The sequence below is a fragment of the Lissotriton vulgaris genome, chromosome 3_1 (assembly GCF_964263255.1).
Source record: "Lissotriton vulgaris chromosome 3_1, aLisVul1.2, whole genome shotgun sequence".
In the NCBI taxonomy this organism is placed as follows: Eukaryota; Metazoa; Chordata; class Amphibia; order Caudata; family Salamandridae; genus Lissotriton; species Lissotriton vulgaris.
Window position 1 is genome coordinate 298,260,251 of NC_141689.1, and position 72,089 is coordinate 298,332,339.

The window sequence follows — 72,089 nt, forward strand, 5'->3', positions numbered from 1 at the left end:
ATTTGAAGCCAGCATTCACCAATGACAATGGCACAAGCCAATGAAAAATATGGACGGAGAGTGGGTGGAGCTTTAAGTCCATACCTTAATACAACATGCCTCGCAGAGCAGCGCATGCTGGCCAGGCTTGACCTAGAAATGTGCCTGTCCCCAAATGAATCAGGCACGGGCTGGTGAACGGACTAGAGGATAAACAGTGGTGACTGGAATGCATGGGTACAGACCGCCACAGGTAAGAATTCGGCCATGGACAGAGATTGGTAAACTCCAGACCCAACTCACAAATGTGTTTTTTGCAGGGGCTGGAAAACTCTAGCATACTCATAACCGAGGCCTAACAAACACCAAGGTCTAAACAAAAGTGCAAGGAAGAAAAACAAGTAAATGTACATTCTATTGCTTAAAAAAGGAGTCGTCAGATCAAGAGCCTTCTGAGCAGGATATTCTGCTCTATGCAATTTCTGTTCTCATAACTATTACAGTAAATGTACACTCCGATTTAATTGAAAATCCGCATTTTTATTGAAACTACACTGTTACTGTTTACAAGAGCACCCATTATAGGTCAGAGCTTCCTCCATGTGAAGCTGATGGTGTCCACCAGCGAAGACTTTAGAAGATCTATCCTCAAGACAGACATAATTACAGGAAACCAGATCAAATTACAGAGCTACTAGTGACCGATAGTCGGGGTCCTTACTTATAAAATGTTTATTCCACTTCCTCTTGGCTATATAACACACCTCTTTCCCTCACGCATCATATGGACTGATATTACCTGTCAAGATGCACATTCTGAGCTACTGATAAAAATGACTCCGAGAAATGCAACTATAAAAGGATGAACAGACTAAAAATGATTACTAAATAAACGGATATTTTTTAAACATTTTTCCTCTTGTTCAATCTGTTTTCTTTTTGTTATTTCTTTGTATTTCTTTACTCCCAAACTGATCATGAGTAGGTGAATGCTCGAACACAGGGGTGAACAACGTTGGTGTAAGAGGGTAGAATGCACGCCAGGTTTACAGGCAATCCAAATAGGAAAATGTGCATACAATGAGTCTGAAAGGGAATTATCGACATAGTCGGTATTTATCCTGAAAATCCGTTAAGGATGCAGCCTTCCTGTACACATATTGGGCCCCCTGGAGTTATCCACGGTGCAAGCCAAAAAAAGCGAAAGTGCAGGTTGGTAGCAACTGCTCACTACTGTCTAGTCACATCTGCATTGTTAAGAAGTTTGACTTCTGCTAAACTCGTATAATCCACCTGATTTACTCGATGCATAATACCAGCCCTTTGTGGGGATGGACCAGTACTCAAGAGGAGTCGCTGAATTAGATCTTCGTGTAGAGCATCCATCATTTGAGCACTTGGGACAGCCTTCGACAAATCAGACTGACCTCAAACATTGCTTCTCTCTTTGAACTATGGATGTCTGGGTTCACATGTGGCGCAGACAATTCCCACCAGACTCCCATCCCTGTAATAGACATCAGTTGCTTCATGAAAGTATTTCAAGAAATATGTGGACTTTTCTGCTGCATGAACGAAAATGGACCTTTTAAGACATTAATTTGATAATGATGACTTTGTGCTAAATGTTTTCAATAACCTCTCCTTGTGGGGAGCCCGTGGAGAATATTAGTCTCGGATTCGGAGATGTAATCTATTGATCTAATAACATATGTCTTAAGTACTCCTGACAGCTCTTTGATCTGTTACCCCTCTGCTGACTTAAAAAGAAAAACACATGTGCTCGGTGGAGTTATGAAATATGTTCTGTACTGCCATCAGTCCATTTCTTTAAACTGAAAGGGTATTTTCATTGGTTCATAATTCAGAGAGCATCAGTCCCAGGTGAGGGTTTACTTCTTGCAAGGTGTCAGCAGGGCCTCTCCTTGTGCGCCTGGTAATATTCTCACCTGACTGTCTGAACACCAAAGTTTAAGATGCCGTTATAGTTATAAATTGTTATTATATTTGAATTTAAATTAAAAAAAATCTTGGTCATTCACTGAAAAAAACAAAGGTTTCAGATATTATATTTCACTTTACATTGAAAAAACCTTGAAATTCACTGAAACATCAAAGTAAAGTTATAGTTAGGTGAATATATCATTGCCAACATAACGCTTTGAACTAAAAACAAGCATTTACAATGCAATAGGTCTCGCATTAATTAAGTTTGAGCAAAGTTTGAGTTTGAGCAAAATATTGCAACACCAATTGCAACAAAAGTCTATAAATTGTAGGCCAAAAAAATGTGTATTTATTGTTGTAGCAATGGTGGCATGCTGCGCTTTAAATTAATATGTTTAAAAGTAAAGTGCGCCATACTGCGATTGCTACAATAGTTAATTGTGGCTGCGTTAACAATTGATGTGTGCACGGATGGCTGGTGGTGTGTGTGCCTGTAGAAATTGTGCACTGATGCTGTGTGGTTGTGGTTGTGTGTGTGTGTATGTGTGTGTGGTTGTGTGGTTGTGCATGTGGTTGTGGATGTGTGTGGTTGTAATAAATTGCATTCCATTAAGACTCAAAATAAACTTTAAGTAGCCATCATGATTGGTGTCTTGTTCAAAGAAATCAAAAAATCTTTAGTGTTTGCTTTTAATACTTATTGTACTTACAAAATGTACATCTGTCCCTTTTCTGTAAAAATCACTTACTACTACTGTAAACACGCAGTTGTGGCAAAACATTAATGGGGCCATGAGAAGTCCATAGCTAATGTGTTGCGTGTTTATCTAGGTTCCTGATCGATACTGTGACCTTATGCCCCTATTCGGCTATAAATCCATGTATTCCCTATATTGGCATAACCGTTCAAGTGCGATATTCAGAAAGTCATCTCTGGCCTCACACGAACAGAGCCACATTCCAGAATAGTTCTCTGCCACTTCCTTTGCAACCAATTAGTGCAATGACAGAGCAGAAGTCACTATCTGATATTCCTAGATTAACACTCCGAGTTCTTCAACAAGATAAAAACTCAGCAAACCTGGAAATCCCCGCTTGCTGTGTTTTGATTAGTAATGGAACTCTAATAAGCAACTGATAGCTATCACTTCCTAGTGACATCTTTAATTGACGTCTTATGTCCAGCAAACTTACGTCAAACCAGGCACCTGTCAGGTATAAATATTACCAACGTTGCCGTAAGCAATTGCTGGTGTCCCATTGCTGTTGTATGCTGTATGCAGTACAATGATGCTGCTGCTGCCCCGTTGCTGTTGGTGAAGCTACTGATACCATTATCGCTGCTAAAGCGCGACCGATGGTGTGGTGAGCTTAGGAGCTGAACAGCCGTCCCTCTGCGAAGAAGCCCAGCCGATGCCAGCTACCCGCGGACGCTGTTCCCCCCTCCTCCTCGACACGCTGAAGAGAGACGCTGCCTTTCTCCTGCAGAGAAATCCAGCTCCAGCGTTTCTAGTCTGCCCTCGCGGGTGACTGGGATACCGAGTTCCCCCTGAAGGAGATACCAGACCTCCATCATTCTATTCAGAGGTATGGTGTTGACTAAACCCTTAAAAGAGAATTCTTGAAGCAAACCTTGGCAAAACCAACTTAACTTAGAGCTACTTACTTACTCCCCACCCACGTATTAGGCTTAGGTCAGGTACACTGGGGTAGGCGTAGTTAGAAGCACCAGTTGAGTATTTTAGCCTAATGTATATATGAATGTATATATGTTTTATTACTTTTAAACCATTGTATGGCTAAGAAACCATATCAATGCTTTTACAGTATTATCTTGCAATACTTATCTTACTGTACGTACTTTTTATAATAACAAGTCTTGCAATTGTGGCAATACATTTCTCTTGTACGAGAAGAAAGACTGTTCAATAAATGTTATCCCTTTATTGACAAACGCCCGTCTCTCTATTCTCTACATATCGTGAAAGTAAACTGCACTAACCTGACTGAGTAAAATAACTGTCTATTGTTTCACACGACCCTAGAGATTGACTCTTAATCTGAGGAGCAAAGTTGTCATGTTGCACGGTTGTTGGAAAGCTGAATCCCTTCTTGTCTGTGCCAGGGAAGCTGATCACTTCCTATGCAGAGAAGAAAGTTTCCAGTGACCTCTGAACTAGTTGGTAACAAACCCAATTAAGTTTAGCATAGTCAGTAGAGGCCTGGAAGATCCGCACTTCTATTCGATACTACTGTTTATGTTATTCCAATGCGCAGGGCCTAGTGGGAAACTAGGAACTACACTACATGGCGCCCAAACGTTTGGTAAGGCGATAAACTAACGCAAGACGTTAGAGTAACTCAGTCGTGCATATTTCACACAGACCCCTTTCTCCCGTAAATACTCCAATAGACGTCTGGAGTGGGTGAAAGGTTAAAATCCGCCCGAACTCAGTAGGAAGAGATTCCTATGTAAAGCTCTGGTTTATTCAACGTTGAAGGATACAGTGTTCCAAAATATTGTGCACCTAATCTTTGTCTCCTTGGAGACCAACTCTGCAAAACCTGCATTTATACAATGCCAGGAGAAAACGGAACCACTGGGGCCGCAGCAGATGCGACTCAGCAGGGTCCCGAACACATAGACCCGGATGCTATTATCATCCCGGTCCACTTAAGAAAATCTATAACGTTAAAACTTATAGAGAACGGACTGACACCTCAAGGTGGTACAGTAATTTTCGTGATAGAGGCTCACGAGTATCGGCAGACAGAGGTATTCTATTCATGGATAAACTTTCCAGCGGCAAACGCTACAACAAAAGAGTTTCACTATTACAAAATAGAGGAACCTCCAGAAGAGTACGCTCCTTTCGAGGAGACTGAAATCCCACTAAAATTCCAAGAGCACCTGCTCTGGTTTAATGGCGCCCTAAAACACAATGATCATATTACCAGGCTCGGTCCACTAGGTAGACCAGGAGCAACGTGGCCGGTTCTAGCCGGCTACACACCACATCCTGACATTGCAAAAATGCCAAAAGAAGAGCTTCTAGTACAGCTAAAAACATTAATTAAAATACATAGGCAATTAGTCCAATATGTAATACGGACTGCAACAGTCCAGCCAGCTGTTAATGGACCACAGCTGAACCCTCATCAGGGGAACACTAATAAAATCACACCACAGAACATACAGTCATGTCTTGGAAAAACACCCGTAAAACGGGAACAAATTCCTTTCTGGTTAGCACAGAAAATCACTCAAATAGAGGCAGTATTTCCTGATACTACCCCTATTGAGAAACACAGAATCTTGACCATCTGCCTTCCTATGGGAATCGCACCACACGTGGAGGACTGCGACACTTGGGGTATAGTCTTTGCTTCCATTTACACAAAAACTCACGGTGTTCCGTCAATGGCGGTAATACCAGAAGTGCTAAAACAGATTCAAAATGAATACGGTCCAGAGCCCGCTTTAAATCTAGGTATGAAATTACTGAAAGACTTCAAGCAGGTCTCGGCTATATTATTAGCCAACATAAAGGGAGAAGCAGCATCTGTGGCGATCCGCCAGAAGTTGAAGGAAACAGTTATAAAAGATCCTGTTGAGCTTGCCAAAATCATAGAGAAATGCTATGAAGAATTGGGTAGAGACAGCTTGGGTGGAAAACCGGTAAAGCCCCAACTGCTCAAAAATCCTGAAAAATTATTTATTAAAAATAATTTAAATACTCCTAAAAAGAGCTGGGATCGAAATAAACAATCCACTCCCAAGGAAAAAGTTTTCCAGTCCAGAGGAAGGTCTCCTCGACGGAGGGAAAGAACTCCGACTCGAGAACGGCAGTCTCCCCAGAGGGAGCCCTCTGAGAAAAGATATAACCTTAGAAATAGGGATAATCTGAAAAAAGCTGATAGATATCAAAGTAATGATGCACGTCCCTCTCGATCTTTTCCACAGAATTCGGAAAGAAGAGGACGTCAGACCCAGGAGAGCACACCAAGTCCAAAGACAAGGAACCTGCTCAGAGTAAAAAATCTCAATTTCAGAAAAAGAAGGTAGCCAGTATTAGAGTAATCAACCATGCCGAGAATACTGAGGACACAGTTGAAAAACGGGGAGTGGGCATTGACAATGTTGGACAGTGCAGCAGAAATCAGTATAGCGTGCAAGATCTTGATGAGTCATCTGGAGACAGTGGACACGAATGAATACATTCAGGTTGAAACTGCCGACACCAGACTTAGCGAGCCCCATAAAATATACAAAATAACATTGCGTATAGAGGGTGATAAGACTAGGAAAATAAGAGGTCTATTTTGGGATAAACTCTCAAAAGGCTATGATATTCTGTTAGCTGAAAAAGATTGGCCCCCAGAGTTTGTCAGGGAGTGCCCTCGTGGCGAAGAAATGATTATGCCTGCCTTCTCGAATCACATTCCGATTCACAAAAAATATACTTATGCAAGGAAATGGGCAGTGGCCCAGGCACCTGCATTATATAAAAATCATGTAGGATGGGATGAGGACTCACCTCCTCACAAAATCCAGTTAAAAAGTGAACCAACTGCCCAACGGCAGTATCCCATTAAGCAAGAAGCTAAAAAACAAGTCAGGGAGATCTTAGATCATCTTGAATACCAGGGGGTGATTGAAACATGCACCTCTCAAATGAACAATCCTTTGTTTCCTGTCTCCAAGCCAGACAATTCATATCGTCTAGTTTTGGACTACAGACATCTTAATGCATGTTGCAAAACTTTTGCAGTACAAATCTCGCATAGTGCAGCCCTAATGAATAACATAGTTAGGAAAAAATATAAAACGACATTAGACATATCTAATGGTTTCTTTTGTCAAAACATTGCACCGGAAAGCAGATATTTGACCGCTTTCTCTGCATTTGGGTCGCAGGAAAATTCTGTCGACTCCCACAGGGGTTCAAGAACAGCCCAGGACTATTCTCAGCTAGAGTAACAGAGTTACTACAAATATATGATGATGAGGCATTATCTTACGTAGATGATATCTATCTCACAGACGACGACTTGGATACTCACTTGAAAAGAGTGAACACCATTATACTTGGGTTCGCAGCAGAGGGTTACAAATTCAACTTTAAAAAGTCTCGAATTGCCCATCTGACAGTACTATTTTTAGGGTACGAATTATCAAGTGAAGGGAAAAGCCTAGCGGACAACTTCTTAGAGAAGTGCGCTGTACTCCAAGCTCCAAAAACGCTGAAGAATTTACAATCCATTCTAGGTTTTCTGAATTTCGGGAGAACTTACATTCTAATTTACGCAGAGAGGGTTAAACCTCTCTACGAACTAATTAAACCTGATTTTAAACAAATCAATTGGACTCAAAAACACACAGAAATTTTGAGATCACTGCAAACAGACATGTTAGCAAAAACAAAATTAGATACATGTGACAACACACGCGATCTTGTAATCCGAGTCATCCCAGGAAGATGCGGATTCACGTACCTAACCTCTAATGAGGGAGAAAAGGTACCTATTTCAATTAAATCTCACTTGTACACACAAGCAGAAAAAGCATTCAGTCTCACAGAAAGAACTGTGAAAGTAGTGCAAATTGCATTAGCAAATGAAAGAGAACTAGCACACGGCAAACGGATTAATATCCTCACAGCGGAATCCGCCTTCGAGCGCTATTCAGCCCAGTAAACCTGCCTACAGTGTCACTGGATCCGAAATGGATACAGTGTGTAGATTCTCTAGGAGCGGAAGATGTGAAATACTATTTCGCCCCGCAATTCGAAGAACTGAATGATTTAGAATATGAAGAAGAATATCCTCTGCCAATCGCACTTCTGCCTCTCCCACAATACGCCTGTATAATCTATACAGATAGATTTGTACAGCATTTCAACGTAGAGAGCAAATCCTACGATGCAGCATGTGCGATCATTAAAGGTCGTTGGCTGTGCGGTAAATTCAGACCGAAAGTAACAAAAACTGAATCTGTAAGAAACTGTTCGGTTTAGAGAACTGAAATCAGATGTTTAAAGATGGCGCTCGAAAATGCAGAACGTGAATTCCCGACACTTATCGTGTGCGATTCTCATTTTTGCGTCAACTCTTACAATAATAAAATGCAGAGGTGGATTGAAAACGATTACAAAGATGACACAGGTGCCACAATAAAGCATCAATTGCTCTGGAAACAGGTAGCTCTTTTACACAAAGAACTACAAAAGACTCACGTGATTCACGCACAGAGTCTTCGACGTGATGGCGTTCACGCTGCAGGGAATTCATTGGCTAATACAGCCATAGCGGAAGCAACTAAACCGGCTTCCGTAGCCACAAAAAAGCGTACAGAAAAATACATAGACGGGGAAACCATGCTGGCAGTAAAAACGACCGTAAAAGGCGACTGTGCGGCACTACCCATAAACTATCCACTCAATTATGCATACATAATCGATGCAAACTCCGTTCCTTTTGCTCGAATCCCTGGAGTGGGGGACAGAGTAATTCCAAACAGGAGCAGGAGGGGCTTCCTCTTACTGGAAGCACACATGGGGTTGGGTCTGAGACACCAAACAATTAAAAATTCTCTGAAAGAATTACAATCAGAGTACTGGTGGCCAGGAATGAGCATAGATATTCAATGTTTTGCTCAAAATTGTGAAGACTGCAACAGAGATCGCAGTAATGAACAGGCCAGTGTAGTTTCAGGATCCCTGCTAGACAGCATAAGGCGGTCTATCTGCGCAATCAAAGAAGAGAAGCGCGTCCCATTGTACACAGTTAAGGCTAAACACACTAAAAAATGTGGCCTCCAGCGCTCGGCTGATGCCTAGACCTGTTATAAAAGATTTGCGAGTCCATATCGGCATATATGCAATTACCACGTTCCATTCTGACCAGGGTCCTGCTTTCAGCTCTCGAGCTTATAAGGAGGCCACGGCCAGCATGGGAATTGGGTTGCGGTATTCTTGTCCGTCGCACCCCGAAGAGAATAGTGTGGTTGAAAGAAAAAACCGGGACATAAAGCGATCTATAACAGCGAAGGTATTAGGTTCAGGCGCTGGGTGGGTCAAACATCTAATAAGTGTCCAGACTAGTCTTAATAACTTGCCAAGAAATTCTCTAAAAGGTTTCAGCCCATACGAACTATTGTTCGTAATTAGAATTAACATTCAGGACCTCGATAGTCAAATGTCAGTGGTACAAGAAAAAACAACAGACTTTGACATCAAAGATCGTTTGGCTGTTTTACAGGAACTGAATGAAACAAGAAAATCCTTAAGCAACATAAAGTTAAAGCAACAGCCATCTACCACTGACGAGGCACCACAAGCAACAGCCCCAGCAAGGCCTGTCTGGATTCCAAAGATTGGGGATCTAGTCAGAGAAAAAATCGCGGTGAAGAAGGAATTTGGGCCTTCTTACAGAAAAGCAGTACCTGTCTTGGCAGTCACCGGAACAAGATCAGTTGTACTACCGCCCCTTGCTGGTAAAAAGGAGAACAGAGTTGTGTCTATCGACATGGTAAAACCACAAGCATGTGGCCTATAATCAACAGTAGGCCCAGTGGACTCCCAAGAAACAACAGAATACCCAAACTTGCAACAATCCAAGAGGTTCAAACTGAAAGACTAATCACATTCGATCAGCCTGCAGTGCACGGTGAAGGACTATGCAATAATGCCATGGAACTCGTGCCTCTTGAGACACAGATTGAAACAGTTCGTCAAGAAACAACACCAGTCTACAATAATGTGGCATCAGAATCTGCTACTGAAAGACAGATTGAAAGAACAATCCCAACAATTGACAGAACTGCCTCTGGTTATTTCATCAACTTCGACAACTTCTCTGAAGATCAAAACGACCCCGAAGTGATGCCAGAAACAAAAAAGTATTCTAAAGAAAATACAACAGGACTCCTTCAACAAATCAAAGAATTATATCTGGATTCACCGTTGATTGAGCATTGGATTATTTCAGGGGTATTCATACTCCTACTATGCCTAATTTTAGTTTTAATTTTAGGAAAGTTATTACAATTGAATGGACACAGCAAGTCAGAACATCAACCTAGTCCTGAAACCACACAGATCATCCCACGTGAAGAAAAGAGAACTGTCAACAGTAAATGTCACAGCAATTCCAATACCTGGTGGGGTAGTATGGGAGAAAACTGACTATGAGATATATGGTCCGGTCGAAATCCTGAAGTATCCTCATCAACTGAAGGTTTCCTTAAGTGACTTTGTAAACACCTAGTACAGTCTCTGATGATTGGGATTTTAACAGTATTAATGACATGATGTCTGATTTAGTAATGTCAGTTAGATTCACAGAACATGATTATTTACAAGGTTCATCTAGTTATGAGCAATTATTCTGCTACACACATTATGGTGATCATTACTTGCATAAATCTGCACAGCCTAAAAATGTTTTTATGTATAATCAATGGGAACATTGTGCTACACCACCTAAAAGCAGTTCTAAAGCATTTTTTGAGAAATTCAAATACTTCTCAGGGTTTAACACCAGTGATGCAGAAACGTTTTATTACAAACTGTTAGATAAAACAGGAATGAAAACAATGCTGACAAATTCTAAATTGATATATTCAGAAGCATTTTATGAAAAAATGATGACATTTGGTTTTGATTATTGGAAAAATAATATTGAAACGAAAACAATTTGGGGTACAAAAGATTGGCAGGTACAAGGCCTTGAAGCACTATTCAGAACCTGCATGATACCAGAACAAATGATGTTTTTAAATGACACAATACACCAAACATCCTGTCTTGGCCTAGCTAAGATCAAAGACCTTAAAACACCGTCTATTCCAAAGCCAATACCTGAAAATACAACTACAGATATTGAGTTAGACGTGTCACATATTTTACATTTTAACAGAACACATCCTGATTGGAAAAAGTGGTTAATCTGGCCTACTGACACAAACAACTGTCAAGATAGATTCCTGAATAAAACACAGGGGTTAAAATGACCAGACTAGACCCTAGATACTCCCAGAGACAACATCCAGGGATAATAACAACATACAGTGTAGGGAAACTCTGCCTTGAATGGCTAACATCATCCACACTGGCTGAAATTAAGCAACACTTGTCTTTACTAAAAGATGGTGCTGATTTGCGCGATTTCATTCTTGGACCACGCAAACGGCGTCAAAAGCGTTTTATAGCGACCAGTATCTATGCTGCTTACAACGAGGCTTAGAAAGTCAAACAAATTGAAACAGCTGAAAAAATACGAGAAATTGATCGTATTAATTTAGAAAAATCCCTTTCTGTAGTGGACAATGGGTTAATGACTCTGTCCTCCAGAATATATTCGTTGGACAATATTGTATCTTCTGCCTTTGATGTGATAGACAGAGACTTGCTAATGTTACAACATGGCCAATATCAATTACGTTCTATTGTACAATTGGGCTGGACGCTGCAAAATCTTCGTTCAGGCTATGTGCCTTGGCGTTTAATCAACACAACGTCATTATTTTCCATTTTTAACCTTACTGATAAACAGATCAGTTTGGCACAGAAAGGAGCAGACTATAAAATCCTGAGCATCGAAAAACTTGAGAGATTACCATTGACAATGTCAGAGAGTCCTGTCATTGAATGGATAATACACGGAATTATCACTATTCCGATAACAACTTTCCGATTTAAAAAGTGCCTTGAGTACATACCTGCTGGTCAGTATGAACAATTGGGTAAAGGATATGTAAAATCTGAATGGAAATTACCATACACACATTCTTGCTATAGTGACAGCGACAAAAATGTATTTCTTACAGGTGAAAACTGTAAACATTCACTAAGCGGTATACTTTTGTGTCAGGGTATTAATTTACACGGAGCATGTGATGGAAATTCTAACAACCTTTCATGCCACCAGCTTGTCACACCTGCAACTCAGATAGAGCCCTTCTTTATGCAACTTGCAAACGGGAGTTACATTCTTAGAACGGATCACAGATGTTGTGGCCTTGTGCCAGGGAAAAGTTATCTAGTAAGCGTAACATCCATGGTCAAATGCTGTATGCAGGCATTGTTCCCGAGTGGGCCTGCAGACACAGTGACTCCCATCTGGCCTCGTCTGAATCTCTATTTTATACGAATTGATACTTTAAACAAAATGAAGTCTGTGCTTTTGCAGACAACAGTGCCTATAACGTCATCAAAAGAGACGTATGATCTTCTAGTTGCAAGGACAGCTACTGACGTTCATGAACTTTTATCAACAAATTGCCCCGTGCATTTCGTAGAAATGCTTAGCCAACTCCTTAACATGTCTAGTGCCACAGGCATCCCAGGCATATTTAAGACGATTTTTACGGGACTGCTAACACCTTTTCAAGCAATTTTGGGAATCGTTCCTAATTTTGTTCACTCTGTTTTTGGCGGCATACCCATATTTTTGGGACTTGTAGCAGGGATTTTATTTTTGTCCATCCTGCTTCATTATGGCAAGCCAAAGCTCAGACATAGCTCCCATGGGAATGGAAGAGACAATCCTAGCAATGCGCTACCGGGACAGGATAACTAACGTCCTTGGATTGGCCAGGCTGAGAGATCTGAACATGACCTGGTTCCTTTCATTCAGACCTATATGGCAGAACTGTATCTTACCGGTACTTCGATGTATGCTATGCGGAGATGAGTGCATGTTGGACATCTGTCTTTCACTTCCATCAGCAGTACCAATGGACGTCGATACTTTGCTCAGTCCAATAACGGCTCACGCATTGTGTTGTCCCCAGCGGCTACCAATCCTGATGACGGCATTCGTTGAGACTCCTGTGCTACGACTAGGTGGTAACAGTGGAGCGAGTGACAAAAGCAGCATCACCCAGGTACGACCTTCTGTGAGCATTGCTGATCCCGACTATGATGACAGCAATCATTCTCACACCTGCCAAGTTACAGCACTATCGAATTTGGTTGAACTGTCACCTGATTTTGTAGACCAATTCTTTGAGAGCCTGTCTGATACGATGTTCTCACCCGAACAGAAACAATAACTTAGAGAAGCTTTCCGACACACAGCGTTCCCATGAACTCTGAATTCAGCCTTCAGTTTTGATCAACAAAAACTGCTAAAAGCGTTGGAACTCTATTTCCCCGTTCAAGCAATAATTCTTTTGAATTGAACACTTTTTAATATTGACTTTTTTTTTGGCACGAACAATTCTTTGCTTAGAGTAAAAACTATTCTTAGAGAACAGAAGCTTCAAACTTCTATTTCTAAACACATCTAGAGACATAACAACCTTACATCAGCCTCTAGCACATGTTATTGCAATGCATTTATATGTGATGATTTATCTCGCCCTTCTTCTGTTTCAGAGATATTTCATGTGTAATTCTTTTTGCATAATCGTTCATTGATTTCATATGCAATGATTTTTGAATGATTTCTATGCTTCAAAAACGTACAGTACCTAAATTTCACGTATTACAATATACGCCTATTTCGAATGCATTTATGTATTTTGGGGTGGGCAATGTTACATATGCATCCTATTGCTCTAGTTTTAGTAATTTGATGGACATGAACCCGTGGAGTGGGTGTTGCGTGTTTATCTAGGTTCCTGATCGATACTGTGACCTTATGCCCCTATTCGGCTATAAATCCATTTATTCCCTATATTGGCATAACCGTTCAAGTGCGATATTCAGAAAGTCATCTCTGGCCTCACACGAACAGAGCCACATTCCAGAATAGTTCTCTGCCACTTCCTTTGCAACCAATTAGTGCAATGACAGAGCAGAAGTCACTATCTGATATTCCTAGATTAACATTCCGAGTTCTTCAACAAGATAAAAACTCAGAAAACCTGGAAATCCCCGCTTGCTGTGTTTTGATTAGTAATGGAACTCTAATGAGCAACTGATAGCTATCACTTCCTAGTGACATCTTTAATTGACGTCTTATGTCCAGCAAACTTACGTCAAACCAGGCACCTGTCAGGTATAAATATTACCAACGTTGCCTTAAGCAATTGCTGGTGTCCCATTGCTGTTGTATGCTGTATGCAGTACAATGATGCTGCTGCTGCCCCGTTGCTGTTGGTGAAGCTACTGATACCATTATCGCTGCTAAAGCGCGAACGATGGTGTGGTGAGCTTAGGAGCTGAACAGCCGTCCCTCTGCGAAGAAGCCCAGCAGATGCCAGCTACCCGCGGACGCTGTCCCCCCTCCTCCTCCTCGACGCGCTGAAGAGAGACGCTGCCTTTCTCCTGCAGAGAAATCCAGCTCCAGCGTTTCTAGTCTGCCCTCGCGGGTGACTGGGATATCGAGTTCCCCCTGAAGGAGATACCAGACCTCCATCATTCTATTCAGAGGTATGGTGTTGACTAAACCCTTAGAAGGGAATTCTTGAAGCAAACCTTGGCAAAACCAACTTAACTTAGAGCTACTTACTTACTCCCCTCCCACGTATTAGGCTTAGGTCAGGTACACTGGGGTAGGCGTAGTTAGAAGCACCAGTTGAGTATTTTAGCCTAATGTATATATGAATGTATATATGTTTTATTACTTTTAAACCATTGTATGGCTAAGAAACCATATCAATGCTTTTACAGTATTATCTTGCAATACTTATCTTACTGTACGTACTTTTTATAATAACAAGTCTTGCAATTGTGGCAATACATTTCTCTTGTACGAGAAGAAAGACTGTTCAATAAATGTTAACCCTTTATTGACAAACGCCCGTCTCTCTATTCTCTACATATCGTGAAAGTAAACTGCACTAACCTGACTGAGTAAAATAACTGTCTATTGTTTCACACGACCCTAGAGATTGACTCTTAATCTGAGGAGCAAAGTTGTCATGTTGCACGGTTGTTGGAAAGCTGAATCCCTTCTTGTCTGTGCCAGGGAAGCTGATCACTTCCTATGCAGAGAAGAAAGTTTCCAGTGACCTCTGAGCTAGTTGGTAACAAACCCAATTAAGTTTAGCATAGTCAGTAGAGGCCTGGAAGATCCGCACTTCTACGTCGATACTACTGTTTATGTTATTCCAATGCGCAGGGCCTAGTGGGAAACTAGGAACTACACTACAAATGTGGCCCTTTACACCTAGCAAAACAACTCTTCTCATAATTGATGTCCATGTATTTATTTTACTTTATAGCTCTTCAAATACTTTAGTCATTCTATTAATATATCCTTGTCCACCTTATTTATCCCTGAGTGCTAGAATAACTCCCTCTCCCCGTCTTTTGTCAAGGTCATTGCAACCGTTGAGCAACACTTATTGCAATCATTTGCATTATTCTGATCCATGATATCAATTCATCAAAACAAAACTAGTTGAATTACCCCCTTACTGCTCGATCTGATCATGTGACCTTACAGATGTCCAATTCCTGCACTTTCACACTAGGTCAAAACTTTTTAAAGTGTACATTGATTAGCATGTATTCCACATATGTACCCATTTCCTCTTCTGGTTTACTTTCTCTCTACAATACAATTTGGACAGTGCTCCCATAAAGTGAGAAAAAGAAGGAGTCTCATGGCCCCACTACTAGGTGCCACCAAGTAACAAGGTAAGTTTATCTTTCATTTCCAACATATCACGCTCCAGCAGCAAAATACTATATTGCTTGAACGCCCCATTTACGAACAAAACCACCCAAAGCTGATATTACTTCTCCAAAAGTGGCCAACATCATATCTTCCTCATCTACCAATAATTCACCAAGTCAATGGCAAACAATAATTATTATTGGTAGTGAACCTCTATCAATCAAGCACATCCCCAGGATTTACCTTTTACTGCCCTTCCACCTTGTAAATCTATCATTGTCTCAGCATTATTTTATGACAAATTTGTAACAACCGGTTTATGGTCAGTACGCAGTGTAACATTTATGCCACATATGTAGATTTTAAAATGATATTCCCACTGTCCGTATTTCAGCCTATGCAATTCTCATCAAATAATATGAGCTCTGCTGACCAAAATGCAAGCAGACTACCCTTCCCAGCATGCCTTTCTCCTTAAATGGTATAAACCCCCTATGTACTTGCACCTACAGTTATTATGCTGTAGCACGCTGTGTTAAACATCATCAAGGAAGCTGCATTACTTTGACTTCATCACAGTCACTAAGGGCCCGATTCCGATGTCATTCGAAGGGCTTCAAATCTGATTCGTGTTTGCTGAATCGAAATCGGAAACCTTGTTTCCGATCGACTTGGACACACATCCCAATGACCGATTCCAAAGCTTGGATACCGGTAGGGCTGTCTGAATCGGTTCCGAAAGGCATTTCAGGAAGGTCGTGTTTTTTGGAGCCGAATCGTATAGCTCTATGGACTCGGTTTTCCGAGCGAGAGAGTACGATGACCGATTCGGACAGCCATTATGAAACAGTTTCTCTGGAACTAATCGGCTGCCGGAATCTGTCTTTGGGGGCCCATAGCGGGCCCCCTCCACACTGGGCCCTCTGAATTGGGCCCCTTGGGGTACCCAAGGCAACCGTCTTTGCAACCAAGCACAGTCTGGTAGGCACCAAGGGGGGCCTTCCACAGGATGCATGATTTTCCCCAGCCAGCGCTTTCTTCAATGGGAGCCTGGGCTCTCGTTCGGAATGCAGGCCCCCAACGACGTCAATGGGAGTCCGACCGACTTGTATCTGGAAGCATCCGGATGCATCCAAATCGCTCGGTCAGACTCCCCCAAGCCGAGTCATTCAGAAAGCATTCCGGAACTGATTCGGTCAGAATGCTTTCCGAACAACATCGGATTTGGGCCCTAAATTGTGGAACACTTTGCCACTCAGTCTCCGCTGTATTCCCTGGGAATCAACTATTAGAAGCAATCTCAAAACACTCTTGTTTGATATGGATGTGAGGGACAAGCGATTTGCTCACTTCCTCTCTTTTCTTTTGGACTGGTCGCTCGCACTGGGACACCTCTATGGAGGTAGCTGTGCACTTTACAAATGTCCCCAATTGAATTGATTTGAATGTTTTTTTTCCAGCAGGACACTTCCTCAGCAGTGTGCCTAAGTCTGACTATTTTCAAATTATTTCACAAACTTTCCGCAACAATAGGATTATTCCAAGACGAATATAGACCCTTCATTGTTCTATTGGTGCAGTGAGAGCACAATACTTTCTACAAAATTGCATTTTGGTGCTTTTGTTATTATGCAGTGGTGTTCCCTACCAAATATGCAATATTTCCCTAAAAAAAAGTCTAACCTTCTCTGCTTTCTGCATGTGCTCCTGCACCATGAATGAGGCTGTTGGCAGTCTACATGGATACTTGGAAGTTGGTCCATGGTCTCTGGTGCAATTCATGAAGTGAATTGAAGAGACACTAGGGGCAATAATACCTGATGATATCTAGAGCATCGAGGTTAAATATACACTATGACAATATCTTCCAGGAGTGCAATTTCATTAACATCACATGTCTTACAAGCTAAATCTTGGCAAACAACTCTTCAAATTTCCTCTCCCTAGTTACCAACTCAAGAGGAGAAAGAGGTTTTAGTTGGTCGATGACAACCTGTTTCCATATGGAATCCACATTTCATGCAACTTATGTCTGATCTGGAAGAGCCCACACCTTAACTTGTTCATACATTATATTCTCTTTGAAAACCTACCGATAATATGAATTTCTATTTCAAAAGCATAGGAATTGTACATGCTCCTTTGAACAGGATAATAAAACGATCTGAAACACTATAAGCACTACTTTGTTGGGTAGATTGACTTATGCTTTTACCCTTTAGTTCTTCTATGCTACCTCTGTGACAAAATGATAATGTCATATATGTGTAAATAACCGTATGTAATGAGAGTAATGTTTGGGTCATAGAACAGAAATGGCTGAATACTGCCAAATCCGTATTCAGACCGCTTGTTGGATAATGAGTTTACTCTTGGCTGGCGGTTCTGCTGTGGCGGTCCCATGGCGTTGCCTTTCTAAGGCTAAAAGAGGAGCCATAGAAAGGCAGCACCGTGGGGGCGCTGCAGCACGTTCCTGCACTGCAAGAAATGCACCATGTTGTGCTTTTCTTCCTGTGCAGGAACTGGTGGTGCAAAAATCCAGGGGGAGCACAACATGTGCCGACCTGCAAGTACCCCCATGCACAAAGGTGACGGGGGCACTGTAAGCGCCCTCTGAGTTTCCTTACCGCCACCCTTTCTATGCAGGGCTCACCCCCGTGGATAAGGTTGGCAACTCATAATATGGTCGGCGGTGCCGCAGTGGATCCGCCAGCATATTGCGGCCTCTGACCACTGCTCCACCGCCGTGGGATCAATGATCCCCAGTGGTTGCGGTGGCCCTGTGTTGGTGCGACTGCCAAACTCAAAATTAGGTGGTCAGACTGCTGGTGCGGCAGTGGCCACACTGCCGCCACAGGTTCGGTGGAACGATGGACCGATGGACCGCTGAGCTCATCATTAGGCCCTTAGTCTAATTTATAGGCTTTAGACTCTGGTAATTTAATTATAATGAGTGTATGGTGTCATAACAGGGACAGTGGCCTCAGCAGCAGAGAGAAAGAATTGGATGGACAAAAGTCTCCTAAAGAAGAAAACAGTGCATAGTATATTGTAGGAAGAGAATAGGTTCAAAATTCCAGGGTCAAATGCAGATTTGAAATTAAAATCACAATTATCAATGCAATTGCATTTAGATAGCCCTTTATACCCACGACAAAGTCCCAACGTGCTTTTAGTGGACTTTGATTTCCTACCCCAGCTGCAGGCTCCTCATTGCCCAATGACTTGGGGATTCAGAGTTACTTTGGCTCCTGCTCATGTGTTCATAACTGGTGCCCTAGCGTTACCCTGTACATAAAACCTCAGTTCAGTTTAATATCTTATGATTTGTAGCATGTATTTCGTTTATCAGCAACAGTATACTCCGAGAAAGGCTGGTCTGGGAAGCGTTCGATGTGGTTCTCAAGGAGAATGGTATACATTTAACTAGTTATTGCCTACTTAGAGCCAAGGTCAACAAAACTGACATTAAGAGCCGTTTATGTCCACTAGACCGAGAAAAAAACCCTGCTGTGTGTATTTAATGATTTCTTAAATGTAATCCAAGAGTGTAAATGTCAGAAAATAGGTAACAATGACAGACGCAGTGGGTGGATTTCCACAGTTCATAACTTCAAGCAGATAAGACAACACTGAGCAACTGAGTGGTGTTTATGTACAAAAATAACTAGTGTTCATTTGATAGACGTTAGATTATTTAAAAAAGTAAAAAAGACAAGGGTGTGTGGGGGCGCAGACTGTACCACTTCCAATAATAATATGGGGTGGAAGTCAGGATTTTTTGGATCACATTTATGCTGCCATCAGTTCGAAACGAATCCAAAAATATTCCGCAAGGTTCCCACAGATCTTAAAAAGTAGAAGCATCTGTTGTAGTTCAGAAGAGCTCGTGCGCGGATGTTGTCGTGCAACAGAGGAGCCAGTGAGGGAATGGGCACGCATTCACCACTCACCACTCATGCGCACTCAATGGGAAATGCTTTGCGAATATATTAATAACTGCCCAAGCCAAAGCAAGCATAAACATGCAGGAGTAGGGCCTCTTTCGCGTGCTCCTCCGTCAGCGGCCTAGTAAAAATAGAGCGTGTTATTCTTGTAATCATTTGCAGTTATTGGACCTCACGGTTGTTTCAGTGGCAGGGTTCTGACCCGCAGAATATTTTCCGTTTAAATTCGCATTTATCTGTTACTGTAAATATGCACCGACCTTCTGGCAGGAGCCCCCGGGGAGCCCTCGGTGCTGCTTCATTTGACTTCATGTTTGTGCTGTACATTGAATCATAGGTGGTAATGCCTGGGGGGCTCATAGCTCAGGCCTGAGGAGTTCTGGAGTTAGGGAGGTGGGGTAAAGGGGGAATTTCATACAGCATAATGTGGCTCTAGTTCGAAGGAACAGCAGAACGCCTTCTCGGGGTTTTCTAGGGTTGCGAACACACCTACACCCCGCAGTGCTGTAGATAGTGAGAGAGCGCAAATTTGAATAAAAATTATGTATAGGCCATATTCACAAGCACATCGTATAACGTAGGAATGAAGTGTATATCGTAGTGTGAAGTTGACACTTATAGCATATAGATAACCGATATAATCCAAAGTAATATAGGAAATGTAACTGTATTCACTTTAGGACATGTATTAGATTTAGAAGGCCCGTATATGTAGTGGGCTGATGTAGAAATGGTGTAGAAATGCTTACGAAATGTAGAACGTGCAAAGTAGAATTCATGTACGTGTGTAAGCTTAAAACGGAGAAGCGGCGAGAAATGAAACGTGAAGAAATATGTAGAACATGTATAAAACGATATGGCGAATGAGAATATAAAGTTATGCTTTACGTAGTTTATATTCTATGTACAATGTATTCACAGATACGTAAAGACTTTTGCTAAATGCGAATATATATGTTAAAGGTTATACTGTGTAGAAGGCTTTTTGTAAGAATGTTAGAAAGGTTTAGGTCATTTGTGATTTTAACCTGACTGACCAAGGGTTAGCAGGAGCACAGTCCAATGTGTGTAATTTAGTGGACTCACAGGAGTCGTGAATAGCTTGATGTGGACGTGAGAGCCAAGAAGTCTAGCACTTGTTAGATTTAAGGTGACAACGCTGGACAAGGTTTATGGCCTGAACGTGATGAGAAGCGCTTAGAATTTGAGACTTGTTTTTGAATGACCATTCACAGGACCTAGAAGGGTCAAGAATCGCAGTTGTAAGTTAAAGTCTTGTTTAAGTTCATATGACTTTTGATCTGAAAGTGTCAGTTGAAGTTGCCAACCAGAAGACGAAGATGACATCTAAAGAAGAAAGGTCAACTTAACGGACGGCGAAAGAGATGAAGCAATGGAAGAAGCCAGAAGCTGACATCATCGGGGAAAGTCCGTGGTGGGCGTCAAGGGGCGTTCCACCCACACTGTGATTGTGTATTTTAGGGACAGCACCCCGGGGAGAGGAGAGCGGGAACAGCGAAGGCGAGAGAGAACAGCTCAGAGAGAGAAGGGCGAAGGGTAGATGACTTGAGCAGATGCGCTGAGAGAGATCAGAGCGCAAGAGAGCAGTAGGCCGAGGACCCTTAGAGAGCGGATGGGTAGGCAGAGAGGGTACTGCTTCTTAAACTTAAGTTACCTTTAGAGGCTAAGAGAGTTTGAACTTCTTTGGGAGTCAAACTGCTGACACCTTTTTAGGTTAGGAACTGGGCGAGGTAGGGATGTCACTTAGCATAGAGTAGGGACAGATTCAACTTGATACTTTTCTCTTTCTATAGATGACGCCAAGGAACCACTTCACATAGATGCTTTAAATTGCTGATTCTGGAATTGATTTTGTATTCTTTTGTATACTTTGAGATTTATCCTGAGAGGATTGTATTTGCATTTAAATTTGACTTTTTATATAAAACTTTCAAACTTTATCAGTTGTAAGTGGTTCTTCAGAGTGGCGTCAGTTTATGGGGTTTATCTAACCTATGCGGGGTTTGTCTTTTACTCAATGACAGATACCAACGGTCCAAAATTGACGAATGAGATAAGTTATTAAATTGATCATAAATTGATATCAAAATCTCATTCCCCGCAGTTGGTAGCAGAGTAATGATGGTTATCTTCTTGAGGAAGACGACCTAGGCCAGGTTTAGTTTACCCCAAGGTCCCTAGTCATTGACGACCAGAAGAAGAATTGCAGCCGAAGACGGTGCTGACGGTGCGACGAGAGAAAAGCAGCAGAGTCGGTCGAGAGTGAGTATAAGGGTCATGCGTTGTAAGATTGCAGTGTTTTATGTTGTTCCTGTGTTGTAATGTCAAGCGGAGTTGAATGCCTGTAGTGTGATTGGGGGAAGGTTGTGAGCGCGCGCAACCGGATGAAATCTTAAGCTCCAGGGAAGGACTTAAGTGGTTCGGGTGTATCGAACACCCAGAGTAATTTGTCTACCATTGAAAGGGAGTCATGAGGTACCATTGATTTCCCGAAAGACCGATGATAGGGGGAGCGTAAGAGTGAGTGAATGAGTAACGGACGCTGGTCGTACGTTTACTGTGTGTAAGTAACCTATCAGTTGAGGCGATCGTCTGACCGTAAGAGGGAAGACGTTTCGTCAGTTGAGGTAGCAATTACAGTTAGACTGTGGCCGTACAGTCAGAGAAAAGTGATCGCTTTGACGGAAGTAGTCATTTTTCGGTGTATGAATGAAAACGCATGCGAAATCGTGAGACGAATTGAGAAAGAAGGAGAATTGCTGCAAGAGGGAACGAGTGACGTCAGCATAGAACCGCGCTGAGATTGGTTAGTTTGTCAGACGTCAGCGAAGAGTCGCACTGAGATAGGCCGATTAGCGAGAGCCGCGTAGGGATTGGTTGGTTGTCGTCGGGACATAAACAAGGAAGAGTAAGAGGAAAATTGTAGATTATCGAAAATGAAGTGTTTTAAGGGGTTAAGAACACTCTTTAGGAGGAATAGAAGAAACTTATATGCCGGAGAAGAAGCTCCACCAGAAGGCACACCAGCTTATCATATGGCAGTGAATGTAGGCTTACACTCGATACTATGGATTTCCGAGTGGAATAAGCTAACTGAAGGGAGTAAGGAACTGACGTTTCCGAGATTCGGAACGTTTAAGCTAGATGTGTTGAACGAACTAAAAGCGGTAATGCTTGCAACAAGACCTCTACCGAGGCCAACACAGTTCGAAGCACTTAGTGTATGGTTTAGAACAGCACACGAAAAGAGCGTAAAGAGGCGCCAAGAAAGGGTGAGACGATCAGTAAAGGCAGTACAGGATGCCAAATGGGATGAGGAAGCTAAGAAATGGAGGGTGCAGAAGATAGAAGCAGACAAACTGTACCCGATGCTAGAAGTTACGGGAGAAAGGAAACCTCTAGAGGAAGATGAGGAAAGCGAAACAGAAGAGGAACTGATAGAGAGGCTATTGACAGATAGACCACCTCCGTACAGCGGAGGGGCCGCAAGTCCCATATTACCACAAGAGGACGGAGCTAGATGGGGGGAATATAAATCGATCCCAGTAACAGAGTGGGATGCCAAGAAAGAGGAGGAAGTACCTCAATCTAGTTCCGAACAGAGAGTAGTGGGAAGATTCGTGGTCCAGAAAATGCCAGAAACGCAACATGCAAGGTCCTACCAAATGCCGGATACTCTACAAGTACCGGTTACCATAGGCCCTATTGTGTCAATCTACAACCCAGAAGGGGTCCAGCAGGAGGAACAGGCACGATGGGACAGGGAAAGGGCAGAGATGGAGAATAGGGATACCATGATGAATCCTCAGAGACAGATACTAGCACCGATGAGTCGGAGTACTCCATTAGATGCCGCAACAGGTCCCTGGGTAGAACAAGGGCGTCAAAGAGGGCCAATGGACTTAAGGGGACCAAAACCGAAAACCCATAAGGAATTAAGGGAATACCTGAAAGAATGGGATACTGCCGAAGAGATTCGGAGTAAAGGTTTAGAAACAGGAGCAGAGTGGAGAGACCAGGATAACAGGATCCTCTCTCATTGTGGAGCTGGCGAAAGCAGCCCGGAGTGGGAGAGAGGGAGTCAGGAAAGCAGAGGAAATAATTGTCCTACTATCAGCGGCAATAGGCAAATGTGCGACGACAGGAGTACAGGGTGTGGCGAAGTGCCTCGCGTCACCTTTAGTGAAGGGGAACGAAGGACGCAGGAGTACCGTAATACTTTCAGATGCACTCACCATACCCCGGGTGAAACGGTGCAACATTGGAATCACGGGAACATGGAGAGTCGTGAAGGGTCTCGCCATGCATCCGGTGATCATGGGCGAAGTCATGAGAATATAGGGAGTCGCGAAACGTCCCGCCATACTTCTGGTGATCAAGAACGAGATCGCGGGAGCATGGAGGGCCATGAAGGACCTTATCGGTTATTGAGCGACACCAGACAGCAAGCGAGTTACAGTGATTTAGAACAGAACGGTGGATCCTATCTCGAATCTGGAGAAACCGAGCCGAGAAGGCGCAATGTAGGGATGGGGGATGGAGCAATGTTCCACCACACCCCACGGGAAGATGGAAAGGCTTGGGATCTAGAGAGGTGGGAACAAAGAGATGGAAGGAAAACTCCTCATAACTCACCTGTGTTTAGGCGTAGGGCGCATAGTGGAGGTGAGAGAGGTATGAGCGAACCACCTAGGACTGACATACTGAGAGCTGAAATAAAAGCAAAACGGCTCGATGTAATGAGTTTGAAGTCCGACTTAGATGAAATAATTGATGGCACAGTGGCAATAGAGAGATTAGAATTGTACGCGCCAGATGAAATACTGTTTTTGTCCAAGGATGTTACTCGGAGAGCGAGGTCAGCTCATGAAAATTTATCGAATTTGGCAAATAGATATATGATAGACCTGTCACGAACCAAAGCTTTACAGGGTAATCATAGGCTAACTTGCTCGGATCAGGATCTGGATGAGCGTAGAACGATCGCGCTGAAGGTACACATAAGGGAACTGATTCAGAGTATTAGATTGTGGAGGAATTTGGATAAATGGGAGGAAAGATGGTCTAAGAAGGGATCCGTCAGAAGGAGTTCACTTACAAGGTCTCCGGATACAGACCTAATGCGAATGGAAGCTTTCCCATTGCGAGAAATCGCGAACGGAAACTATGTTCACGTACCCTGGAGTAGGGGGGATTTGGCGGCATTTACCAATTCCTTCCCAAAGCTTAGAGAAAATCCCGTTGAGTGGTACAAGCAGGTAGAGAGATTCGTGAAGATCTCTAAGGTACTGTGGATCGATTTGAACACCTTGTTCGATATCGTAGTACCCGGAGATTTGTGGACGGCATGCAAACTTAATGTCGAATGGCCTACTTGTGAACCTCCGAGAGATAACCGGACAAATGGTCCATCAGACAGAGTCATGGAAAAATACGAAAGAGTAATAACATGGCTAAAGGAGAAAGTGCCAGTACAAGACATAGACTGGATTAAGATAGATCGAACAACTCAGGAGCCCAAAGAGACAGTTCACGAGTTCTATGAGAGGCTACTGAAAGCATTTAAACAGTACAGTGGGTTAGACGTAATGGATCCTAAGGACATAGGACAGTTTGTGTCGAAGTTTGTTTTAGGATTAAGACCAGACATAAGCCTGATGATACAACAGCATCTGATCTGTTGGCAGAACAAACCTTTAGACGAAATTTTGAGGTATGCAAGGTACTGTAGCGATGAAATAGATTCGAAGGCAAAGAAACTCAAGGAAAAATTAATGCTGGTACAAATGCAAGCAGCTGGAAAGGGTGGACAGCGGCAACAGGGAACAGGAACGCAAGCAAAGAAACAGAATAATCAGAGCAGAGATGAGGAAGAAAGACCGAGACCGAGAATGGATATCGCGACACTGAAAAAGACAACGAGGTGTCATCAGTGTAACGAAGTGGGACATTGGAGACGCGAGTGTCCTTACAATGTTGAGACTGGGGAATTAGAACAAGAGGAGGAAGAGGTACAGAATAACATGGTTAAGGGAGCCGCAGCCCCGAAGGGAAAATTTATCAAAGGGGGGACTCAGACTCCTCGAGCCCCGTTTCCTCAACCACCTCGCATTACAAATGGAGGGAAAACCTATAGACAAATGCCATTGTTCGTAGGAGGAGAAGAATGCTACTACGTTGATCCTCTTACAGGGCAACGAGTAAATAGGGAGGAAGACTGTACTCTAGGAGCAGCCCTGGAAGTAGACCAGAGAGGACCATACGTAGAGGCTGAAGTAGCTGGATGTCCTACAACCTTTTTGGTGGATACAGGGGCCACTCGATCCACGTTGAGATCAGCGGTAGTCCCAGGTTTGCCAATATCGGGAGAGACGATTCAGGTGGTAGGAGTCGCAAACAAGAGGATGACGAATCCTTTGACAGAACCAGTGTCAGTAAAGATAGGGAATTACAGTGACGAACATCAGTTTGTGATCTGTGATTCTAGCCCTGTGTGTTTGCTAGGAAGAGATCTATTGTGTAAACTGAATTGCACAATACATTGTACACCTGAAGGAGTAGAAGTACAGACCAATGATGAGGATGCCGATTTTAAGGTTGTAAACTCGCAAGAGTGCGTGGAACTATATCCTACCTTAACAGTGGAGGAACTTCCACAGGATTTGAGGGAGAAAGTGTCAGCTGAGGTGTGGGATTTTACTGGAGAAGAAATAGGACTGATCAAAGGAGTAGAACCAGTAAAAATCTTGGTAAGACCCAATGCAGAGTATCCAAGAACTCCACAATACAAGTTGACACCAGAGACGATTGCAGGAATAAAGCCTGTGATCGAATCCATGATTAAACAGGGAATACTGAAGGAGATCGTGGGAAGTCCATGTAACTCCCCGATTATGGGTTTGCAGAAGCCTAGTGGAAAATACAGAATAGTGCAGGATCTTCGGAAGATTAATAATATTGTTGTCTCATGTTGTCCAGTGGTACCGAATCCATCAGTGATATTATTTCAGATACCGTTCCAAGCTGAATGGTTTACCGTGATAGATTTGTGCCAGGCTTTCTTTTCGATTCCTTTAGATGAAGAGAGCCAGTATCTTTTCGCTTTTAAGCTGGAAGATCGCGTCTTAACATGGTGTCGTATCCCTCAGGGGTATACAGAAAGCCCATCGATCTTTAACCAGTTATTAAAAAGAAATCTTGAAAGTCTAGTACTGCCCAAGAATTCGGTTCTAGTCCAGTACATAGACGACCTCCTAGTTGCGTCAGAAACTGAGGAAGCTTGCAGAGAAGACACCATAACCTTGTTAAATCACTTGGCCGAGAACGGACACAAGGTGTCTCCAAGTAAATTGCAATATTGTATGACTGAGGTGCAATACTTGGGCCATAGGATGGAAAAGGGAAAGCGGAAGGTGTCTCCAGCCAGAATAGAGGCGATCATGAAAATGAACGCGCCTACAACACAAAGAGAAGTCAGGATGTTTCTAGGTATGGTCGGTTATTGTCGGCAGTGGATAGCCAACTTCTCACTGAAGGCAAAACCGTTATTACAACTGACGCACAAAGGAGTAAGTGATCCGGTACCATGGGACAAAGATTGTTTGATGGCGTTTTTGCAGCTGAGGGAGGACTTATGTCGTGCCCCGGCCTTAGGAATGCCTGATTACACAAAACCATTTTTGCTTTACTGCTGCGAAAGAGAGGGATGCGCTTTAGCGGTTTTAGCTCAGATCCACGGAGATGCGCGCAGGCCAGTGGCGTATTTCTCGGCTACATTAGATCCAGTAGCCGCAGCGTTGCCCGGATGTCTCAAATCCGTAGCTGCAACGGGTGTCAGCATTGAACGTTCTGAAAGTGTAGTAATGGGTCATCAGTTAGTTGTGTATGTACCTCATTCTGTAGAATTGTTAATGACCAGGACTAAGACTCAGCATCTGACAAATAGCAGGCTCACACGCTACGAGCAAGTCATACTGGCTGCCGAGAATGTGACCCTAAAAAGATGCTCCGTCTTGAATCCTGCAACTTTGATGCCACTTCCAAACGAGATTGATGACGAAGTTTGTACAGATCATGACTGCCTTGATGTGACTGAACTATGCACCAAACCGAGACCCGATATTGTGGATGAGCCATTGACTGACCCCGATGAAATTTTCTTTGTTGATGGTTCATGTGTAAGAGACAATATCGGTCAGCTGAGAGCAGCTTATGCAGTTTGCACAATTACGAGAGTAATAGAAGCTGCCTGCCTGGAAGGAGTACACTCCGCTCAGGTAGCTGAAATTGTTGCTTTGACTCGTGCTTGCTTAGCGGGCGACAAACTTCGAGTCACCATATACACCGATAGCCAGTATGGTTTCGGGGTAGTTCACGATTACGGGCAGTTATGGTCTCAAAGAGGTTACATGACCTCCTCGGGTTCTCCCATTAGGAATGGAGAATTCGTGAGACTTTTGTTAGAGGCATTGCAAGGCCCAACAGCTATTGCAGTGGTTAAATGTGCAGCGCATACGAAGAACATAGATTTTGTATCACTAGGTAACCGCTATGCGGATGAAGTAGCGCGTTACTGCGCAGAACAAGGATATTCTCACACTGATGTAAAAGTGGGGGGAATCCAGGAAAGAACTGAATTGACAATGTTGTTGGATACTGTAGATACGTGGGATGAATTAAGAAGTGTTCAGGAAAATGCACCAGATGATGAGAAAAAGAGTTGGGAAACAGCGGGTTGTTCCAGAAGTGAGATGAATTTCTGGATCTCCGCCGATGGGAGAGCAGTTTTACCAAATGAACTTGTTAGTCCAATGGCAAGGAAATTGCATGGATCAGCGCACATAGGTAGAGATGCTATGGTGAGAGTATTCAGAGAAACCGTGGGCTAACCCCAAGTTTAGAGTAGCGGCAGAAGCAGTGTGTCAGCGATGTGTGATCTGTCAGCAACTAAACGTGGGAAAGAGAACGCCAGTTACATTGAGTCACATTGGGAGGTCTGGGGGGCCTTTCAATAGAATGCAGCTTGATTTTATAGAAATGCCTAAATGCAATAGACTCAGATACGTTTTAGTGATTGTTTGCATATTTTCTAGATGGGTTGAGGCTTACCCTACACGTAGGTGCGATACACTTACAGTAGCAAAATTGTTACTTAGAGAGTTAATACCGAGGTTTGGGGTGCCATCCTCTTTGGAATCGGACAGAGGAACTCATTTTAACAGTGAAATAGTGAAGATGCTATGTTCAGCTTTGGGTATCGATCAGAAACTTCATTGCAGCTATCGACCAGAAGCTTCAGGGATTGTAGAGCAAATCAACAGCACGATAAAGTCCAGACTTGCCAAAGTTTGTTCAGCAACATCCCTGAGTTGGCCAGACGCACTTCCAGTGGTTCTTATGAGCATACGTAGCACACCAGATAGAAAAACAGGTCTCTCTCCACATGAAGTGCTAATGGGGAGAGCCATGAGATTGCCATCGGTTCCGACTGCAGCTCTAGTGAACATCACAGACGATTTGATCTTGGACTACTGTAAGGGACTATCTGATGCCGTTAATTCTGTGTCCCTCCAGGTCCAGGCTGCAGAGGTTCCATCAGCACAAGATTTGTGCCATGACCTGAGTCCGGGGGACTGGGTCCTGGTGAAGAAGCATGTCAGGAAGAACTGCTTAGACGTGCGCTGGAGAGGACCGTTTCAAGTCATACTAGTGACAAATACTGCAGTAAAGTGTGGAGGTCTGCCAAACTGGATACATGCCTCACACACCCGAAGAGTGCCAACACCTCTAGAAGAAACAGCTCCTCTCTCGGATGAGAATCCAGCGGAAAGCGGAGAAGATATAGAGGGGGAAAGCCAAGCTGTGGAGGTGATCGAAGAAGCTGAGATTGAGACGGAACAGGTCGACGAAAGTCAGGATACCAGTGGGACTGAAGTCGCCTCAGGAGAAGAGAGTAATTGGGAGATCGAATCAGATAATGAACAAGTAGAGAGTGAACAAGGGACGAGTCCAAGAACAAGGAGCGGGAGGACAAGGAGTGACGGAGCTAGTTGGCCGGAGAGAAGGAGAAGGCCAAGCTTGAAAGCAGATCAAGAAAGAGCTCTTGTCCCGATCGCTGAAGAATCAGACCAGGAGGAGGAAACGACAGACTCAGGAACTGAAAGTCCAAGGAGATCGAGAAGGGTACGTGTGCCCTGCAGAAGGTACGCCACCCCAGAGTGGACTTATCTAGCAGATGTCTTGGGGACAGAAATCTGGAAGAGTGAAGAAAGTGAAAGTAATCGATCACGATCCATTTGTGGCAGTGGAGATATGGATGTTGACGCCTGGACTCGAGACTGAGGGATTACTGACTTTCACACTTCCCATACCCCCATATTTGAGTCAAATTCAAGATCTAGTGCTAAATAGATTACAATTTCCAACTTTCGGTCATCAAATTCCAGAAGAAGAAGAAAAAGTCATTTGTTTTGAATTATTAGAAATTGTTGTGAAAGCTGCAGGTGCGAGAATAATTGTTGATGCATAAAAGACTTTTGCATATAAGCTATAAAGAAGAAGATAACCTAGCGCCGAGTGGAAAGAAGAATAAAATTAGGGATTACATTTAGAGGACGGAGAAGGGTTAGGGTTGTCTGTTGCTAAAAGAGAAAAAGACATTGTTGCGAAAAAGAGACTTGGTGATAAAAAAGCACTTTAAAAACTGAGAAAGCAAATAAAGCAAACAAAGACTGCTAAAGGAAAACTTTTTCGCAAAAAGAAGGAGCTACGCTGTTTTGATAACATGGAGAACGGCAACCCAAACCGAAAAGCTAGATGTATAGTAGGTACACTAATAGCAGTAGTAATTTTTCTCATAATTACGGTAGTGACAATATCATACATAATAGGACATGAAAGCGATAAAGAAACAGCAAATGTACAGCCTGTAACGACTTTGAGACCTGCTCTCGTGGGGAAAAAGGAGGAGAGCAATGTTATACGTGAAAAGGCGTTATTGGCAGATGAAGCTCGTAGATTACATGTAGACGAGTCACAGGGAAACTTTAGGTCAAACGCATATGCTAAACTGTTATATGAATATATCGATGCCATGGAGGCCAAAGATTGCTATGTCTGTATGCAATTGCCGGCTTCTGTAGACGAAGGCATTAGATATCATCATCTTCCATTGACTTATGGGATAACCTGTAGTTTACTGCTTAGTATATTTTATGGTAAGGAAGGATTTGAGTACTACTTTTCAAATTATGATTCGGTACTGCCTGAAGTTCCGAATTATAAGCAAATGAATAAGTGGGACTATTACAAAAAGGAGGATAGACTAGCTAAGTTCTTTCTTCCGTGGGATACATTAGATACATCATATGCACGCAGAAATAATCTAACTTGCAAAGTGTCAGAGGTAGAGAAGAAGTTCATAGGACAAGTAGATGATAGATACAGAAGACAGAAGATTCTGAAAATGTCAGGACAATGGAAGACGGATTGGACCGAAGAAGAGAAGGCACATAAAAAGAAGGGTAGCAATGGTCCAATAGCATTGGATAGAACGCAGAAAGGAAAGTTATGTTTAACTCGAAGCAAAACGTATTACGAGAATGTATTTGTAGGTGAAGTGAATTGCGAACATGCTTTTAGATTGGAGTACTATACGAAAGATTTTATGAAAGAGATGCAAGTTATTCCGAATGTGTATTTTGTATGTGGAAGAAATGCCTATGTAAAACTACCTGACAATTGGTATGGTTCGTGTTACTTGGCAATTGTCTTCCCCAAAATATATCATGCAAAGGATGTAGCGATAATAGAAGGAAAGGCTTCGAGGAGAGCGAAAAGGGAAGTAGGAGATGCAGAAGTAGTAGGAGATGTATTTGGAGCGATGTTTCCTATGTTAGGTTTAATACTTAACGATGTTAAGATCAGGAGACTGGCTACAGTTGTAGATAGATTATCTGCAAGTACTGCAAGGTCATTAATGTTGGTAGAAGGCGAGATGCAGTCGATTAGAGCAATGGTTCTTCAGAACCGACTTGCTTTAGATGTACTGCTAGCAAAAGAAGGCGGAGTTTGTAAGGCTTTGAAGGTCCAGGAATGTTGTACTTATATTCCTGATAATTCAAAACCACTTGAGAAAGTCATACGGAACATTAAACAAATTCATCAGGAGATCGAAGATTTATCAAAAATAAATGTTTGGGAAAAAGTTGGTCATGGAGTAGGAAAGGTTGGGAGTTGGTTTGCCAACCTTGGTAAAAGCATAGTGTGGTACATATTAAAGCCTGTATTGATAGTATTAATTTGTATAATCACATTGTTAGGTTTAGTAAAATTGTATAAATGGTATAGGTCGAACCGGTTACAACGAACAATGAAAGAGCAAGAAAGGAGATTAGCTGCTTTACAAGATCAACAGTACAAAAGCTTAAGAGCTCTCGAAACGATGAAAAGAGGGAATATTGTGACTAGTGCTGTTTAGAGATGTTATTCAAATTGCATTTAGTGATAACTCCTAGAAGTCATCAAAGGGGGGACTGAGAGAGCGCAAATTTGAATAAAAATTATGTATAGGCCATATTCACAAGCACATCGTATAACGTAGGGGAATGAAGTGTATATCGTAGTGTGAAGTTGACACTTATAGCATATAGATAACCGATATAATCCAAAGTAATATAGGAAATGTAACTGTATTCACTTTAGGACATGTATTAGATTTAGAAGGCCCGTATATGTAGTGGGCTGATGTAGAAATGCTTACGAAATGTAGAACGTGCAAAGTAGAATTCATGTACGTGTGTAACCTTAAAACGGAGAAGCGGCGAGAAATGAAACGTGAAGAAATATGTAGAACATGTATAAAACGATATGGCGAATGAGAATATAAAGTTATGCTTTACGTAGTTTATATTCTATGTACAATGTATTCACAGATACGTAAAGACTTTTGCTAAATGCGAATATATATGTTAAAGGTTATACTGTGTAGAAGGCTTTTTGTAAGAATGTTAGAAAGGTTTAGGTCATTTGTGATTTTAACCTGACTGACCAAGGGTTAGCAGGAGCACAGTCCAATGTGTGTAATTTAGTGGACTCACAGGAGTCGTGAATAGCTTGATGTGGACGTGAGAGCCAAGAAGTCTAGCACTTGTTAGATTTAAGGTGACAACGCTGGACAAGGTTTATGGCCTGAACGTGATGAGAAGCGCTTAGAATTTGAGACTTGTTTTTGAATGACCATTCACAGGACCTAGAAGGGTCAAGAATCGCAGTTGTAAGTTAAAGTCTTGTTTAAGTTCATATGACTTTTGATCTGAAAGTGTCAGTTGAAGTTGCCAACCAGAAGACGAAGATGACATCTAAAGAAGAAAGGTCAACTTAACGGACGGCGAAAGAGATGAAGCAATGGAAGAAGCCAGAAGCTGACATCATCGGGGAAAGTCCGTGGTGGGCGTCAAGGGGCGTTCCACCCACACTGTGATTGTGTATTTTAGGGGCAGCACCCCGGGGAGAGGAGAGCAGGAACAGCGAAGGCGAGAGAGAACAGCTCAGAGAGAGAAGGGCGAAGGGTAGATGACTTGAGCAGATGCGCTGAGAGAGATCAGAGCGCAAGAGAGCAGTAGGCCGAGGACCCTTAGAGAGCGGATGGGTAGGCAGAGAGGGTACTGCTTCTTAAACTTAAGTTACCTTTAGAGGCTAAGAGAGTTTGAACTTCTTTGGGAGTCAAACTGCTGACACCTTTTTAGGTTAGGAACTGGGCGAGGTAGGGATGTCACTTAGCATAGAGTAGGGACAGATTCAACTTGATACTTTTCTCTTTCTATAGATGACGCCAAGGAACCACTTCACATCGATGCTTTAAATTGCTGATTCTGGAATTGATTTTGTATTCTTTTGTATACTTTGAGATTTATCCTGAGAGGATTGTATTTGCATTTAAATTTGACTTTTTATATAACACTTTCAAACTTTATCAGTTGTAAGTGGTTCTTCAGAGTGGCGTCAGTTTATGGGGTTTATCTAACCTATGCGGGGTTTGTCTTTTACTCAATGACAGATACCAACGGTCCAAAATTGACGAATGAGATAAGTTATTAAATTGATCATAAATTGATATCAAAATCTCATTCCCCGCAATAGAATAGTACGGTGTGTGAGAATGTGCACCTACTCCTTGCAGTGCTGTACATTGAACAGTATGGTGGGTGAGAATCTGCACCTACACCTTGCAGTGCGGTACATAGAACAGTACGGTGTGTGAGAACGTGCACCTACTCCTTGCAGTGCGGTACATAGAACAGTACAGTGGGTGAGAATGTGCACCTACTCTTTGCAGTGCGGTACATAGAACAGTACGGTGGGTGAGAATGTGCACCTACTCTTTGCAGTGCGGTACATAGAACAGTACGGTGGGTGAGAATGTGCATCTATACCATGCAGTGCGGTACATTGAACAGTGTTGTGCATGAGAATGTGCACCTACGCCTTCCAATGATGTGCACAGAACAGTGCTGTGCGTGAGAATGTGCAACTACTTCTTGCAGCGCGGTACATAAAACAATACAGTGGGTGTGTATCTGCACCTACACCTTGCATTGTGGTACATTGAACAGTACATGTGTGAGAATCTGCATTTACACCTTCCAAAGCGGTACAGAGAATAGTACGGTATGTGAGAATGTGCACCTGCCCCTTGCAGTGCTGTACATAGATCAGTACGGTGGGTGAGAATCGGCACATACACCTTGCAGTGCAGTACATTGAACAGTACGGTGCATGAGAATATGCACCTACGCCATCCAATGCTGTGCACAGAACAGTGCTGTGCGTGAGAATGTGCAACTACTTCTTGCAGCGCGGTACATAAAACAATACAGTGGGTGTGTATCTGCACCTACACCTTGCATTGTGGTACATTGAACAGTACATGTGTGAGAATCTGCATTTACACCTTCCAAAGCGGTACAGAGAATAGTACGGTATGTGAGAATGTGCACCTGCCCCTTGCAGTGCTGTACATAGATCAGTACGGTGGGTGAGAATCTGCACCTACACCTAGCAGTGCGGTACATTGAACAGTACGGTGCATGAGAATATGCACCTACGCCTTCCAATGCTGTGCATAGAACAGCACAGTGTGTGAGAATGTGCACCTACACCTTGCAGTTCTGTACATAGAACAGTACGGTGGGTGAGAATATGCACCTACACCTTCTGGTGCAGTGCATAGACCAGTACGGTATTTGAAAAAGTGCACCTGCGGTTGCAGTGCTTTGCATAGAACAGTACGGTGCGTGAGAATATGCACCTACACCTTGGAGTACAGAACATGGAACAGTACGGTGTGTGAGACTGTGCACCTACACCTTCCAGTATGGTACATAGAATAGTACGGTGTGTGAGAATGTGCACATACACATTCCAGTGTGGTACAGAACAGTACGGTATGTGAGAATGTGCACCTGCGGCTGCAGTGCGGTACATAGAACAGTATGGTGCTTGAGAATATGCACCTACACCTTGCAATGCGGTACATAGAATAGTACGGTGTGTGAGAATGTGTACCTGCACCTTCCAGTGTGCTACAGAACAGTACAGTGTAGGAGAATGTGCACCTACACCTTCAAGTGTGCTACAGAACAATACGTTGTGAGAATGTGTACCTACACCTTCCAGTGCGGCACATAGAACAGTACTGTGTGTGTGAGTGTGCAACTAGACCTTCCAGTGTGGTACAGAACAGTACGATGTGTGAGAATGTGCAGCTACACCTTCCAGTGTAGTACATAGATCAGTACGGTGTGTGAGAATGTGCACCTACGCCTTCAAGTGCGGTACACTGAACTACACGGTGTGTGATAATGTGCACCTAAACCTTGCAGTGCTGTACATAGAACAGTAGTGTGTGTGAGAATGTGCACCTGCGGCCTGCAATGCGGTACATAGAACAGTACGGTGTGTGAGAATGTGCAACTACTCCTTGCAGCACGGTACATAGTACAGTACAGTGTGTGAGAATGTGCACTTACACCTTCCAGTGTGGTACATATAACAGTATGGTATGTGAGAATACACCTTACAGTGCAATATATAGATGATGATAGTGATGGTATATAGATGAGTTTGGTGTGTAAGGTAGTGAACCTACACCTTCTAGTGCTGTACATAGACCAGTATGGTCTGTTAAAATGTGCACCTACATCCTGCAGTGCAGTACATAGAACTGTACAGTGTGTGAAAATGTGCACCTACACCTTGCAGTGCTGTACATAGAACAGTACTCTGTGTGAGAATGTGCATCTACTCCTTGCATTGCAGTACATAGAACAGTACGGTGGGTGAGAATGTGCACCTACACCTTGCAGTGCTGTACATTGAACAGTACAGTGTGTGAGAATATGCACCTATACCTCGCATTGCAGTGCATAGAACAGTACAGTGTGTGAGAATGGACACCTACACCTTGATGTCCCTTGGAGAAGACACGTATAAACTTCAACGCGCTTTACACTTCCAAAGTGGCTGAGAGGTCGCCGCTATGAGCAAGGAGAGAAGGTGGGCCGGCTGACAGTTGCACAGTTGAGGCAGATGGAGACTGCGAGGACAATCCCGGCCATCCACTCCGCTACCGGTCGCATTCCCAGCGGCTGCAGGGCATAGAGAAAATGATTGCAGCCTTCTATCAGGACCTTTAAACCCCTGAGGAGGCAGTGGACCCTGCCCAGGAGATCGCCTTCTTCGAAGACGTACAGCTGCCTTGCCATAATGTAAATGTAAAAAATTTAAATCCAGTATTTGTAAAGCGCACAGCTACCCGGAGGCATCCCGGCACTGGGGGCCGTCGGGAAGATTAAGTGAGCTATTGCCCAGAGTCACATGGTGCTGGGCTGACCTGCAGCCGGTGCCGGGGATCGAACCGTGAGCCCCAGCGTCCGGTGTCAGTCACCCTGGCCTCTGCGCCCCACTTCTTCTTAATGAGTCAGACAGGGACCTGCTCCAGGGGGAGATCACCAAGGCAGAGATAGCATAAGCCATTACCAACCTTCCAAATCATAAGGCCCCTGGAGAAGATGGCTTCTAGGCTGAATTCTACAAGTGGATGAGGGATGAGGCAGTGGACTCTCTCCATGAGGCCATGAGGGAGGTTGACCACCTGGGGTCCCTTGGCACCATCTAAGACCCTTATCGCGGTCATTCCCAAACCTGGTAAGGATCTCCTCCTCTGTGGCAGCTTTCGGCCCATCTCTCTGCTTAATGGGGACAGCAAGATTCTGACCCAGGCTCTGATGGCTCGTCTTCGGCCGTGATCTCGACCCTGATCCATCAAACCCAGGTGGGGTTTGTCCCCAGGTGTTCATCTCAGAACCACCTCCGTAATGTTGCCCATGCCCTATGGTGCATTAAGGAGCTGCGGGAGCATGCCCTGACCCTCTCACTTGATGATGAAAAGGCATTTAACAGAAATCAATGGGGCTATGTCTTTGTGGCGATCCAACGCTTTAGTGTTCTGGACGATTTCATCACCAAAGTACAGTGGCTCTATGATTTTCCCACTGCGCAAGTCAATTGTGGTGACCCTTTTCTGGTCCACAGGGGAATGCGCAGAGGTTGTCCGTTGTCGCTCCTACTCTTCCTCCTGTTCCGTTGTCGATCCTACTCTTTCTCCTGTTCCGTTGTCGATCCTACTCTTTCTCCTGTCGATGGAACCCCTGGCGGGGTCCATTCGCCAGTCCCTAATGATTGCAGGTATCCCTATCCCTGGGGGTCCATTGACTCTTTATCTTTCCACGGATGACATTTCACTGATACTCTCCACCCTCCCCACCTCACTCCCGGCTCTTCTGGACAGCATCTCTGCTTTTGTGGCGCTCTCCAGATACAAAGTAATTGGGGTAAGAGCAAAGTCCAACTGATTTCAGGGGTGGCCACAAGGGCGGCTGTGTCCAGCTACTCCTTCCAATGGAAGCCCTCGCTTCTTAAGTGCTCAGGGAACTACATCAATCAAGGTCTGGAACGCTTTGGTGACGGACAATCTTGACCTGTTGCTGGAATGCATGCGCCTTGACTATGACAAGTGGTCCCACCTGAACTTTTCGCTGTGGCGTAAGTCACAGGCTGTCTAAATGGTGACCCTTCCACGATGTACCTATGTTTTGGGGATGCTCCCACTGATCAAACCCCTCAAGCTTTTGTGGGCAGTGGACAGGTGTATCAGGCACTTCATTTGGAGAACTTCGAGGCGCTGCTTACCTCAGGGCAAGCTTATAAGCTATAGTTCAGCGTTCGTGCAGTGTTCTGGGGATCCCCTCAGTCAAGCACTACTGTATGGCCTTGCACCTGGCAATCTGTTACAGTTTGCCTACATGCTTCTACATTCCTCTGTTGTGAATCATGATGGACCGCACCATCTTGAACTGCCCGAGGGGGATGCATGCGCTTTACAAGTTTGATGCTTCTGCACCTTGGTCCGCAGTCCTGCGGTCTCCCATCCTAACTTGTGGTCACCTGTCTCAATATGTAGAGTCGCTTCAGCCTCTTGACCCGGCATCTGTACTCCCTGCCCCTGTTGGAGAGCCTGCAGGCCAAGTGGCAGGCTCGACCACAGTTGGAATATGAGGCGGAAGACTGGCCAGCCCTGTTAGAAACACTCAGCTATGGCGCTTGGGAGGCTTGCATGAAATTCTTCCTCTTTAAACTGTTGCATGGCTGGCAATGGACCCCGGTAAAGTTGTGGGCGGTGGGACTACTACCCCACTCCAACTGCTGGCATTGTGATGACGTGCACTGTGACCTGGTGCATATTCTGTGCGATTGGCCTGCAGTCAGTCCCTTTTGGTGCGCCGTCGGCTCTATGTTGTGCAAGACACTGGTGATTTTCTGACTAGTCATATATTTTGGCTGGTCCATACAGCTCTTGCGATGGCAAAGAACTGTGTTCTCCAGCATCGGCACTCCCCACTCCCACCCCCACACAAGGAGTTACTCACAGAAATGTTTAAGATGGCTTCGTACTAGCGGATCATTTACAACCTGCAAGATAAGGCGAAGACTTTTCTTCACACTTGGGCTTCCGTCTTGCAAAACGATGGTGGCTGATCACTGTTTGGACTCCGGGCTAAGCCCCTTGGAATCCAGCATCTCCTAACCTCCAGTTCTGGCTCCATATACTGTGATGAGGAAGCCATCTCCACTGAGTCGCTCCTACTTGGTCCTCCCCCTCCCTCAACCCCTACCCCCAACTTTACAGTTTCCAAAGGGTCCATTATGGGTCCCTTACTCTCTCTTCCCTCCGCTTCGATTTTCTATTTCGGTTCCTCAACACCTCCCTCTTCTTCTCCTTAGTCCCTCTCTTTCCGTGCCACACTCTTGCGTCCTTCCCTCCTCGCTCAGGGCTAAGCCTCCTCTCAGTTTCTCCCCTTTCTCCCACTGTATTCTCTTAATCCCTGTTCTAGCCGTATTGCACCCAGACCCCTGTCTCTGTGCTGATGCCTGTGGGTTGTATCCTTCCTGGTCATGTGCTGTGTACATCCATGTATCCATTGGCTCTTGTAGGCAACCATCGTCCGACGATATTCTGTTTCCTGTTTCTTTTTTCCTGCTACGCTGTACACAAAAAGGCAGGGCACAAGTCCTAAAAAAAGAAGTGGGGGGGACTCTCCAAGGTAGGCGTGGTCACAGGAAGTGACATCACAACAGGAAGTGACATCACGACATGAAGTGGCATCACAACAGGAAGTGACATCACATGTAAGGCAGATCTATCATTTGCATATATTGCAAGATTTAACAATTGAAGCTGCTTGGCACTTAAGCCTGTGACTTAAGGTCCCTGTATGGAGGAATTAGCAGCCCAAATGTGGATGAAGTTGAGCGTACAACTACATTAGTCAAGCCATTAAGTGCTGTAAGTGAGGCATACTAAAACATGGGACCATGAACAAAAGTAGAATTAGTGTGTTGAAAAAAGCCGAAGAAAAGCACATACTAGAAACTACAATAGTGATTATCAAAACTATAAAATTTATTACGCTACCTAGAACACGACATTTACATTTATTAACAAGTATAATACACTGTGACCATGAGAGAAAAAAATGCAAGGTGCACACTTACAGTTAAAGCCTGATACTCTGTACATCTGTTATTTCAGACATTGTGGGACATGTTATATTGCCACAGGATGTCTGGCCATGGAAAATGTGAGACAGTTTATATCATTGTAAGCTATCAATTAAAAAACGACCATGCGTCAGCATATCTTTTATTGTGCTGGGCTGTAGGATCGACCTTTCTAGATTGATTATCATCTGCATGACGATGAGCAATCAACCACCTGTTCACATATGGCACTGGATTCCAAAGAGGAAGAGGAGGACCCATGAGGTTTATGAACATTAATGATGAAAGGCGTCCGATACCAAGGCAGTTTCGTATGGGTGACATTACCAAGTTCATTGTGCTGAAACCCCTTTCGCAGTCACTTGAACTCACAGGAAGTGTGTTTATCTCCCTCAAAACAGGTTGCAGTTGCTCTGGAATGTCATTACCACCATTATCAATATAGTCTCTGAAGCCTTCAGATACGCCTTTGTAATTAAGACAGAATCTCCTGCACAGGTTTTGTAGTTTCTCCTCCCCTTCAAACCATGAGCTCTCAATGTCATATGGCCACTTCTGTGGGTTGAGAACATCTATCTCTGATGTAAGAGCTAAAAATTCATCTGTCCGAGATGATGTGGCCGACCTATTGCTTGCAGACTGCGCATACAACCTAGAGCGCAAGTTATCTGCCAGATTTTGATAAAACTGGGGAAGGTTTATTTTGACCTGCCCACGTGAGTCCTCACAGCTGATTGCCACTCCTCTAAATAAGCCACTCTCAATAGCTTTTTAAGCCTCCTTCCTGTGTGTCCCTGGAAACTCCTTAAGCTTTTCAATCGCCCTTACTGAACGATTGATGAGCTGGTAAGCTCGTGGCAGAGTTACTTCATCCCTTTGAAGTGCTTCCAACAGTGTTCCAATCTCATGAACCGCATCTGCAACACCAGCTAGATTGAGCACAAAATCGGAAGATGTCAGAATTCTATTCAGCCCGCTGAAAGTAGACCTGTGTTTGGCATCACGAGAAGTACTTAAGCTGGCCTGAACAAAATGCTGGTGAAGGGCTGGGTATGACTCCCACACTGCTCGTATTGCCCTTTTGCTAGAAGCAATCCACCGGATTGAAAATACTAGCCCAATTTTCAGAACTGCAATCTCTAGCTCTTTTGCACATGCAGAAAGTTCCCGCTGATTTTTGGGAGACTGGTGGTACACAGCATACAGTTTTTCAAAAAATGATGCAAGGTGCTTAAGGCCTGGCACTGTATCAACTGTGTCCACTACACTGAGCTCAAGCCGGTGGCATAGACAGTGCCATTTTACAAGTCGAGGGTATTTATAACATAGCCTCTCCAAAACACCAGAGTTTCTCCCAAGCATTACACTGGCACCATCACTGCACACCCCTATCCAAGTGTCAGCAAGGAACGTGTTGCAAAACCCATGTTTTTTCAGACATTTCAAGAGTGAGGACTCAATGCACTCTCCATCGCCCCTAGGCAACTCAAGCAAGTCAAGGAAAAAGGTTAGGGCCTCTTTTCCATTGAATGCAGCACAAACATAAATAATTAAATCAGTCAATGAAGAATGGGTTGTTGACTCATCAATATAAACAGATATGTTTGGAGCCTGTTCAACAAAGCCTATGCAAAGCTTTCTCCGCATTTCCTCAGCAATGCAACCAGTTATCTGTGCTGCAGTGAATTCGCTGTGTAGAATCGAGCCCATATCTGGCTGATTAGCAACCTGCAAAGCTACTAGACCTGGAAAGTCTGAAAAGGGGCGATTATTTTTTGCACAAAAGTAAAGAGTGCGAAACACCTTAACCTTTGAAGCATGAAAATGCCTCTGCTGCTCCAGGAACGTTGACGGCAGTACCTCCTTCTTGGATGCATCTTGGATAGCACATGCATTACAATGTGCTTCAGAAAGTTTATGCTTATGTATTTTTTTCTGCAGTGAGCCTAACTGGCTAGCTTTTGTTGGTCCAGATGCAGCAATGCTCCCAGTGACCCATTCTCTTGACAAACCCACACCCTGTGATGCTCCAAGTAGCTTAACCTTACTGCATATGTTGCAGCCAAGGCGGCCATTTTCACAACTTAGCCATGTACACTTTTCTTTAAATTGAGCCCACTGATTGTGGTCCCAACACTCTGGCAAGCTGGTATCCCTTTCAAAAGTGGCGCCCACATCCCGTATCTTTGTTGTAGAGTCTTCCAGTGGAGAAGGTGGAATCGATCCTTGGCTTGACATCAATTTCTCCGAATCTTGTGCAGGTACATCTTTCAAGCACGCACCGGGCTGTACTAGGCTACTTTCCGAATCAAACTGCGATCTCTTATTCGCATTCGCAAAGAAATCCATGATGCTGGATTTGCGTTTGCTTATTTCTGTAGAAAGCAGAAAGCATTGGGTCAGTTTTATATTTTGCATTTGTCACTCATATTCACTGATGGTTGGCGAGGAGAAAAAAATTGAAAAATTGCTTGGCAAAAATATTTTCCGTATTACTTTTGGCACCTAGCTTAATGTTTGTGGCCCAAAGAGCCACCCATCCCAGTTTGTGGTGGTATTATAATAAAAAAAAAAAAGAGAGAAAGTCACAAAATGCCCTTTTAAAAAAGAAAAATTCCCTCAATTCGCAAAAAGCATTGGGTCAGTTTTATTTTTTGCATTTGTCACTCATATTCACTGATCGTTGGCGAGGAGAAAAAATTGAAAAATTGCTTGGCAAAAATGTTTTCCGTATTACTTTTGGCACCTAGCTAAATGTTTGTGGCCCAATGAGCCACCCATCTCGGTTTGTGGTGGTATTATAATTAAAAAAAAGAGAGAAAGTCACAAAATGCCCTTTTAAAAAAGAAAAATTCCCTCAATTCGCAATTGATGATCTTCGATTTTACCGGTGTGATATTGCTCATTTCGTTTCCCATGTCATGTATGAACATTACATTAAAAAGATTTGTGGTCATAAATGAACAAAACATTTTCTGCCAAGGAGTATTGGCGCTTTTTACCTCTCTTGGCTACCACTGTTGCAGCATCCGTGTTAGGGGTAGAAGGTAAAGTTTGCGGTCTGGCAGCAGCTGGCTGGGTGAATTCCTGGTGATCTGTGTTGTGTCCTGGGTGAGCATGGGACCCAACGCGGCCCTGTTGTGCTGCAGGATGAACCATTGCAGGTGTGAGCAGGACAAATGCAAGGCAGGGAGATCTTTTGAATAGGATGGCTCCCAAGATACTGTAAGCTGTAGTCTAAAAAAGATTCCACATTAGGCAACTGTCCAAATGTCATTTGTTGGATATCACTACTCATATAGGTGTAGTGTGTGTCAGTACTTTACTCCACGCACACATTATACAGAGACAATGAATCATAGAAGTATGTTAATCAGACTACAGGGAATGCCACATAAGCCAATGAGGATTACAAGGTGTAGGATTCACATGTTATTCATGCTGCTAGGCAGTATATTTTAAGAGGGTTTGGTCTGGGGAAACACAACCTTAGGATTTAAAGAGTATCCCATGGGGACTTTACTGATTAAAATGTATATCTGCCCAAACATACTCCTTTTAGCAACATTAGAATAATGAAAGACTGGGGCAGTTCGAACTATATCACAAAACAAAAAAAGTGAAGTTCTAACTATACCATTCATGTTTGTATGCAGCTCTTTGATGACAGTTCATTGGTCACTGTCCTATGTTAGGATTGTAACTTCTGAACTCAAGTAACACAAGGATCTCTGTGACAGAGGCAGTAACCCACTGAGCTATCCACATAAAACACAGTTCATCTGCATTTAAAAACTACTAACAGACAAATGATTGCTCTCCAGCAGGATCATTAATCACCAGCATTATCTGTACATTTTGTATTGTCTTATTGTTGTCCTGCATCGGCCATTGATAAGGATAACAAGCATTGACCTAGCCAATAGGTCTCGCCTTTGGGACCTTATATGTGTTTAGTTATCCAGCACAATATCCTTGGGGCAACAACATCAACTGTTGCATGGCTAAACACTTATAAGGTCCCTAAGGCGAGACCTATTGGCTACGCCAATGCTTGTTTCTTCTGCTTTGTTTTTCTAGATGAACAGTGATATGCAGAAGGACGATATTATGGCAACATGTTTATTTTTTGTGCACTTCATGTAATTAAAGAGCGTTATTTTTAAAATTACTTATGTTAAATTGATATAAATATATTTTGCAACAAATATCTAACTGCTTTTTAGTGTGTTTAATTTTAAATACAAATTCTTCTTTTATTCTCCACACCTGCACCCATCCTATCTATTTCATATGAAAAAGCAAAATACCAAGGATATTTGAGTATTGTGGGAAGGCAAGCGTGTGACCATGTATTATAAGGAATAAAGTACACCCTAGCATACATTAATGCGATATTGCAAGTTACCTCTACAACCTTATAAAGGAACTTTCCCTTCAGCCTCATTCTTCTATATAGTCATGGAACTTGTCTGTAACTTGCTAAATCCTTAATATGTACAGTAGGGTTATTTAAGCTAATTTAAACTAATGTGTGCTTTCTCAGACCAAATATTTTTGCTTTCAGCCAATATTATTATTTTAGACTGATGATGGCCTGCCAACTTCCCCAACACTAGATTTCGCACAATTTTTAACAGATCCCTTGAGAATTATAGTCAGGATCCAAATTATTCTGGAAAATAAGTTAATACTGCGACTAGGACAAAACAATTCGGAGGCAATTTCGCTATTAAAACGAACATAGGCTTATAAAACGGTAACGTCCATTTGTGATGAGAAATGTATCTTATACTGCGCCGACTTATTCACGCATATGCTATAAAAAATACAGATGGGCGAGCCCAAGTACTCATGGGACGAGCTGATTCAGACCTGAGCGGTGGGCATGGGGTTCGTTATGATGAGCTAAAAGGTAGTGCCTTCCTTCTTGGGTGCTTTTACCGTTTTAACACAATTCTGCTCATCAGAACCTGTGATAGTGTTTTAGGCTAATCTGCTTTCGTCGTCTCTGAAAAGCAGCATTTCATTTTTATTCTATTTTTTTGTGCAGTTTTATATAGCGCAAACTGGCCTGAAGGTATTGGAGCTCTTTTCATGAGCACTCGTAACATTAACACAAGGCACATTAACACATTTTAAGCACAGAGCGAATAGGCAGTGCTTAATTTGTAAAATATGAAGTGCAGGTGCTCAAATGTTTGTCGGAGGCCACACCCCCTTTTCCCGGCTCCACCCACTCCCTTCACTAGCTCCACCCACTTCCTCTATTGGCCCCACCCACACCCTCAACTGGCACGCAAGCCATAAACCGTGAAAATGTCACACATGTCCTCTTGCCAGAACGCATGGAAATGTTACACATAAGCACCCATGCCATGAACCATGGAAATGTCACACATAAGCAAGCACCCAAGCCATAAACTGTGGAAATGTCACACTTAAGCCTTCAGGCCAGAAAGTATGGAAATGTCACACATGAGCGTCCAGGCCAGAAAACATACCATAATCCGTCACACATAAGCATCCAGGACAGGGCTAGGCCAAAAACCGTGTAAAATGTCACACAAACATCCATGATCCAGGCCTTGAAATATCACATATAGGCATCCAGCCGGGGTGTGTTATTAAGTTCCAGCCACAGTAAACCAGTGCTTAATTTGTAAAAACATAAGTGCCAGGGCCCTTTTCGGGAGGCCATTGCAACTTGCACCATGCATTTTCCCTCCCTAGCAGTACTGCTAATAGCAGTACCAACACAACTAGTACACACTCACCTACAAGTGTGACAGCTCAGACTATTTAAAGTCACTTAAAGCTATAAAAATGGTGTGAGCAGTAGATATTATTCATATATAATGTATATTAAATTATTAATCTATTGCTGTGCTTAACTCAAAATTAGACAGGCAGAGCCACCAGGTGCCAGACTTTCATAGGTACCGGAATACAGGCGTTGAGAATTAAGTACCGGTACTGAGCACCGAAAACACCAGTTGAAATTAAGCGCTTAGTGCAGCCCTTACTGCACTGCTTAATTTGTGCCAGTTGCTGCAGGTGGTGCTAACAAGCCCTCGTTTTTGAAGACCTGGTCTTATTGTTCAACAGCAGACTAACTGAGTCAGAGCAGGAGAGGGAAAGGTGAAAAAGATTGAATGGAGGAAGAGAAGGGTAGGGAAACAGAGACACAGGGGAAAAGCCGGCTTGAAAAAGAACACACAAGAGAGATTGCAACAATGGCATTCAGAAGTTCTCCCAATGGCCTCAAAAGACAAACTTTGGCCCCCTGCATTTCTTTTTTTCACACATTAAGCCCTAACTGGCAACAAGGCCTCATCATCACACTTTCAGGTTCCAATCACCAGCTGAGCATGGGACCAGAATACAAGAGGATTCAATAGGTCAAGGGCATCGTGCTCAATTTTTTTAAGGTCATTAATGAAACACTTCTCCTGACATATAAACGATATTTACAGTTCTTCTGAAGGGGGAAAGAAATCTGGGCCTCGCAGGTCAGTCTGGCAACGAGGGCTCCTGGCTGAAAGCATTCCTAGTGGGCAATGCTTCAGTGTGTTTCTGGAATTGATCGAAGTTTGGCTGAAGCCTGTAGTTTCGGCCAACTATGGCTAGAACTGGCGATGGCTGCTGCCTTTTACCTTCTGCCTCCACACTGCCTGCTAGAGCCCCACAGTCTATCGCCTGTCAGAGCCCTTTGTGCATAGCGGTGAAGGTTTTAGATTGCTATTTGTGACTTTTCTATCATTTCAGAGCAATTCTGAGTAACATTTCAAAGACTATGGGTGACAGTTTCTCATTAGTCAAAATAAAGCAATGACGGCCAGGGAAACATATAAACATCAGAAATTGCACCCATTTGCGCAACAAGAAACTCTAGGAATCAGTTATTAGCATTACGTTAAAAGGATCATTATTATTATATGCGGCCTACTTGCATCACTTTTGAATTCAGCTCACTGAGGCTGCTCACTTCCACCTAGCCTTTCAGCCTCTGCTTAGATTTATTTGTACAGTGTATACAAGCCGACAGGCTACCAACACGCACTGTGGAAGCTGGTATTACAATCACAGCTTCCTTTCAAAAACTCTGGAATTTGATAATTAATCACTCGACTCCAGTTCGACTTGGCAGTGGCATCACATGGCGACTACAGCCGCTACCTTAATTTACATGCAGTCACAGTGTGTGTGTGTCATGTCATGTGTCAATTAACTTAAGTTACCGGTTGGGTCGGGCCGGGCGGACTGGGACACGCACACACACACAGACTGACTGCAGTAGTGCACTGCACAGCCTGCAGGCTGCCGCTGCAGCCTTACTTAGGCTAACTAATTGGGCCTGCTGCTGCCGCCCACACTTTGCACAGGCCCTGCCTCACCTGGTGGATGGTTCCTGCCATGCGGTTACTGGTGAAAACCTTTGATACATCAGGCCCGAAATCTGCACTGGTATGATTGCAGTCTGTGCTGGGAGAGATGGGTCGCCGTGGTACAGAGTTGTGGCTTATTTAAACAAAAAAGAGGGGGGGGGGGCAAGGAGCCAACAAAGGTCCAGTGTCCATGCTCCTAAAACAAATCTGTTCACAATAAGAGGACAAAGTTCCTATACCAGGGTACAAAAGTTACCCACGTATCTGAGTGCAAATAGTCACCCATGCATTAAAACCAGGAAAGAATGGGGGAAAGTACTCCTAGGTAAAAAGTACCCTAATGGGAGAGGGAAAGGCATTATACATCCTCTGCTGCCCTCACACACCCCGGAGGATGTCATGCTTCATCATCGGGCAATTTTGCTCCTCGTAGGGCCGGCGCTGCAATTCCCTACGGGTCCCCGAAGGGTCACTTTGTCGGAGATCTTTTAGAGGATTAGCCGGATGTTGCATGCGGGTGTGTGGGGAAGGGTAAGGGAGGGTAAATCAATTACGTGCGAACATGGTAGTGTAATAAAATCAAGGGTATGGAAGCAGCGACAAGATTGTCTAGGTAACCCTTGGCAGTTAAAAGTACTGCATAAAGATGACTGACCCCACAAGGCCCACTATGCCTGGGTGTCACTAGTCGAGGTCAACATGTTTCGCGCCTCTATCGCCCGTAGGTCATTGGCGCTTCGTCAGGACCAAAAACAAAGTGAAGTGCACGTGAATAAAATACATAAAAGTTAAAATGAAAACCCTCTTATCTCATCCAGGGCGGATCAGGGAACCTGTGTCCCTGCTATGTGGTTGTAGCTGTTACATAGAAGCTGCTCCTGGATGATACCTAGAAAAAGAAAAGGCAAAGTAAGCCGCATGTGAGCGTCAGTGACAACTTAATGCATCACAAAGTGTCACTTATGTGTACACAGCGCTTCAAAATAGAAAGATTACGCAGGCACACAAGACTAGTCCACAGTAGATCAGGGGCTGCTAGTTTAAGGAGCCCTTTGGCTCAAATAACACATTTAATGGTGTTAAAAGGCAACTAACCTTGGCTGTATAAGGTTGCTTAAACATATAACAACTGTGGGGCAGAAAACTACCAATGTTGAAAATTGGTGAAAAGTACCAAACCGTGAGATGGGTAGTTCACATCACAGTGCTTACCAAATATTAATTGGAGCGCTCCTCCAATGGTCAAGGGGATGGACGCCCGTAAAACGTTGGGCTGTGGAAGCAATAGACACAAACCAGGTGCATAAGCACAACGGAAGAAGTGCCGGTGAAGTAAGATAGAATTGTTTGAAATGGCACTTACTAAGTAATGCGGGTGTAGCCTCTAGTACACCTACCCCTGTCCAAACGCTCGCCTGATCCATTTATTTAAAACTCTGCATTTCGCCGCCTTACTTCATTCACGGCGAGCGTTTGGACAGGGGTAGGTGTACTAGAGGCTACACCCGCATTACTTAGTAAGTGCCATTTCAAACAATTCTATCTTACTTCACCGGCACTTCTTCCGTTGTGCTTATGCACCTGGTTTGTGTCTATTGCTTCCACAGCCCAACGTTTTACGGGCGTCCATCCCCTTGACCATTGGAGGAGCGCTCCAATTAATATTTGGTAAGCACTGTGATGTGAACTACCCATCTCACGGTTTGGTACTTTTCACCAATTTTCAACATTGGTAGTTTTCTGCCCCACAGTTGTTATATGTTTAAGCAACCTTATACAGCCAAGGTTAGTTGCCTTTTAACACCATTAAATGTGTTATTTGAGCCAAAGGGCTCCTTAAACTAGCAGCCCCTGATCTACTGTGGACTAGTCTTGTGTGCCTGCGTAATCTTTCTATTTTAAAGCGCTGTGTACACATAAGTGACACTTTGTGATGCATTAAGTTGTCACTGACGCTCACATGCGGCTTACTTTGCCTTTTCTTTTTCTAGGTATCATCCAGGAGCAGCTTCTATGTAACAGCTACAACCACATAGCAGGGACACAGGTTCCCTGATCCGCCCTGGATGAGATAAGAGGGTTTTCATTTTAACTTTTATGTATTTTATTCACGTGCACTTCACTTTGTTTTTGGTCCTGACGAAGCGCCAATGACCTACGGGCGATAGAGGCGCGAAACATGTTGACCTCGACTAGTGACACCCAGGCATAGTGGGCCTTGTGGGGTCAGTCATCTTTATGCAGTACTTTTAACTGCCAAGGGTTACCTAGACAATCTTGTCGCTGCTTCCATACCCTTGATTTTATTACACTACCATGTTCGCACGTAATTGATTTACCCTCCCTTACCCTTCCCCACACACCCGCATGCAACATCCGGCTAATCCTCTAAAAGATCTCCGACAAAGTGACCCTTCGGGGACCCGTAGGGAATTGCAGCGCCGGCCCTACGAGGAGCAAAATTGCCCGATGATGAAGCATGACATCCTCCGGGGTGTGTGAGGGCAGCAGAGGATGTATAATGCCTTTCCCTCTCCCATTAGGGTACTTTTTACCTAGGAGTACTTTCCCCCATTCTTTCCTGGTTTTAATGCATGGGTGACTATTTGCACTCAGATACGTGGGTAACTTTTGTACCCTGGTATAGGAACTTTGTCCTCTTATTGTGAACAGAGTTGTGGCTGCCATTAATGCAGCAGGTGCAGTGACACCGGGACACGGAGTGCGCGAAGGACCAACTGCAACCAAATTGCGGTTGTTGTTTACTGCCAATTCTGACAGGGGGCAGGTGCATGCTCCATATTTGAACTCAAGCCATTGGTACCTTCACGAGGCCACTGCACAGAGACAAACCACTGTGAATGAAGATGAGTGAACACACGACCCATCAAGTTGCCACGATCCACACCACAGGCTTCCCAGACCCCTCTTCGGTACTGATTTGAACAACTTTCTCCTCTCCCTGGTTCCTACACAGCCTCATGGGATGCTCTGAGCCGCGCAGAGTCTGTCTGCACAGAGTGGGCAACTGGGCACGCAGCAGTGTTATTGTTCAGGTAGCTGCCACTTGGCACTGTAGACCCGTTCAAACAGCGAGCTTTTGAATGACACCCTGGCATCTGTGCGAGGTGTGATCGTGCCTGGGCCTGGCTGCCTAAAATAAAATAAATAAATAATCCTGTAGTACTGATTCCAGTCCGGCCCGCAACTGCGCAACAAGTAGCCAGTGCAGTCACAGAGTGCTGGCAACAAAACATGATCGTGCACATGGTGATGATCATCAAACTAGGGCATTTGAACAACATTTTTAAGCAGTGACGTGAGTGACCATGATGAACCGATAAAGTAAATCTGTAGGCCTCACCTGCGCTGCTGCGCAGATTACTTAATTGAATTCATGATATGTCGGCCGGGCCGGCCTACGCCGCCTATCCCAGATAACCAATCAACAATCATGATAATTTAAAAAAAAAACGTAAACCTGCGCATACGGCCCCCGCAGCCCCCAGGGGCCAGGCCCTGCCCTCAGTGCCCTGCCTCGCCTCACCTGCCTGCCAGTGCCAGTGCAGCTCATGATTATAATTTCGGCCGCCTCCCTCCCCCCCTGACTGACACCAGCAAATATAAACCTGACTGACACGCACCAATAAATTAATCACCCCTGGGACTGCCGTAACTGTAACGCCCTGGCTGGCCCCTGCCTCGCTCGCCCTCACCTGCTGTCTGAGCGCTCCCAGTCCCAACTCCGACCGAGTCCAGCAACTTTGAAAGGCCGGGCCCGGCTGGCAGAATCTCCTAGATACTCGGCCAGGGCAAGGGGAGAGGACAGGTGCGGGTATGCTGGGGCGGGCAGAGGAAGTGCGCGTCACGTGCATTCAATTGCATGCAATCTGCGCACGCATCGCTTCCTCTGGCACGCATAGCCCCAACCCACTGCCCAACCCCCGCAGCAAAGCCCTGCCCAGTGCCTGGCCTGGCCCCTGCAACATGACTCAAACAGTGTCCCGCCCACTGGGGCCCTGATCCGGGCCGGGAACTCTTGCCTCAGACAGGGAGTAGAGGTCGGAAAGACGTGACATCACCACCGACAGCAGTAAGTAGTACTGCATGCAGCAAAGCAGCATCATCGACAACCTGATCAGTGACAGTGAGTCAGTAGCACAGCCACACTCACCAGTGACACACACGCACTAGTCACGAGTTAAAAATATCAAATTCCAAGGCAGGAGCATAGGTGCACTTAATGCCGCGTGATAGACCCGGCCCCCATAATTAAGTGCCGGTGCTGAGCACCGGCAAGCTCCGGCTCAAATTAAGCCCTGCGAATAGGTGATTTGCCCAAAATCACAGGACTTTTTTAGAGTTGCAACACAATGCAGCTTTTCCATTGCTTGTGAAGACCAGCAAGCTGGTTCAACTTTAAAAATACACCAACACAGGCGCATAGTCTATCGGTAAAAGATGGCACTAGGCAATGTGTCAGTGTTGGTGTTTCTTGCCTCAAGAAGGGTCTGGGCTCGGATCGTGTTAGGCTCAAGGGTCATTGAGGACACCGAGTCAGAGCCAGGCATCGGTCTCAAACCAATCTCGAGCTTTAAGGGGTCGTCCACTAGTATGAAAATACTGGCGCGATGGGCGCCTGATAACCAAAATTCACTTTGACTTGTTTTTTTTTCACTAATGAACAGACACCTACTTCGGTAAAATATGCACATGGGCACTTGTAAGAGTGAAACGCAGCTATGCGTGGGATCATCTGACTTGCACGAGAGACCTGCACATCACTCTGGGAGCTGAGAATGCCCAGTCAGTTTATAACAATCACTGCTTCAGCACACACATCACCCCCCTGATATACTCTAAATAAAAAGCTGTGCATTCAGTGATCCCATGTGACCACGTGAGGAGTGAGATCCTAGCATGCAACAGACAACTTGGGTTTGATGCACTTTACTGTAATGTACAGTGCATTCTGAAAGTGCTTCAGTGCAGGCACAGCGCATGCATAAGGTGCTATAATAGGCCCTTTGGTTCCCAGCTCATCTAGGAGTAACCATATTTTTAGCATCAAAATCAGGGACGTTCCACAACAAAGCAGGAGTACACCTGTGCTTCGTTCGAGTGCAGCTGGCAGCCCCCATATCCACGGAAAGCACACACAACGAAGCACCGGGTACTGACATTTAACTTTCACACAGCAGCATCTCTTAACTGAACTGCTTTCTGATCAGGGCTGCCACCTAATCCTCCCCTGGAACTTATGAAAACTTGCCGCCCTCGCTTTTGCGTCGACCTTCTCCAAAAAAAAGATGACGTTATACATTTACTGAAATTTACTGAGACAAAATGGTGAAAAACGGTGGTGAAAACGGGGAGTGTCCTTCAACACTGGAGACTCCTAGTTTACCTTTGTTCCATCTCTAAATGGAAAACCAAGCCCACCCGCTAGAACCGGGCCTGCTTTACTTTGTGAACAAAGAAAGCTGTAAACCCAACATTTTAAGACTGGATATTTAATAAACGAACATGCTTGGCTGAGTAATGGATTGCACCGTCACAGGTAAATGCCTGAAAACAGCAAGCACTTCCTAAACAAAACGAAGTATTGCTGTGTTATAAAGTAAAAACATGAAGGGGCACACATGTTGCTGCAATTTACTAGCTACAAATCGTGTCACTTTTGCAGTATTGACAAAATGACTACTTTATTCTCAATCTTCAAAACCTAGTGAAATGCAAAACGGACAATGTCAGTGTCTACAAAATAGAAATTCATTGTTGGGCAGCTCAACCAAGAAGTGACAAATCAAGACAAATAAATCACAGCTAATGACTGGTGGTAGCTGAACCAAATCCCACTCTTGTTCTCTGTCCCTTTTGTTCAGCTTTTTGACGAATTGATGATGTAAGGTGTTCCAGATTTACAGATGAGAAGAGTTATTAGCTGCTTACAATATTGTGTCTTAATTAAAGATACTGTAGCTGTTCTGAGGAAGAACACACAAGGGCACACCATCATACTTACATTCAAATCCGAAATCCGTGTAAAAAGGTTTGAAAGAGGCCGGGAGAGGGCAGCAGGCGAGGCCGGGAAGGGCAGCAGGCGAGGCCGGGAGGGGGCAGCAGGCGAGGCCGGGAGAGGGCAGCAGGCGAGGCCGGGAGAGGGCAGCAGGCGAGGCCGGGAGAGGGCAGCTGGCGAGGCCGGGAACTCTGGTGCAGGAAGCGGAGGCAGGTCAGGCAGCAGGCAAGGAGGACAGTCGCAGCCGAGTCAAGGGGGTCACTCGCTCCGAAAAAGCAAAGGAGCTAATTGGCAATTTTGAAAATGCCTCTATTCGAAAGTTAAAACAGAGGGGGTTGGGCCACTTTATTGCCCTCAATGCTAGGCCACTACTAAATTTTAAACAAATAAAAAAAACAGAACTGACATTACTCTGTCACAGAACGTTTTGTTTCTGGTGGTCACGGAATTGAATAAGCGTGATCACCTCTATTTCCAATTTATTTTTCAAACAGAATACAAAAAATTGATAAAGCTGCCATAAACATTAGACCATGAATGATATATTACAAAGTTGACAAATTCAATTTGATAGCCCATACATTTAATAAAACATACAATCCAAAGGTTTCAATATTTCATACAAAAACACAAACTCAGAAAATACAATAAAACAGGGAAAAAAGAAGTGCCTGCAGCCTGTCTTGGGTCACATGACAGGGTGTAAGTGACAGTTAGACTTTGACACTGAATTCCTTCCAGACAGTCACACAATAGAGGGACTTTGTGTGCTTCAAATGGCCATCTGCTGGTAGGATGTGGGCAGAGCTGACCATATTCCTACTTGCAGCTGCATAGCCTATGCTCCTCCTTCACCTAAAGGGCCTAACAATCCTGCAACTTCACTACAGCCAGCTATGAGCCAGAGTAGGGGAATCTGGAAATTCCATGCACGTCAATGTACTTTTCCAGAAGGCAGGCACCAGGGTATACAAATAGGATCTTCAGACCCACTCTCCAGTACACTTCTGCACCTCTAGATACTCTGCAAGTAGAAAGGACTGCTGCACTGCTGGAAGAATTGCCACTCTCCTGGACTACTGTTCTAAAGGACTGCTGATCTCCTTGATTGCCACCCTGTTTGTCCTGCTGCTCTGCTACCTTCAGCCTGGGGACAAGGACTGGGTCTTCAACAGTCTCAGGGGAAGAAGTGTGTGGAACTCGCAGACTTTCACTCCTAGGAATTCCCCCGAGTTACATGAAAACTCCAGGAGATTCCGCTGAGTTCCGTGAACGGGTGGAATTAGGTACATCACACTGCTCGCACTAAGTTTGAGCAATGGGAGCTAGCTCTCCACTGAAAAATAAGTACAAACAGCAATACGGTGCATGCCAGAGGATGTTGCTTCTCGAGTTGATTTTTTACAGCTTAAGTTGATTTTCTACTTGAGTAGCAGCTTTTTCACCGTGAAAGGTTGCAACCACCCACGCTGGGGAAATTTCACCGGGTGCCCTATTAGCAACTGAAAATTGAGCTAGGGGATGCCAAATCTCGCTTGCACTTGCCAACTTATCATTGGCAAGCCTCACGCCCTTAAAAACTCTGCCATGTAGCGGTTGGCGAAATTTAGAGGGAACTCCGTGTTACATGTGTAATGGGGAGTGGCCAAAACTCTCCCAACTCCACCAGCGGAACACAATTTAGCACCCACCCCTAGCCTGGAGCTCCAGAGTAACTCAGTTAGGGCTAGCTTGCTGGTGTCCTGTTCTGAGCCATAGGGACACAAAAGGCTTCCTCCATGTTGAACCCACACCTAAACAAAGGCCCAACTGAGTCCTGACCCTCCAAGTGGCGCCCCTCCAGTCCTGGATCCTTATAAGTGGTGCTGAAGGCATTCAGACAGCCAAAATCCTAAAGTAGGGACTTAAGGCCTGAATACGAGTTCAGCGATCTTCGTGCCAGGCCGCTGCCGCAGCAGTCCCAAATAGACCACTGATTCGGTGGTCTTTAGCTTGCCATATTAAAATGTTACCTTCACGCTGCATCAGTCTTCCGATGGAGGGGGCCTTTGTGCTAGGAATCTCCCTTTTTTTTTAGATTTTTTGCCACAGTGCAAATACATATGTGTTTATTTTAACTAAAGACGTTTGAAAATACATACATAGGTATAACATCTATGGAAAAATAACTTCCTACAGCATTGGTTCACAGCTATTGCAACAGTAGACTAATGGACCAGGAATTTACCTGTGATTCTGACAACGACAGTCTGGATTTCCGTTGTGGACAAGTATCTGCAGCAAAGAGAGGACATGCACGAGGGGCTCCGTGATGGAAAGGGAAGTGGAAACAGGAAGCTAGGTAAGCTTTCTCCTTAAATCTTGCGTTTCCACTATATTGATTGTGGAGGTCTTTCAGCTCCAGTTGGCTTGGCGGCAAGGTACATCGCAATCTCAACGGTGGAAACAGGGGGTGGACTCACTCCATCAGCCACTGTCGTCTGTTACCGCCATTGAGGCAGGAAATAAATCCCTGGAAGAGGTGGTGGTCTTTCATCTGTAGGACCGCCAACATTGTAATTCAGCTGTAGGACTACCTAGTCAGTGGGCGGTGAGTCGCCTTGACAGCGGTCCCAAGACTGCCAAAGACATAATCAGGCCCTTAGCCAATTTTTGGCTAAAACTTGCTCTGAAAATCAGGATGAGACCATAACCAGTAGGCCTGGGCGGTGAACTTCGCTCCGTTTGCAGACTTTGTAGAGTTTTTTGCTCTCCGCAGAGCTCGCGGAGTGCGGAAAACTCCGCTTCGCGATGTGCAGCAGAATTTTTGCCCCTCTCGTGATCACTAAAGGTAAGTTCGCAAACGCAAAGGTAAGTTTGAGAACGGTAAGTTCAAGAGCGCAAGTTGCTGCTCGGGTAGAATGTCTACCCGAGTGCCAAGGAATACCAGCGCAAACTGCAGTTCGTACTGCACTCCGCCACTCGTGGAACTTCGCTGAGTTTTTTTGTAACTTCACGGAGTTCCGCGTAGCAAAACTCTGCTACCTACGCCCAGGCCTAATCACCAGTCGGATTGGCTTTGCGGCTACTCCCGCTATGTTCTTGTCATTGCAGCAAATACGTTTCAGTGGTCCTTCGACAAAGGAGTACCTGACCTCGCTGAACAATCTTCAGCTACAGTCCTCTGCCTTGCCCTGCTGGAGATTTTTTTACTTCTATTTCAGAGACTAAAGGCCTGATTTTAATTTTGGTGGTATTACCGTCGTGCCGCCACAGCAGCAATCTCAAGTACCCCATCAAGCTGATGGCAGTCCTCCTGCTGTATTTAGTTGTGTTCAACGAACAATGGGGTAGCTCTGTGTCCCTCAGAACCTGGGTATAGTTATGCAAAAATCAATGGTTCCGTCAGGTGTGGACAACTATTTCTTATACATACTATTCAATTAACTGAGTTATTCTCTACAAACATCGAATGTTGAAACGATTAGGGAATACAACGAAAAGCAAACACAGTCACACAAAAATCAGGTTGCAGGGTACTGAGTTGTTTTATATAAATTGCATCATTTATATATACACACACATTAATAGGAGGCTGTCAACAAGGTGAAGTTTAAGGTGAAATGTGATCAAGTGACATATTGTGCTCAGTGATACAGTTGAGTGTGTATTATGTACATGGTGAGGTAGGGAAGGCCAGAGTAGAGCAGAGAAAACAATGACTCTGCTGCTTCATCCAATTTTAATATTTTTGCAAGCAAGGCCTTGATCTGGACCAGGAGGTATTGTCGACGTTTCAACCCAATACATGCAATAATGAATAGTCAAAGCGGGTCTTCATCAGGACTGTGGTGGGGGAGAGGGATGACAGCATGCGGAGTTAGACAGAGCACGCGTTAGAGGTATTAAAATTTAAAATGAAGGCGTGTTCCAACAACTCACCAAGAAACGTCATTGGTGAGTGTGCAAAGTGGCAAGGACTCACCTATAGAAAACCTGAGTAAATGTAAATGTAAATGTAATATACTTGTAAAGCTCACATCTGCCCATCACTGGGGCGTCCCGGCGCTGTATAACGCTGTGGAACCCTTCCTGGCTCTCCCTGTGAGATGCCTCTCCTGCGCACCCCCAAGGTGAAGCCAGGCATCCCAGTGTTGTAGGGGCCGTTGTGGAGATTAAGCAAGCTATTGCCCAGAGTTGCAGCGTGGGACCCCATAATTAGAGTAGGCGCCGAGGCGAGAATTATCGAGTCCGCAGACCAATGAGCCCAAGACCCATGACCCTGACCCTGACCTGGTTAGCTAACCAGGTCAGGCTCAAGTCTGTGTAGTTATGGCCCCATCAAGTTAATTTCAAGGAGCAATGAAAAGAACGGGTAGATATTTACTTAAACATCCTAATGTTGGAGGTACAGAGGATTCTGACCATCGCAACAGAGCCCAGGCATGAGGTAGAATGGGAGGTACAACGTCACCCATATCAGTTAATCAATCATGGAAGCGGAAGGACAATTAAACAGAGTCCGCTTTCCAGAGTTTCAAAAGCGCACAAGTGTGCTTGAAGTGAAGTTGTAATTTCAGGTTAACTTCTGTGAAAAGATCAAAAGTAGAGCGCCGGTTAGGAATCGTGCCACTCGTGCTCCTTCAGGAAAAAATGCTGGCATTTCCCAAGAGGATGTCCTCCGTGCCGCTTGCCTATCAAGTTTTCTTGGGAGCCAAATCCAGGAGTTAGAAGCGTTGGCAGTTATGAGTCCTGTCCAGCAGCTGCAATCCGTCAGTGAACCTCTGGTGGATTGACAGGCAAAAGATAAAGCTGCCACACCATGCGGAGGCGTCCGCGTGCACGTCTCGCTTTGGCGTGCAGCGTGCAGCAGCTGGATGCCAGCAAACCTCGTAACCCTTGTGCAGCGGTAAACTAATGCGTTTGAGCCATGTCAATTACGTCAAGGGAAGCTCCTATATTACCGATCAAATCATAAAGTTAAAATCCTATGCATTATAACTTGTAGGTCGAGTAAAGCATAAAAACCACTTATGATTTAATAGTGCCATGGCATATGCAGTCCCACCACCTCCACCAGAATCTTTCTCCAACTTCCACAGCGTCAGAGACAGAAGTTGCTGTCAGAGGGAGTCACCTGGATTATGATGTGCCTTTCTATCGAGGCAACTGTGACAGGGAGACCTCCAATGACCGGCCAACATCTAAATCAAGCGGGTGGACCACCATAGCAACAGTCAGGAAGACCGCTCAAAAAACCGACAGTGGTACCAGTCCCACCAAGATCTAAATCAGGCCTTAAGTCCAAGTGTAGAAATCTTCACTGCGGCTTCGAACGAAGGCTGTCCAGCGATAAAGCTACCACTTCGGACAACCCGTGCAGTCTTGCCCCGCTGAACTTTACCTTCTCAGAACATTTTTCTCAAGAATTTTTCAAAGGATGAAGGGAAGCGCTGACCGCCCTCAATCCAGTTCTTGTATCCGAACCACACTCTGTCTTGGTCGCCATATTTTTCTATTTTGAGTCTTTCACACGCAAGTAGATGTCTGCAGTTGGTGCTTTGATCTTTTAGGCGCTCGTTTTTACTAAAAACATTTCGAATTTATAACTCCTGTTCTACTGGTTGAATTTTTGTCATTTTGGTGTCAAATAATTTATTCCAATTTGCTCTGCTTCTAAATTGGTTTGAAGGTTTTTTGTGTGATTTGTTTTACTTTAGCCTAAGTCTAGTATAAAAACTTTACACATAGCCTCTAAGTTAAGTTTGACTGCTTTTTGTGCAAAGCTACCTAGCGTTAAGCACAAAGTAATTTAGTGATTTTGGATGTATGTCGTTACTACGCATGCTTTTACAACGCATGCCTTTACCACGCAACTTTTACAACGCAAGTCGTTACAACGACATGCGTTGGGGGGCGCTGGATAGTGAATAGTTCAACTTACTATTCCAACTCCAGTCCCCGTGGATAGTAGGGAAGGTTTTGGATAGTAAATTAAAGCATTCCCTATCCTACAGCGCCTCCCAGCGCAAGTCGTTGTAACGACTTGCATTGTAAAAGTTGCGTGGTAAAGGTAGTGCATGGTAAAAGTTGCGTTGTAAACGCTGTTTGCCATGATTTTTGTGTGGTTCACCGTAGGAGGGACTGGGATTGCTGCTTGACTAGGGCTCCCACCCCTTTTGTTTATCAGACCAATGTCTAACAAGGGGCCATCCTGTGTAGATAATAAACAGTTCTGAATCTGATGAACCCAGCTCAGCATCACTAACAATCACCAACAATATGCATTGGCTACCCAGTGATTTCCCCCCAGTTGCTAAACAGTATGTGCCCATTTCCATATTTTACTCACATTCGCTCCCCAGAGCATCAGGCTGTGCTAGGATTGTCAATGTTTACTTGGGTTTTGAGATCTATTGTGACATCATTTACTGAAGGGATCCTTTAATCGGGGACAGAAAACAAATTGTATAGAAAGAGATTGGTTAACATAGACCTTAGACCTCAATATTATGTGAAGCATAGAGAGATTTACTGAGTACGCGCAATAATTACATCTGGAGTCAAACCTCAATCTAGAAGATGCTAGGCTCTCCTTTTTCTGTTTTATGTTTAATTTGAGCTGTTCTGCTTTTCTGTGTGGTAAAAAAACAGTTAATAATTTGAAAAGGAATAGCTATGAAGAGACATACTGAGTATTTATTTTACACTTTTCTGTCATACTTTTTCAAATCCTGCAAAAGTAAATGTTGACTAGTCAACTTTGCCAGCCTTGGAGAGTCAAACATACACCAGCCTTTGAAGGTACTAGTAGTGTCTATACCACATGGGCAAACTGCAGGCTGTATTAAAAACTCAGGTAACTTTGTAGTAGGTTCTTTATTAATGCGGCCCCAGACACGTCTTAACAGAATACCAGACAACCAGCCAACATCCCAACTCCCTCAACCGTCACCCCGAGAATTTTCACCCATGTATGTTACTATACTTGCGCTCCTACTAGCCAACCAACATAGAATATACTATAACATCATAATAGACATGCATTAGCATTACAACACATCTTCCCCTTTACAGAAACTAAATATAAACATAAACTTAGTGCAACCTGCAGATAATAAATACAAGTAACGAAACAAGTTATACATTTTTCTCAAACCTGAGATGGAAAGTGCATGGAGAAAAGCATGCATTGGGATAAAGGTATATGCATATTTATATCATAGAAAACTAAACACAAATAAAATCCTCAAACCTCTTCGGTTTAGTAATTACTATATCTTCCTGTAATGATTTGGTTGTCATTGTGTGAATTATAGTGTATGTTCGGAGGACTAGATGTACCTAGTACATCACCCTCCTCTCTCTCTTCTAGGCGCGCATCACACTTAACTCACTACAGGCCTAAAATCAGAATTCACATCCAAATTCATCTAATCATAGTTATTGACATTTTCCATTTCTGCCTGAGTGAAGTTCGTACACTTAGATACTGTGCCCAAAGGCCACACTTTTCCATCGCTCAATTTTACAGAGTTGCGAAACATTTCACACACCTGCAGTGGTTCAGAAAACTTCCTTTCCTCTTTCAGCATCTTTCTTTCCTTCCTCACTCTGAACCAATCCCCACAACTCAAATTCAAGTCCTTTGCACCAACTTCATTTTCATACCATGACTTATATGTTGAGCCACAGTAATTTTCTTTCTCACTTGTTCTGAGGACCACTCAGTCTGTTTTGCCGACGCCATCCAAGAATGATCCTTGCCAATGGGCTCTAATCCCTTCATCAAGGAGAAACTCGACTATTTTCATCAGGATGGTACAGCAAAGTGGTTTTGTAGGTGATACCATTTCTTTCATGAACTGTTAGAATTTCTCTGCAATAAATTGTGGTCCATTATCCGTAATGACAAACTTGGGTAGGTCTTCTCTCATAAAAAATAAGTCTAAAAGCATAATAATCTGTTCACAATCGCCTTTTGCACAATTTCAATTTTGGGCGATTTGGAAAAATGGACAATTAAATCTAAAATATTGATATACTGGGAGGGTTTGAAGTATTCCAGAATAGGACAGGCGCACTCCCTAGTGGCCGCACATTATCGTGTTACAGAGTGTAAGATTCCAGGCAAGGGGGCGGGCGGTAATCCCTCTTAACCGCTCAAAGGTGGATTACAAATCCACACTAAATCGTACAAAAACAACAAGTGCCCCTGCTCTAGGAAAATATTATAAAGACTCGGTAAGTTCAGGTTGTGATACAGCAGTAAATTGCGCACATCAATGGTGTTTCAGAATCCACAGTAAGAAAGTTCAAAGGGGTAGAGTCTTTGTTATAGAAAACAAATGTATTGTTCCTCTTGTTCTGGCCAACACGTGTTTCATCGCAGGGAAACAGACTGCGAATCTTCAGGGCCTTTGGATAGCAAAACCGGAAGTAGTGTTAAGGCCAAGAGTATTAATATTGCGCTAAAAAAGCGTGGTCAGGTGATTCCTTAGAACGTTTGATAGGAAAGACCTTGCCCGGGAGGAGAAGAGTTTTAAAGCTGTTGCGCTGAAAAACGGGTATTTAAGGCGGGTACACCTCAGAAAATTCGATCTCCCTCCTGTAGTTCCCGGTGCCGTTCTTCGTAAAACCGTTTTACGAACAAGAGGAACAATAAATTTGTTTTCTATAACAAAGACTCTACCCCTTTGAACTTTCTTACTGTGGATTCTGAAACACCATTGATGTGCGCAATTTACTGCTGTATCACAACCTGAACTTACCGAGTCTTTATAATATTTTCCTAGAGCAGGGGCACTTGTTGTTTTTGTAAATCTAAAATATGTCATTACCCTCATCACTCCCATGGGCCCAACCACATCTTAGACCTATTTTTTCCCAAGACATATTGACACGCAATGGGTTTCAAAGGTGGCTTAAACGTCTTTTGACATTTATCATTCCATACAATCTCGTATTTTCTTCTCTATTTGTTTATCTGACCCAGGCCACCAATAAATACTCTTTACCATTTACTTAGTCTTGGAAACCCCAACATGTCCTTCATGACACAAATACAGATTTCTTTCCTTAAGCAAAACTGGTGGTCCAATCTATCACCTCAAGTTCAATACATAACATAAGTCCTTCTTACTCAGCCAGCCTTTATTCACATATTCTGCTATTCCTTTTAAACTATCCTCCTTGCCCTAACCATCTCTCTGTTCACACATGTTAAGGCCTTCCATACCACCATCAAATAGTCCAGTCACACACCCTTCAACACACACTAGTTCATTTTCCTTTTTTTACAGGAAAAACATCCTCCTGAGGAAATCGGCCACCCAGTTCTTGACACCCAGCCAATATTGTACATCATAGGCACAAACCAACAATCATACAGACATCCTATCCAATCTTGGTGACACAATCTGTAAACCAGCAGTTGTTCAGACTTTAGTTAGTGGTTTATAATTTGACCTTAACAGTAAAGGAAAACCACACACAAATTGAGAAACTGATTGAACGTGGGGGCGTGGCCAACTGCCGATGGGAATGGCCACACGGTAGCTGAGCTCCGCTGCGCCACTCCCGAAAAATCTGCCTAACTCTATTTGCCCCAGCCTGATTTCTGCCCTGAGTGACTTCCCGACTGCCATTGCTGCTTCCCAGGGTGTGGAAGAAAACTGAGGCCAATCGTATGCCTTAGCGGAGGGATGCTCCGGACACTGGCTCCATCAGACGCAGCAGGCCGACAGGAAGTGCGGCTTTACGGTGACGGAGCTCTACGTGACGCCGCGAATGAGGCCTGGTCCGCAAAGTGTCTGGACACTCGATCGAGCGGCCACTGCGCCATGAACCGTGTGAGACGAGCCTAGGCCCTCCATCGGAGCACTGTGGCAGATTTGTGGACACAGAGGAAGGGGAAGAAAACAACCTGACTCGAAATCCCACTGCTCCTTCTAGCGGCAATTACCACAGTGCGGACCTCTCTTGAGAACCGTATTGACACTGTTGCAACAGAAGTGGCCCTCATTAGGGAACACATGCGAAAAAGGGACGATCGTGTAAATACTATTGAAAGTACCACAACGGAACTGGTATCTGACACAACCATCCTCAAGAAACAGGTGGCTGAGCTCCGTACCTCTCACGAGGCGATGGCGGTTCAGCTCGACGAGTATGAAGGCAGAATGAAACGCAATAATGTCCGAATCCTTGGCATTCCAGAACGGGTGGTGGGGCCAGCTGCCGATCTCTATGTCGAGGAGCTCATCATGAAACGTCTCCATCCAAGAGGCCTATCCAAATGCTTCTCGATTGAGCGAGCCCAACGTGTGCCAGCGGTAGGCCTAAACCGGGAGCCCCCCTGTCCTCTTCTTGTCTGAGTGTTTAATTATCGCGACCGCAATGTGATCCTACAACCTGCGAGAGCGGCACCCCCACTGACTGTTGAAAACAGTAAAGTACCATAATTCCCGGACTTCACCTTAAGAGTCCAGAAACAACGCCGGAGTTTCCTGGAAGTGAAACATACCCTCAAAGACCAAGCGATCAAATATGCCATGTTATTCTCAGCGAAACTCAGAATCGAATTGGATGGTAAACTGTGGTTTTTCACTAGTCCTGAGGAAGCCTGGGACTGGCTTGATGGATGGCGTACTGTTGGCAAGAAATCACACAAGTCGACACCGATAAACGGAGAACTCAACGAGTGGCATCAGCAACGCTGGTCCCCGCCTCACTCTCAGGCGAGTTCCCAAAGCACTACGGGATGATCACAAATGACTGACCTCTCCAGAGGTGCTTCCTTTGTCTATCACGGTCTGCTGGGGCTAACTGATATGTCACTTCTGCATGTCCCTCATTCTTATGGGTTGCTTAATGTACATATTGATATGGCTTTGCTTCTTTGATGCTCCCCGAGATTTGGCGCTCAGGCCTTTTCAGTCGATTATCCTCTGTATGTTGAATTTTGCTGATGTATGTTTCACCTTTGGGGAACTTGGGTCGGGGCTAGCTAGCTGATTTCTTATTTCATGCTTTAGGGAGTGGGGTTGTACATGTTCCTGAAGTTGATGAGGGTGGGCGACAGGCACTCTGCAAGTTGGAGGTGGTGGGTGGTTCCAGGCCCGTTATGCAGGGAGGCAGGGTGGGGGGGTTGTTTTGGGATGTGGGGGGTTTGTTTATTATGTTATTTTTGGTGTTTGGTATCGGTACACTTCAATGCTGGACTCTCTAATCTTCCAATTGGCTTTGCTGTTATTAACACGTGTCTTCCACCTGAGCCGCCTCTCGCTAAGCGGGATCACCTGGCGTTACTCGAATCCCACTGACTTGACTTGATGACTCCAGGTTTAACACTCAATTTGTCCACGTGGAATGTTCATGGCTCGGGGGACAAAATTAAGAGGGGTATTGTGTTGCAATATGTTAGGCGGAATGAGCTTGATTTGGTGTTTCTGCAGGAGACGCATCTGGTTGGGAACTCCTGTTGGGCCCTGAATAGGAAAGGCTATTGAATGGTCGTTCACTCTGGATTCACCTCTGGCTCTAGGTGGGTGGGGATTCTGCTCCGGAATAATTGTCCCTATATCAACCATAAAACCTGGACTGGCGCTCAGGGTAGGTACACCGCAGTCATGGGCTCCTGGGATGGATGGGTGTTGGACCCGGCCCATTAGGCAGGTTCACCCCTAGACTTTTTGCGTTTTCCTAGCCTATTTATGGAACATGGTGTTGGTGATTTTAGGCCTCTGCGCACTTTTCCACTGTGGTACAGTGTAAAGTGCTTGAGCTCTCTGTGAATGAATGGTGAGTGACCTGCCCTCCCATAGGAATGAATGGGGAGTATGTATGCCCATGGTAGTTCCTGATGTGTGGGGAGTGCAGGGGCGAGTTTGGTATGAGAGAACTCGTGAGAATGAATGCTGCAAAATGATGTATGCGATATGACTGTGTCTAGTCTGGAAGTACTACTTTTGGAAGTTGGCATATTTGTGTAGGTTGTTGCTAGCGTGTGATTGGCTGGTGAGCCTGGCCCTGGCCCAGAGTGCATGGGCCTGCTTGTGGATTGACTGTCTGGTTTGAGGATGACAGGGGCTGGAGAGCCCAGGAGGTTGTCTGAGTCAGCCCATGGATGAAAGGCAGCATCTGCTGCCAGGGAAGTGGGAGGAGATGGCACCTGATAGTGAAGGGCTGTTCCTGTGTAACTACAAAGCTGGCTCCACCTCCCGCTGGGCGACTGACACCTCTGTCCCTGATACTGAAGGGGACTTCCCTCTAAACCAGTCCAGCTGGTTCTCACACTGCCTGCTTCAAAGAACTTCAAAGGTTTTGCACTGTATAAAAAGGGGTTGTATCCCCTTCCAAATTGTTCTTGTTTTCAACTTGAATCTGCCAGGGGCTGCTGCTGCTTGAGCTCAGGGGAATCCCTGGCTCTGCCCAGCCCTGGGCACCTGATGGACTCCTGGGGGACCCTTCTGCCCTGCCTGGGCTGAAGGGGGGACTTGGCTTTGCCCCTGGGGAAGCTCTGGGACCTTGGCAGCATGGAGAAGCTGCCTTTTCCTGGGGAGAGCGCTGGAGTGATTTCTAGCGCCTGGAGGCGCTGTGCTTCCCCCTGCGCGCCTGGGAGCGCTCTGCCTGCTATCTAGCGCTTTGGAGCGCTTCATTTTTCCCCAAGCGCTTGAGAGCGCTTTTTCAGGACTTTCTAGCGCTTAGGAGCGCTTTTCATGTTCATTTAGAGCGCTGGATGCGCTGAGGATTCCTGCCTGGATTTATTTAATTATTTCCGAGTGCCCACCTCGATCTGTCGCGGAGGAAAACAAGCCACGAAGGGGCCGCGACCGGAATGGCCGAGACCCGAGGAGAGGAGCGCCCTGATTGGCCGCTGGCCCGGAGAGTCGCGCTCCGGTTGGTCGAGACGCCTGCAGAGGCTCTGGCGTCATTGGGGGCTCGCCGAAGGAGCCGCGATGGGATTGGCCCATCGCTCGTGACCCAGGGAAGACGAGGCGGCGAGAGAGGAAAGGTGGAGGCCGGCTAACAGGGCTCCCGTGTGCCGAGGGAGCCCTGCAGTGAGAGAGGAGATTGCCCCGGGAGCCTGGCGGCTCCACTCGGGAGGACGACGGCGGAAGGAGAAGGCGGTGCTTCATTATGAGGAGGAGACCCGCCGCCGAGCCGCCGCCCAGCAGAGAGGCCGCCGCCCGGAGGAGCCCGCCCAAGAGAGCCCGGTGAGTCTGAAGGGCTGGGGAGGGCTCCGTGCGGCTGCTGTTGGTGCCGGAGAGCGGCACATGGGCGGAAGTGGAGGTAGGGCGGCCCCAGCTGGCAGTGGGCCGCCCCAACGTTTCAAGGGAGCCTGAGGCTCCAACGCCCATGTTGGTCACGAGAGCCCCGTGGGGTACAGTGTTGGCAGTGCAGAAAGGGCGGCCCCGGTTGGCAGCGGGTCGCCCCAACGCGTGTAGAGCCCCGAGAGGCTCCTTGCCCCTATCGTTGTGTCCGGAGCCATGGAGGCTCTAAGGGGGCAGATTTGTTTTACGGGCCCAGAGAGGCTCGAGGTGCCCTACGTGATTTGAGAGCCCAGAGAGGCTTGGGGGCCATTTCCATGACGTCGAGTCCCCCGTGAGGGACTCCAACGACCCCACAGCTGTGCTAAGAGTCCGGTGAGGCTCATGGGGGCATCCTTGTTTTAAGAGCCTGTATGGCTCCAACGGTTGGCATCATTGTTTAAGAGCCTCTGTGGCTCCAACGTCTGGGGCATGTGTGTTATGCCCAGAGCCTGTGTGGCTCCAGCCTGGGCGCAGTTTGCTCCTAAGGGCCAGTGAGGGCCCTGGCGCAGTTCTTTTGTTCTCCAGGTGCCCAGCACTTAGTGGGCACCTGCCACGTTTAGGCTTTTTGAACTTTAAGACTGGCGCTGCATGGCAGCGCAACCCTGACACTGAGACTCAGGGCGTCTGAGCCCCAACAAGGCCCTTGGCCTAGGGACTGCCACAGGTGGTGGCTTATGGGAGTCTGCGCAATGGTATGGTTATTGCACCTCTGAATGTGATCTTTTGCATCATGTGTTATTCCTGCACCTCTGAAGGTTCTTAGGCCTCATGTGATTTTTGCGCTATTGCTTTACTCTTGGCACCTCTGAATGTTTAGTCATCATGTGTCTTCTTGCGCTGCACCCCTGAATGTATTTTATTGCATCATGTGCCCTATTCTTAACACCTCTGAATGTGTTTATGCATTATGTGTCTTCCTTTCCATGCGCTGCACCTCTGAATGTTTAGTCATCATGTGTCTTCTTGCGCTGCACCCCTGAATGTGATTTTATTGCATCATGTGCTCTATTCTTAACACCTCTGAATGTTTAGTCATCATGTGTTTCTCCTTATTACTCCTCTGAATGTGTTCATGCATCATGGGTAAGGTGTTCTGGTTTATGCCCCTAAATGTGGTTATTCTTAGGTGGTTGTCTTTTCTACTCCTCTGAATGTAGGTTTATTGCATCATGAGTAATGTATTCTTTCTTAGACCCCTAATGCTGTGTGATACTTAGGTGGTTCTTCTTTCTTAGTACAGGTGGTCCTAGTAAGGTCCTGGTTCCTGTTACCAGTGGTTACTGGTTGTTATCTTTGTGATTACCATTTTATGTTTTACTATTTCATTCTAGAAGTGATTTTATATTCTACATTTTATCTAGAAGTGCTATATCTGAATATGACAGTGGCCCTTGTGGCCCTGTCTTGTGTACATAATCCCTGTGAATATTGCCTGTGCCAGTTGGCACAATGTATATGTGTGATTTTATCTGATGTGTTTTTACAATACAAAAGTTATTTTTATAATAACCTTGTGTGGAGTCTCTTCTGTGGTGTGCCTAGTATGTTGTTGCTGTTGTGCGCTGGCGCAAATGCTTTACACATTGCCTCCGAGTTTAGCCTTACTGCTTGTGCCAAGCTACCAAGGGGGTGAGCAGAGGTTATCTTGGCGTGTGACTTCCTTGCCCTGACTAGAATGGTGGTTTCTGCCTGGCTTTGGCGTCAGCCTTAGCCTACCAGAAATAGCCAGTTCTAACATTGTTGGTCAGCGGTGCGGATTTTGGACTTGTGTTTGCGCAGTGCCATAGCGACAACTGGCTACATTACAAAACTCTGCAATTGTTTTTTCAGATAGTCACATGTTTGGGATTATTGTTTTTGATTTTTTTTTTTTTCATCAAGAGTGTCATTTTCAAATGTGTTTCTGCGCTTTATGTTTAGTGGCAGATGAGAGAAATTGACAGGGCGGGACGCCATTAGAGAGGGGGAGGTTCCCATAGATTAGGAATCCCTCGCTGGGTCCCGTGTCCAATCCCAAATCCTGTCCCTGTGTGGGTAGATGGAAGAGAGGGAGTGTGAGGAGAAATGACTAGCTCAGGAGGGTGGTTGTTCCCTGAGTGTAGTGTGTGTGTCTGGATTCCCCAGTGTGGTAGGATCCAGTGGTGGCAGCTTAAATGTGTCCAGTGTGTTAATTCCCATTCCCCGCTCCCAGAGTTTGGTACCTGTGTCACGTGTGGTCAGGTTGAGTGATCAGGGGTAGTAGAAACTGCCTTACCAGTCCGAGGGGGGGGAGTGTGCGAATGAATGATGTGCTTAACTGGAGGAGTTGGTGTAAGTTTTCTTTTTGTTAAAGAGCTTGCATGAGAGGTGTACCTCTGGTGGTGTGCAGGAGGTCCTGCAGAAGAACTGGACAAGAAGGTGGATGTCTGGCGGTGTGCTAGATGTCTTGCAGAGGCATTAGGGGGTGGTTCCAAAAGGAGTGGCTTGTGTATCTGATGATCATGTAAAGGGGAAGAGGTTCATGTGTAACCCAGCTTGGTCCCAGTAGTATGGTAGGGGTGTAGGGGCTCACGCCCTGTCTCAGTGGAGGCGGAGTGAGTGTGGGACGGTGTGTCCCACGTTGGCCTGAAACCCTATCTCAGGGCCTGGAGGGTTCCCTAAGAGAGCGCCAGGTCAGGGGCCTAAGCTGTACATAGGTCATTTGAGGAGGATCTTCCTGTGTCTAGAGGACGGGGAGTGTCTGTAACCAGAACTCCGGCGGTCCTAGTGTTGGGCAGTACCGCTCCTAAGTGGAGGGTGCAGAAGTCCTGGCTCGCTGAGTATTTGACCGTCTAGAGTGCTTGACCATTTGTGGGGCCTCTGGAGGTCGTTCCCCGAGGAGGGGGGAAAGCCGGGTTGGGGTGTGGCCTGACCTGATAGGGAGTACTGGAGGAGAGTGTGTCGCTGATACGCCGCTGGCGTGTGCTCTGTCTAGCCTGAGACATACTGATACTGGAAGGGGGTGCAGAGGGACGGTGTCCTTACTTCTGACCCCGGTGTAACCTGAGGGTTTAGATCTTAGGTTGGGAGATTAGGAAACTTCTAGGTCAAGAGGAATCTCTACCAAAGTGGATCAGCTGAAGAGACTGAGGGGGCTGCCCTTGCTGTGTGTTCTGGGGCTCACCTGCAGTTTGTTGTTTTCACTAAGGTAGAGGAAAGGGGGCTTTGCTGTGTGTAGTGTCCCCCCACCTGCTTGAAGAGGAACTGTGCTGTGTGCTTTGTACCTCAGAAGTGAAATAGTTTCCAGGTGGTAGACCAGTGATGGAGTGAGGTCCTGATCTGGTAGGAGAATTGTGTTCTGGTGAGTGCTTCTCTGTGAGGGTGCGGAAACCCAGAAGTAGAGGTAGGGTGGGGCATTCTTGCCCGTGACCTCTGGTCAGCTTGAGGGTATGGTCCCTAGGTTGTTGGATCAGTGGTAGTTGTGGCTACACTGAGAGAGAGAGTGGAGAATGGCTATTGTATGCCAGGGGTTACTACCCCCCACTCTGTGGATTAGTTAGGACCTGTGACTTGGATGGCCTATGGCCTGGTCTTGGCTGTGGATGACTAGTGTGTACCAGTGGGGTACCCTAGTTGAGTCAGAGAGTTATTATTTGGAGGAAACCATGTAGGTTCAGAGTGGCGAAAAACTGGACGGTGTCCCTGCTGTGCGAGGCCGTGTCCGTGGTTTTGTCGCCCAAAGCAGTGAAGCCCATCAGTGGTGTGATTGGTCTACCCTGCGTTTTGGCTGGAAGGGGGTTGTGTTGGACCCGGCCCATTAGGCAGGTTCACCCCTAGACTTTTTGCGTTTTCCTAGCCTATTTATGGAACCTGGTGTTGGTGATTTTAGGCCTCTGCGCACTTTTTCACTGTGGTACAGTGTAAAGTGCTTGAGCTCTCTGTGAATGAATGGTGAGTGACCTGCCCTCCCATAGGAATGAATGGGGAGTATGTATGCCCATGGTAGTTCCTGATGTGTGGGGAGTGCAGGGGCGAGTTTGGTATGAGAGAACTCGTGAGAATGAATGCTGCAAAATGATGTATGCGATATGACTGTGTCTAGTCTGGAAGTACTACTTTTGGAAGTTGGCATATTTGTGTAGGTTGTTGCTAGAGTGTGATTGGCTGGTGAGCCTGGCCCAGAGTGCATGGGCCTGCTTGTGGATTGACTGTCTGGTTTGAGGATGACAGGGGCTGGAGAGCCCAGGAGGTTGTCTGAGTCAGCCCATGGATGAAAGGCAGCATCTGCTGCCAGGGAAGTGGGAGGAGATGGCACCTGATAGTGAAGGGCTGTTCCTGTGTAACTACAAAGCTGGCTCCACCTCCCGCTGGGCGACTGACACCTCTGTCCCTGATACTGAAGGGGACTTCCCTCTAAACCAGTCCAGCTGGTTCTCACACTGCCTGCTTCAAAGAACTTCAAAGGTTTTGCACTGTATAAAAAGGGGTTGTATCCCCTTCCAAATTGTTCTTGTTTTCAACTTGAATCTGCCAGGGGCTGCTGCTGCTTGAGCTCAGGGGAATCCCTGGCTCTGCCCAGCCCTGGGCACCTGATGGACTCCTGGGGGACCCTTCTGCCCTGCCTGGGCTGAAGGGGGGACTTGGCTTTGCCCCTGGGGAAGCTCTGGGACCTTGGCAGCATGGAGAAGCTGCCTTTTCCTGGGGAGAGCGCTGGAGTGATTTCTAGCGCCTGGAGGCGCTGTGCTTCCCCCTGCGCGCCTGGGAGCGCTCTGCCTGCTATCTAGCGCTTTGGAGCGCTTCATTTTTCCCCAAGCGCTTGAGAGCGCTTTTTCAGGACTTTCTAGCGCTTAGGAGCGCTTTTCATGTTCATTTAGAGCGCTGGATGCGCTGAGGATTCCTGCCTGGATTTATTTAATTATTTCCGAGTGCCCACCTCGATCTGTCGTGGAGGAAAACAAGCCACGAAGGGGCCGCGACCGGATTGGCCGAGACCCGAGGAGAGGAGCGCCCTGATTGGCCGCTGGCCCGGAGAGTCGCGCTCCGGTTGGTCGAGACGCCTGCAGAGGCTCTGGCGTCATTGGGGGCTCGCCGAAGGAGCCGCGATGGGATTGGCCCATCGCTCGTGACCCAGGGAAGACGAGGCGGCGAGAGAGGAAAGGTGGAGGCCGGCTAACAGGGCTCCCGTGTGCCGAGGGAGCCCTGCAGTGAGAGAGGAGATTGCCCCGGGAGCCTGGCGGCTCCACTCGGGAGGACGACGGCGGAAGGAGAAGGCGGTGCTTCATTATGAGGAGGAGACCCGCCGCCGAGCCGCCGCCCAGCAGAGAGGCCGCCGCCCGGAGGAGCCCGCCCAAGAGAGCCCGGTGAGTCTGAAGGGCTGGGGAGGGCTCCGTGCGGCTGCTGTTGGTGCCGGAGAGCGGCACATGGGCGGAAGTGGAGGTAGGGCGGCCCCAGCTGGCAGTGGGCCGCCCCAACGTTTCAAGGGAGCCTGAGGCTCCAACGCCCATGTTGGTCACGAGAGCCCCGTGGGGTACAGTGTTGGCAGTGCAGAAAGGGCGGCCCCGGTTGGCAGCGGGTCGCCCCAACGCGTGTAGAGCCCCGAGAGGCTCCTTGCCCCTATCGTTGTGTCCGGAGCCATGGAGGCTCTAAGGGGGCAGATTTGTTTTACGGGCCCAGAGAGGCTCGAGGTGCCCTACGTGATTTGAGAGCCCAGAGAGGCTTGGGGGCCATTTCCATGACGTCGAGTCCCCCGTGAGGGACTCCAACGACCCCACAGCTGTGCTAAGAGTCCGGTGAGGCTCATGGGGGCATCCTTGTTTTAAGAGCCTGTATGGCTCCAACGGTTGGCATC

General features: G+C 45.3%; 1 protein-coding gene across 1 annotated transcript; it reads right to left on the bottom strand.

Moving 5' to 3' along the window:
• Positions 1-40,355: 40,355 nt before the first annotated feature.
• LOC147726354 (E3 SUMO-protein ligase KIAA1586-like) lies at positions 40,356-41,933 on the bottom strand. Its single transcript, XM_086963456.1, has one exon. It carries the CDS (start codon positions 41,931-41,933, stop codon positions 40,356-40,358), a length of 1,578 nt encoding a protein of 525 aa, XP_086819582.1.
• Positions 41,934-72,089: the final 30,156 nt, after the last annotated feature.

Excerpts from the sequence above, each read along its gene's own strand:
- LOC147726354 (XM_086963456.1), bottom strand. The coding sequence starts at position 41,933 with ATGGATTTCTTTGCGAATGCGAATAAGAGATCGCAGTTTGATTCGGAA.